This window comes from Ixodes scapularis, unplaced genomic scaffold (genome assembly GCF_016920785.2).
Source record: "Ixodes scapularis isolate PalLabHiFi unplaced genomic scaffold, ASM1692078v2 PGA_scaffold13__105_contigs__length_92229423, whole genome shotgun sequence".
In the NCBI taxonomy this organism is placed as follows: domain Eukaryota; kingdom Metazoa; phylum Arthropoda; class Arachnida; order Ixodida; family Ixodidae; genus Ixodes; species Ixodes scapularis.
In genome coordinates, this window is record NW_024609839.1 from 38236613 (window position 1) to 38308701 (window position 72089).

Consider the following 72089-nt stretch of genomic DNA (forward strand, 5'->3'; position numbering starts at 1 on the left):
AAATGAAAGGCAAAAAATCTATTCATTTTTATGCATAATATAGTAAGTAAAACTCATACAGAAGCAGGAAAAAAAAAACACCAATACCCCCCCCCCCCCCTTTCACCCCGCCCCCCCCCCCCCCCCCCCCCCCCCCCCCCAAAAAAAAAAAAAGATGGTGGCGCCGGCGGCGCGCCGGATTTATTGTGCGGCGGCGGCGGCGGCGTGCTGGCTCTGGGGACTCCGGCGGCGGCGCAGGGCGGCGGGAGCAAAACAGGCGGCGGCGGCGGCGCGGCGCGGCGGCGCACAGGTCTAGATCGAGATGCCCCGCGAGAAAGGAAGTCACGTGTGTGCGCGAGGGCTGGCCCGGCTGGCTTCCGGGTGAATCCGCCGAAATCCTCGGAGCGACTTTTCTCGTGGCGAATTCCATGGTCGTTTTGGAGCGCGCCGGGACTTGGCCGGGATCGACTTTTCTGGAGCGAGCCTATTTTACTGGGCGATCGGGATCGAGACGGACGTGTTCCACTGGTCGTTTTGGATTAGCTCCCGCTTCAGACCTTGATTTGGATCCAAGAAACGTCGCTCTGACGATTTCGGCGGATTCAACCGGAAGCCAACCGGGCCAGCCCTCGGAGCACACACGTGACTTCCTTTCTCGCGGGGCATCTCGCCGGATCTCGCCCGTCCCGCTTCAGAAGATTTCGTAATGGCCGCTCGGGAGGTGCCGCCTGTACCACCCGCCTTATGGCCCATTCACACTGGAAGCGGATCCGCGTTCGCGAAGCGGTCGCGGATGCGGTTCGCGAGCGACCCCGTTCAGATACACCAAAAGGCGGTTGGCGGTTTCTCGGCGATCCCGCATGATCTTTTGAGACTTGCGTCTGGCAACCCTGTTTTACAATCCAAAATCCACTTTAATTCAAGATCCAAAGCCAAAGTTTTGCTATTTTGGCACTCGGAATATTTTTCTCCGGGATGTTCACACGCATCACAAGTTCAGGCAGCGAAAAAAGAAGCATGGACCCGCCAAACTCGCCTGCGATTTCCTCGACTTCGCCCACAAGCAAAGCCCAGCTAGGCGCGCCTTGCTGACTCAGAACGGGATGCCCCCGACCTTTTCTTCGAAGTGGACCCTTCCCGCATGAATAACTGACCTTGTTTTCGGGATAGAGGGCCAGTTTTTCCCCTCGTTGTTGTTCGCTCTTATCATTTTCGAAGTTGTGAGCGGTGGGGTGGACCGTGGTGCGGGGGAATGTGTTCGGTGCTAGCCGGTCGTGGCTTCGTTGGTGGCGGACTCTCCTCTCGTCACTCGCTCGTCGATCGAGTCTACTGTTTGTTTGACATTAAGCTCAAATAAACGCCGTATGGATTACCTATGCACTGTCTGGTACGTACACTTTATTCCTTGAGTAAGTTCCCTTTATTTATTTTATTACTAGTAAACGTTACAGGTCGATCTAGCGCAGGTACCCTCCTCCGCGGTAGTGCGTTAGCTACGGCCTTCGTGGTGATCATGCACGGTGTCGAAAGCTTTCAATAGTTCACGCGACAAACTTAGTGGGTAAAAAAGCTGACATTTCGGTCGATTACGGGCGGGTTCCGATGTTCTACAGGCAGAGATTAACAAGACAGCGAGCTTGGGCCCGGAATTATAAACAAACCCTTACCCCAACCAAATCACCGTTGCGAAGCCCGTTAAAATTACGAGTCAATTCTCTTCGCGGCGGATTCAAGTGACGGACGTGAACATCAAGTTTCTCCGCTGATTTGTCGAAAGCTAAGACTACAGCGCTAGGACTACAGCGCCTTGGATGCCTCACCAGCAAGGAGGTTAGAAGTACTAGGAGGGGGCACGTTGCAATATTGGTGAAGCCTAGTCATAAAAAGTTTAAACGATTTTGTGCCCAGCGTGACCACAGATCTGTCTGGCGATTGGTGCGCGTGACATGTCACGTGTGAGATGGATGGTTGATTGTAGAAGGGTACCTTGCAGGCTTGCGCGCGCTCCGTCCGGTAGGTTTTATTAGATCGAAGGCTAGGCTGCGGTGTATTCTAGTACACCATAGCTAGACGAAGGCTAGCTACGGTCGCGTGATGTGGTGAGAGTAAGGAGGAAAATGCGAAAGAGGCGAGGCGTCAAGGGAGCATGGCTTGTGGAGGCTACGCGGCTGACGTCATGCCCTCTCCTACCCTTCTATTCTCCATGCTCACCAGCGACAGGTGCCATCTTGCTTTGAAAGTCACTGACGTCACGTCAGCGTCGCGTTGTGATTGGTTGCCGCTTTGCGGTTCGTGAACGCGGTTGGGAGAAATCGGTCTCGAAGCGGTTGGCAAAAACGCGCTCCAACCGCTCGATCCTAGCCGCTTTGCGGTTGAGAACGCGCGGATCCGCTTCCAGTGTGAACGCGCCATTACTGCTGCTGCTGCTTGACGACAGTTCGTCGTCAAGTTGCTCGAGCAGCTCCTCCAGCAGCAGCGGCTCGAGTAGCAGCGACGACGAGGATCGCTTGTATGTCGAGCATGAGTTCGACTGTCTTTTCGCACCCCCCCCGCCGAAGAGGCCGAAAATCGAGACCTACCTGGACACTGTTCATCAATATTCGGATGAAGAGATAAGTGGGCTACGCTGATACACATCGCTTATCGACAGGTGTCTTTGACGTCATGATTAAATTACAGCATTGTTTACGTTCAGTTTCGCAGGAACTTGAGACTCATGCGGCCGATCGCGTACGAGCTGATTGACAACTTCGGAGCCTCGCCTATGTTCCCACCTGCGACCCACGGAGGATCACCAGCGAAGACGCCCGAAGAGCATGTTCTGTTGTACTTTATGTCACCGTTAAATAAATCGACAGTAGAGCAGAGATTGTTAGTCCGAATGCTCAGTCTGGTTTTGTTGGTTCCCGTGTTTAGACGTTCGTGACCCAAGTTGAATTTAAACGCTGAGCTGTTCGAAGAACACCATCAGGTGTATCAGTGCCATTCATTTCACTTGGAATTTGCATAAAATTAGCGATCGCGCGACTAAAACATTTTACCAAGTGCACAAACATGGAGCTGCTGAACAACTTTCAGGAAGTTTAACTAGTCGCATTTTATTTTTCTTACCAGAGTGAGGCGTTTTCATTGAGATACTCTATATGGTTCTAAATTGGGTATCCCGATTTCCTGTTTTGTTTTCAGAAGCAATAGAGTAATATATTGTCAGAGAAAGAGAGAGAGGAGTGTTGAAAAGAAAGGAAGCCTGGAACACACGCACAAATATATATATATATATATATTGTGAGAGTGAATATATATATACATATATATTTGAGAGAGAGAGAGAGAGAGAGTCGGAAAAAGAAGTACAGAGAGGTTAACCTAGGTTGGAGTCCTGGTTCGCTACTCTGTTTTAGGGAGGGGGTAGTGGGGAGTTAAAAGAGGAAGGAAAGGATAGGAGGACATAGAACAATAAACATGTAAGAAAAAAAGAAATAGTGACACGAGAGCACAAACTATAGATCACATTACAAATAAAGTACGTGTGTCCTTTAGAGGCAGAAGCTCAGCCGCGTTTCCTTTAGGAAACGCAGAAAAGCTTTTGTGGCCCTCGCTGCATTCGGAGGGCTGTCCCAGGTTCCGAGCACTTTCATAACAGAAAACGGTCGGTTGTCTAGTTGCACCAACGTACTCTTGAGGTGTTCTCTTTCCGCGTCGTAGATTTTGCAGTCGCACAATAGGTGAGCAATGGTTTCATCACATTCACACGTTGGACAGTCCGATATTCTGGCTTGCCCGATGCGGTGAAGGAAGGACTGTGAATAAGCGACACCGAGCCGGAGGCGATGTATAACTGCCTCTGTCCTCCGGGGAAGATCACGTGGAAGTTGAAAGGTAAGATTTGGGTCCAACGCGTCGAGGGGAGCATAGTGGTAGGAGACATCGTGCCATAGATTTCTCCTTGCGCTGGCGGCGTGACGATTGATAAGGCATTTAATGTCATTCCGACAATACGGAATCGTAATAGTTGCATCTAGAGAATGGGCTGACTTCACACCTGCGTCTGCAGCCTCGTTTCCAGGTAAACGACAATGACCTGGTATCCACTGAAACTGGACAGTGTGTCCTAGATCCAAACACTGCATAAGAAGGGTCATTATTTCGAAAACCACTTGGTCATTTTGACCGCGTCGCAAAAATGCTGATATTGCTTGGAGGGCCGCGGCTTGGAGTCAGAAAATATTGTCCTCGAGTGGGACAATTGTGTCAAGATGATTTGAAGTGCTTGATGAATTGCCACTAGCTCTGTCATCGTAGATGAAGTTACGTGGCTTAGCTTGAATCGCACGGTTTTACAGTGACTTGGAATGACTACACAGCAAGTAGAACCATCAGAGGTACATGAGCCGTCGGTGTAGACATGTGTTCTTGAGAGATGGTTACCGTAAATATGGGACATAGTAACCTGTAAAATCACGACCATTGGCATATTTGATTTTTTCTTGATACTAGGAATATCAAGTTTGACATCTGGTTCCGGAAATCTCCATGGAGGCGTCGTGCAAACTGTGGCTTGTGTAAGATCTCCCGGCAAGTATCGCCGTACCTGGGATAGCGCCTTGGAGTAGCTCAAGTTTGGACGTGCAGATTCTATGGTGGCGAGAGTGTGATCTTCGTGCTGAGTTAAGTGTCTTAAATGAAGCCTAACCGCTCATTCACACTGGAAGCGGATCCGCGTTCGCAAAGCGGTTGCGAACGCGGTTGTATAAAGATTCAGTGCAATTGCACGCGCACTCGATGATATCCAGTGCGCGTGCAATTGTACTGGATCTTTATACAACCGCGTTCGCAACCGCTTTGCGAACGCGGATCCGCTTCCAGTGTGAATGAGCGGTTAGAGTTTCCTGCATGAGCAGGATGCTTATAGGAATGACGCGTGCTTCTGCTATAGTTCCAATTGTTGACGCACATGCTGGAAGCCCAAGGCAGGCTTGAAGAGCGCGTGCCTGAAGGCTCTGAAGTGTGCCTAAGTTTGTACGGCACATGCCGTTGATAACTGGAAGACTGTACCTAAGCAAACCAATAAATAAAGCCTGATAGAGACGTAGCAACGCCCGCACTGACGCTCCCCACGTAGTGCCCCTAATGAAGCGGGAGAGGTCAATGAAACTCACCAGCTTCCGTTTTAGGTAATTAATATGCGGGGTCCAAGTTAGTCCTTTATCAATATATACGCCAAGAAATATGTGACTTTTGACGTATGAAATTGTGTGCTTAAAAATCCGAAGTGGATAACGGTCCATGTTCCTTCGAGTGAATGCAATGGCAGCAGATTTGGCAGCGGAGATTTCAAGGCCACGGACGCAAAGGTATCTGTGAACTCTCTTTAAAGCTAATTGTACTCTGGCTTTAGCTTGTACGCGAGTGGAGCCAGAAGCCCATATACAGATATCGTCTGCGTATAAGGATACATTTACATTTGGTGGCAACGACTGCACGAGCCTGATAAGCGTGATATTAAATAGGGTTGGACTTAACACGCCTCCCTGGGTTACATCCCGAGAGATGAAATGGTTTGACGTGTCTCCATCTTGCGTGGTCATATAAATGATGCGATCTGAGAGATAACTTTTGATCCACTTGTAGAGACGGCCTCCGATGCCAACCTCCTGTAGCGCTTGAAAGATGGCATTATGAGTGACACGGTCAAACGCTCCTTTGATGTTGAGAAATGCCGCTATTGTGATCCTCCCTTGAGATCTTTCCTCTTCGACGTAGGTGACGAGATCAAGGACAGGATCCACGGAGCTTCTTCCTCGACGAAAACCATGCATATTTTTTGAATAAGCTCTTCGTTTTTCCAGATACCATTCTAAACGACGATTAATCATATTTTCCATCAACTTGCCAACACAACTTGCCAGAGCAACAGGACGGTATGATGATAGAAGTAAGGGCGACTTGCCAGGCTTCAGTAATGGAACAATTCTTGCCCGTTTCCATGTGTTAGGTACTTCTCCATTTGTCCATAATTTGTTAAAATATTCCAGCAGCCAATTGCGAGCATCAGTCCCCATATGTGTTAAGAAAGCATATTTTATCTCATCTGGACCGGGACATAAGTTTGGTTTTATAAATACAAGAGCGGCATCTAGTTCGCCACGAGTGAAGACATCGTCCATGCAGCCATCAACAGCTGATGGTGCTGCAGCGGTAGGGACAGGACGACTTTTCGGCATGGAAACACTCGACGTGAGAGATGCGCAAAACTCGTTTGCAAGATCCTTTTGTGAACATGCCGCCGACAACGCAAGTGCTCGGAATGGGTGATATTGTTGAGGAGGAGACTTAAGGCCTCGAGCTATTTTCCAAATCGCGGAGAGTGGCTTGCGGGGATCAATATTTTCACAAAATTCCCTGTATTTACGTTGACCGAGCTTGTCAAAATGGCGGCTTATTTTTTTCTGCAGATTTCTTGCCGCGCGAATATCGTCTTTTTCTTTAGTTCGTCGAGCACGCCTCTCCGCCTGTCGCCGGATGGCCCGAAGACGTTCGTACTCTGCGTCAATAGTTGTTCGCTTAAAGTGGAAGGCTATGGCTATGGGTTGATGAGTTTGCAGAGTCAATGAAAGCTTTTTCGAACTCAGAAGGGTCAGTTAGCGTATTGCATTTACCTCTCATTGGCTGCTCAAACTCCCACCAATCAACTCGTTTGACAACATGACTCTTTTTGCCTGTGATGAATCCTTGTATAATTGTGTATGTGGGTATATGGTCACTGCCCCGAGTTTTAATATCTGTGAACCAAATAGCTTGAGACGCCAGAGCAAATGAGACAAATGTCAAATCCAGGCAACTGCTACTCTCTGCACCCCGGAGGTATGTGGGACTTCCATCATTTAATAGGGATAAATGATGTGTATGCGCCATGTCAGTAAGGCACCTACCCCGAGAATTTGTGCGATGGCTGCCCCATATATAGTGGTGTGCGTTAAAATCGCCTGTAATTATATGTGGCGATGGGACTGTGTTCAGAATGTTCTCTAAGCGTGCTCTGTCGAACTTGGACTTTGGAGGTATATATGCTCCTATAATGGTGAATGAGCACGTACATTTGTTATCAGAAACTGTAGCACAAACATACTCATTGTCCGGGTGGGATGGAATAATATGTGCTACGTACGTAAGTTCTCCGCGAATGAAGAGAGTCACGCTACTTTCCCTATTAGTACGTAAGGAGTCAAAATTTTCGTATCCTGATAAACGCATGTTGCAAGGCAACCTGGACTCACAAATAACAATAATAGGGTACTTGTACTTGAAAGCCAGCTCTCTAAAATCGGACAGTCGGGACCTTAATCCTCTTGCGTTCCACTGGAAAATAGTGGCCTTTTTATAATTATCTTCAATTGCACCCGATGTTGTTTTCAATTTTTTTTAAAGAATCATTTGAAGCCTCTAGCAGTTGTTCCATTGCGAGAAACGCCCTTACTTCTGGCAGATCGTTAGCGTCTGGTGATGTTTTCAGAATGACCTTTAGTGCTGCGAAGAACATTGGTAGCAATACTTGACTTATGTCACCTTGCTGACGGGACGTAAATCGCGGCGTAGGCACAGATTCCGAAGAAGCCAATGGACGATGGTTCGCTGAGGATCGAACGTTCGGTGTTGCACGTGGCGCATCCATAGTCGATGTCTCGGCGGCATTCTTCTTTTGTTGTGCGACACTGTTGCTACGTGTCTCTGTAGTCATATCTGCCACACGTGCTTTGGGACGACGATTTACTGCACCGGCGTATGTAGGTTTCTCTGGTTTTTCTTGTTGAGTCGGAGACAACGTCGGGAGTCGGACGACCTCAGATTTAGGTGAAGGCGCACGGCGCCTAAGAGCTCGGCCGTTCATTATGCTTGTGCGAGCTGCTGCGGTTGCTGCATGCTTCCGCGGGCAGCCGGAGAAGGATGCTGAGTGTGTGAAGACTCTGGTTAGGAGCTGCACACACACCGTCGTCGGGGCCCGACGTTGAGGAGAGACAGTACCCAGCGCTTGCTCCGGCACATATAACCTTATCTAAACTCGGCTTGAGTTCGCGACACAGACAACTGCTACAACGTTCTCTGTCCGAAGGCTTGCGATGGCTAACCGTCCTTTTTTGCTGTCTTTCCTCTTTGTCCTCTTTCCTTCCCATAGCCGCGAGGCGAGGATTCTTTGTAATCTGGCGCGAACGCCACGGTGGGACACACACTCACACACACGTGCCCGCACGCACAGCACCGAATGAGTCGGTAGTACACTCCGTCACACTCGCCCACACAAAAAAGGAATTTTCTCTTACACAAAATTCATCTGACAAAACTTAAAGGGATGTTCATGTTCAGGTTCATAAAGAGACTTAATTTTCGGACCGTAATGAACTCACTATAGGATACCTATAGAAGCACTGAGTAAAGTGCACAGAATACACCATCACGTGGTCGCTAAGAACAGTGAACAGAATGGGACAACACATTGAACCCAGAACAATAAGGAGCTCACTAAGGATGTTGCCGCAGATTAGAGACCACCCGGTGGGCCCCGAAGGTTTCTCGTACGTGTGTCCCTTAAGGTCAATCAACTGGTCCGTATTTTCTCAAAGCATAGCGGTGTTCCTGCGCGGGTTCGCTTTCTCTAGGAGGAGCAGCAGCCGAGCTGTGAGACAACTCCTCCAAGAGTGCCAGCATGATGAAATCGTTTGACCTCTTCTCGTCAAAATCCACTCTGTTCTCATCTGCTGGACACGGGCCGTGGGGCTTTGGAACGGCGGGCATGGCAGTAGGAGTCCCAACATCATTCGGCATGCCCGGCCCCCGAAGAGGCCCAATATCACCCCGGTCACCGCTTCCGGCACCATATCGCTTAAGGCGATTAGCATGAACTATTTTTTGCTCCTCTGTTCGAGTGTCCTTTACTCGGAAGGTGACCTCCGACAGTTTTTCTACGACCCGAAGCGAACCGCGCCATTTAGGCTGCAACTTTCTGGCGAGCCCACGGACGCCGGCCAAGTCGTTGATACACACGACGTCACCCACGGCGAAGTTCGAAGTTGCGGCCTCCCTATCGAATAGGTGTTTCCTTGTTTCGGCAGAGTCAGCCAGCATCAGGCGTGCAGACTCGTGGGCGGATGAGAGTCGCTGAAGCAGTTCATCTCTGTAGTTATCTAGAGTGCCGTAACTTCCCGTCGGTGACTGGTAAAGGGCTGATGGCATCTCGGAATGGCGGCCATGAAGAAGGAAAAAGGGGCTCTGTTTAGTACTCTCGTGGATTGCCGAGTTGTACGCGAAGGTGATGTAAGGCACCCATACGTCCCAATCCCGTTGGTCACGGGCCACATAGTGACCCAGCATTCCGCTTATAGTCTGATTGAGGCGCTCCACCGCTCCATTACACTGGGGGTGATAAGGCGTTGTAAGAATCTTCTGGATTCCCAGGAGATTACATACCTCTCGCAGGAGCTTTGACGTGAAGTTTGCACCACGATCTGTTAAAAGTTGCTGAGGCGTCCCGTGGCGCATTACAACGCGCTCGACGAAGAGGCGGGCCACGGTCTCCGCCCGTTGGCCGGGCATGGGAATCACCTCGTCATACCGGGTGAGGTGTTCAACGAAAACGAGCAGATAGCGATTTCCCTGGGTTGATAGGGGCAGGGGTCCCATGATGCCCATCGACGTCCGTTGGAAGGGCTTTGAGATTTCCTCGAATATTTGTAGAGGTGCAGGCTTGCGGCCCTTAGGAGTTTTCCGCAGAGAGCAGGAGCCGCAGCGATCGCAATGAACTTTGACGTCCTGCTTCATGTGCGGCCAGTAGTAGTCGTGGGAGAGCCTCTCCGTCGTCTTCCGTGCTCCCAGATGTCCGGCGTAAGGAGCATCGTGCGTTGTTCTCAGCAGCTCATCGCGAGGTGAAACCGGAACGACGACGTGGCCGCGCGATGTCTCCGGTGTCGTCCGCCTGTCTCCCTCTCGTCGGCAAAGTAGACCTTCGTTGTCTAAATAGTACTCGCTGTGCCGACCCGGAGCGTTCTCACATTGTTTAATCAAGCTCACCAGCTCATCGTCGTTCCTCTGTTCTTGTCGAAAACGCTCTAGGTCCAGCATTGGTCTGAAGTCCGCCACGCCGCGGACGACCGCCCGACTCAGCGCGTCTGCGTTCTGGTTCAACTTCCCCGCACGATGCACGATTTCGAAGCTGTGTTCTTGAAGCAGCAAGTCCCACCTCGCAAGGCGCGAGTTTGGGTCACGGACGGACATCAGCCATTTGAGGGCGTTGCAATCCGTAATAACACGAAAATGCCGTCCGAATAGATAGCATCGAAAGTGGCGCACAGCCCACACTACGCCCAGACACTCTTGTTCAGTGGCACCATAGCGCTTCTCAGCTTCGTTCAGCTGGCGGCTCGCAAATGCGATCGGATGCTCCTGTCCATCAAAAACCTGGGCCAGCACTGCGCCCAAGCCTTGGCCGGATGCGTCAGTCATAACGATGAAATCCCTCGAGAAGTCCGGGAATCTCAAAAGGGGGGCACTGGTTAGAGCATCCTTCATTAGCTCAAAAGCCGCCTGTGCTTCCTCGTCCCACACAAAGTCTACCTTTGGCGAGGTGAGCCGCGTCATGGGCCTGGCGTTTTCCGCGAAGTTTTTCACATGCCTGCGGTAATATCCAAGCAATCCCAAAAACTGTCGTACTTCCTTCGCATTCCGAGGGGTTGGGAAATTACGGACACAGCTCAGGTTGTCAGGATCAGGCCTAACACCCTGCCTCGAAAGGATATGTCCCAAGTACTTCACCTCCTCCCTCAAGAACTGACACTTGGAGGGTCCCAACTTCAGACCCGCTGCCCGGAACCGCATCAGCACGGACTCCACATCCGCTAGGTGCTGGTCAAAGTCATGGCTGTATATAATCACATTATCTAAGTACAGATGGCACGACTTCCCCAAAATACCTGCAAGGATTACGTCGGCTGTGCGCTGCCATACCGCCGAGCTGTTAACCAGCCCCATGGGCATCCGTCGCCACTGATAGTGTCCAGACGGCGTATTGAAGGCCGTCTTTTCTCGGTCACTCTCGTCCATTTCTATTTGCCAGAACCCTGAGGCCCTGTCGACCACGGTGAAGTACTTAGCAGTGCCCAGCTGAGCAATGGTCTCCTGAATATTTGGGAGAGGGTATGGGTCGATTCGTGTCACCCTCTTTAGTTCGCGATAATCGACCACAAACCTGAACGACCCGTCGGGCTTCTGAACCAGGAGAGCGGGTGCACCCCAGGGAGAAACGGAGCGTTCTATGATACCCTTGTCCAACAAGGCCTGGACCTGTTGCTCCATCTCGTCTCTCTTAGCGAATGGTATCTGATACGCTCGGCAGTATACGGGTGCAGCGTCCGACGTGTTGATTCTGTGTTTGATTGTACTGCAGTGACCGAGGTCCAGCTTCGTTAAAGCAAATGCCGCCCGGTACTTCCACAGGAGCTGAGCGATCCTTCCTCTCTCCCCAGGGTGGACGTGGGACAGCTCGAACATTCCCAAGAAAGCTGCCTCCGACATGCCGTCGACCGTGTCGCAACTCAGTATCATCTCCTCAAGTTGTGGGTCAGATTCTACGTCAACGAAGACTCCGACCCGCTTGTTCTTGGGTAGGCGCATTTCAGACAACGTAAGATTTGCTATCCTGACCGGCACACGTCCCCTCTGATCTACACGTGCCAGAGCATCAACCCCCAGAAGCCCATGAGGCTCAATCTCTACCATCTCCACCACACCAAGTGCGCCGCGGGGTGGGTTCCCCCGGAGCTTACCAGCCACGATAATCTGTGTCCTTGGTGGAATGACGCACTCCGACACCAACATGACAGGTGTCTCAGCAGAGCATACACCCCGCACAGGTTGCGATGGTGACCAGTTCAAGATCGGAACCTCTTCCCCGTCGAGCACAACCACCCCCTTCGTGGTCAGCAGGTCCAAGCCGTGGGCGCGCACAACATCCTGCCCCAGGATTCCGGACACGGGGATCATCGCACTGTCGTTACAGATAAAAAACGGATGGCAGAACGAGGTCTTCCCGATCCTAAGTGGTATGATATAGCAACCACGGGTCTCCAGCTCTTCTCCTGTTATGCCTGTCAACCGCGTGCGCGTGCCCCCGAGGTGCTCGTTGAACGCCCGACCACTGTGACTCAGTTCTCTGAAGACGGACTCTTTAAGGAGACTGACCTTCGACCCGGTGTCCACCAGAAAACGTAGCTCCATTTTTCCAATATTTGCCGCCACCACCGGACTGCTTTCCCCGCACAACCTAATGGCCACGTTTATTTCTCCCCCTCCGCCGGTGTCGCTCGGAAGAGGACCTGTTTGTTTCCCTGCCCGTGGGACCCTCCCGAAGCGGCCTTTCCTCTTTCTTCGCTCCTGTGGGGCTGCTGTACCCCTTGTTGTACGGAGTTCGAGAGTGAACCCCTTTCATTCTCGATTCTACTTCTGCACTCTCTTATTCTATGGCCGACCAGGTTACAGTACCAGCAACGCATTGGGAGACGCACTGACGTATTCCGAGGGAGACCCCTCTCCATCGGCGCCCGCTGAAGAGCGATGCTGTCAGCAAACATCTTTTTAAGCCTGTCGAGGCGCTGAGAGAGTAAGTCCGTCTCATTCTTTTCCTCGCGCGCATCGACCGCACGTAATGCAGCCCCGGGTGCAACTAACTTCTCGTTGCGCTCTTCTGCAGCGGCAGCCTCCACGGCGTCGGCAAAACTAGTTGGACTTTTTGATAACACGTAGCGTCTGACAGGATCTCGCAGTCCATTTACGTACAAGGAGAGAAGCTGTCGCTGCAGCACACTATCTGCAGCTGCTAGTGATTCAGCCGCGCCGGCCCCTTCGAACTTCGGGATAGTCTTCGCACCCAGCGCCCGCAGTCGACTTGCGAATTCTCGGACGTCCTCTTTAGTCTCTTGCTTGGCAGCCATGAACTTCTCAAGCCTCAGACTTTCCGGTTCATTGTCAAATCTCCTGAGCATTAGATCCCTGAACTCGGGATATTTCTTCACCGCTCTCATTTCTTCATCGTGCCAGGCAAAGTTGTAGGCCCTTCCGATCATCTTGCATTTAGCGATGCCAATCTGTTGTTCATCACTCCAACCTCCCATCTGAGCAACTTGGCTTAGCACCTGAAGAAAGTCTGCCACAGTGGGGCCGCTGCCCTCACCCGAAAACGAGGGCACCATTGAGCCCAACGCGAGCACTCCGGCGCCGATCGAGTTTGCCATGATTTCGGCTACGGTGTTGATGGCCGCCGTACTTGCTTCTTCAGACGACATGGGCACTGTCTCGATTGCGGGGGTTTACTTTCCCGCGAAACCTTCAACGTAGAATCCCACCGCTGCCACCAATTGTGAAGACTCTGGTTAGGAGCTGCACACACACCGTCGTCGGGGCCCGACGTTGAGGAGAGACAGTACCCAGCGCTTGCTCCGGCACATATAACCTTATCTAAACTCGGCTTGAGTTCGCGACACAGACAACTGCTACAACGTTCTCTGTCCGAAGGCTTGCGATGGCTAACCGTCCTTTTTTGCTGTCTTTCCTCTTTGTCCTCTTTCCTTCCCATAGCCGCGAGGCGAGGATTCTTTGTAATCTGGCGCGAACGCCACGGTGGGACACACACTCACACACACGTGCCCGCACGCACAGCACCGAATGAGTCGGTAGTACACTCCGTCACAAGTGCTTGCCGTCGCAATTGGCACACTTTGGTTCTTGTTTAGAAGTGCAGTTCTTGTAGAGATGCGGTCCAGCGCAGATTTTGCAACGTTGTGGGCCTCGGCAATATTTGGCAACATGGCCGTATCTTTGGCATTTGAAGCACTGAACCGGTGGTCCAAAGTACTCTTCAACGGGGTGACTAGTGAAGCCAAGGAACACGCGCTGGGGCATCGGGCAGTCCGGACAAAACACAAGGATAACGCTTCCAGAGGGTCGTGGTTGAGCAGTCCCATCCTCCTCTCGAAGGTATGCAACTTGCCGTTGCACGAACGTTACCCCGGCGTCAAGAAAGTACTTGAGGAGTGCAATGTCGGGATACTCAAGAGGCACATTCTTAATTTTTCCTAAATTTCTTGAGTATGTCTGTGGCACGGTTGCAAAGACCTTGATGTTTCCTAGGAATTGCAGCGTCAGTAGTTTGTTTGCGGATCCAAGTCATGCCACGTTCACAGAGAGGCTTCCATCCTTGTTGATCCTGTGTGACAATACCTTTTCTTGCGTTACCGCAACGATGTCTTTTGCACTTGAATTTGGGTTCACCTTCCAAAATGACAATTCAGATGATGTCGGCTTGAAGATGACCGGAATTCCAGATGGCCTGTTCTTATGATACGACACTTTGATGAACGGCGTAGAGTCGTCTTCGTCGTCCATGTTGTTAACGGATAATTTGTCCTCATCTTCTGTATGCACTCTCTTGGGTGGTGGAATCTGAGTGGCCATCTCAATGGTTGAGGTTTTTTGATTCGAAGGATTCATTTGATCGCAGGGTCTTGATGGCTGCGAGGGTGGTGATCGGGACCATGTAGCCGGTGGCCGTTGTTTGTGGGTCACAGCTTGGTGCGGTGCCGCATTCTCAGCCAGGGGGATGTTTTAATATAAAATTGCAAATGTGAAAGAACGCAGGAATGACCGGGAAAGCAGGAAAAGGGTTTGCTTACGCGGAGCGAGCAAATCGGGCTTCCTATTTCGAACACGTCTTCTTCCTTTCCTCTATATATTTGAGGGTGATCTATTGAAGAACAACAGCGACGGCTGCCACAAATATGCCTGAAGAAACCCCCAGCTCGTGCAACACAACTGCGTGGGCTTCTTTTCGTCTTTCGCGACAGTGTCCGTCGTCGTCGTCTTCGTAACGCTTCCCCCTGGTGGTGGTAGGGCCGGGCATCCGGCACTGGCGTGTTGGTTAGGTTGAGCAGAAGTACGGTTTCATACGATCCACGTGAACGATGTCCTGGCACCTCAAGCGATGGTCACGGGGCTGGGTCACGGGCACTGCCCCGCACCCCACCACTTGTGAGGGTGAATATGATATTTATATTTCAGGGTGATCTATTGAAGAACAACAGCGATGGCTGCTACAAATATGCCTGAAGAAACTCGCAACACAACTGCGCGGGCTCCTTTTCGTCTTTCGCGACAGTGTCCGTCGTCGTTGTTTTCGTAAAAAAAAGATACATATATTGCCAGAATTTGATTGCGACAGCGCAAGAAAGCAATTGGAGGGAGAATGATGTGAACATATGTAAAAATATATTCATAAAAGCAGGCCTCTCTATGCTTTCACATTTCAATAACCCAGTTTCCACTGGTCTGTCACTTACATACTCCACGGTTCAGTTTGGTCATCGCAAAATGTTTTTCTTTAGAATCCAGGGTGCGAAAAGGCTGTCCCTCCGTGACTGTGCATAAACGGTGGGTAGACGTTCAGCTAGCTTCACGGGAGCCCTCTGGGCACTAGAGCATAGCCAGCTGCCTGTGAGCTCGCCTTGGTGCATAGCTGGGGACGTAACATCCTTTCCGAGAAAAAGGCTTCCTCTAGTCTGCCCCGTGCTCGTCTACTTCATCTGCCTTCAAAATCCGTCTTATGGAGATGATGGGCCATTTTGAAAGCTTGGCAGACATATAGTGTCTTTCGCCTTAAGGCTGGACGAAAGGCTCCGGTGAGCTTGCCTTGGGGCACAGACGATTTGAAAGGGTAATTTTTGAGAGAAACGACTCTGCTGCCCTCATCTACTTTCTTTCCGCCTTCTTGTTTACGAATGTCTCAATCTATCTGTGACAAGTTAGTGGCGCCCCCCTCCAGTCCGCCCGTCGTCGGCCACCAGGCTCGGCGGGCAACATTGATCACCTCGCCCAATAAACGCCGTAGAGCGCACGCCGCTCCGGTCAGACATCGTCCACCCTCACAACCAGGCTGCGTGTCGTCTCTTCTCGGCGGGTGCTTCGGCCCCCTTCGTCCACGTTCCAGAAAGATCGTGACACTGGCGACGAGGAACCGTGGCACTGGAGCCCACCAACGTGCACGGTTCGGCCCACGCCGCCGAGAGAGTCGCAACACCGCCGCCCGCTCCTGTCGCCATGCCGCTCTACGGGAGGCTCGAGCCGTTCGACGGAGATGGGTCCGCCTGGCCAGTCTACGAAGAACAAGTCCACGTGTTCTTCCGGGCGAACGACACGACCGAGGGGAAACAACGGGACATCTTCCTGGCCAGCTGCGGGACCCGAGTCTTCAGCCTCCTGCTCGACCTCCTCAAGCCGGCCACGCCGCACGTTAAAACGCTGGGTGAGCTGCTCGCCACGCTGCGCTCGCACTTCAGCCCGGCGCCGTCCACGCTTATGGAGCGGTTCCGCTTCAGCAACCGGAGCCGCCAGGACGGGGAGACCCTCGGGCAGTTCGTCGCTGCGCTACGAGGGTTAGCGAGCACCTGCGCCTTCGGCGACCAGTTGGACTCGCTACTCCGGGACCGGTTCGTCTGCGGCATCAACAACCCTGCCATGCAGACGCGACTCCTGGAGCTCCCCGACCCCTCGCTGGACGACGCGGTGAAGGCAGCGCTGGCGATGGAAGCAGCAGCGAAGGACGCCAGCGAGATTGCGCGTGCGGCCGGCTCACCGTCGACGGAAGCGGCGGTAAACAAGATGGCGGCAAGGAGCGGTGCCTGCAGCCGCTGCGGTGCTGCCCACTCCCCCTCACAGTGCCAGTTCGTCCACGCACAATGTTTCACGTGCGGGAGAACTGGGCACCTCGCACGTGTCTGCCGAGGGGGGAGGACGAGCGGCGGCCAGCAGCAGCAGCAGCCTGGTTCAAGCACGGGTTACAGCCAAGCCCGCGGCCAGGGTGGTCGTCGCAAGAGAACGCGGCGGGGACGAGCGGCACCAGGCCCGGGTTCGTCGTCAGCCAGGGTCCACGTCGTGGCCGAGGACCCGCAGATTTTCGACGTGTGGCACACCAGGGGAATTTCATCGTCTGTGCCACCATACATGGTGTCTGTCGAAATCTGCGGCCACCCCATCACCATGGAGCTGGACACAGGGGCCAGCGTGTCGGTCATGCCCGGGAAGCTGTTCAAGCGGGAGCCCTCTGGGCACTAGAGCATAGCCAGCTGCCTGTGAGCTCGCCTTGGTGCATAGCTGAGGACGTAACATCCTTTCCGAGAAAAAGGCTTCCTCTAGTCCGCCCCGTGCTCGTCTACTTCATCTGCCTTCAAAATCCGTCTTATGGAGATGATGGGCCATTTTGAAAGCTTGGCAGACATATAGTGTCTTTCGCCTTAAAGGGATACTGAACCAAGAAATTTAGTGTCCATAAGAAGTGGCGCACGTTCTTTCCACGAGCCAGCAGCCGCCGGTGTGCGCGAGCACACGCAACAAAAATGACGTCACAGACCTCCATTCGTGGTTGAGATGACAGTGAAATGTATGGGCTTCGGACCAAGGAGAATAAAGACAAGTTTTTCATCTACACAGTGGTGCCTGGTGTAAAAAGTAAGCGATGAATTGGTCTAGCAAGCACGTAGCTTTCACTTGCAGAGATGAAAAGCCTGTCTTTATTCTCCTTTAGTCCGAAGCCCATGCATTTCACTTTCATCTCAACCACGAATGGAGGTCTGTGACGTCATTTTTGTTGCGTGTGCTCGCGCACACCGCCGGCTGCTGGCTGGTGGAAAGAACGTGCGCCACTTATTATGGGCACTAAATTCTTTGGTTCAGTATCCCTTTAAGGCTGGACGAAAGGCTCCGGTGAGCTTGCCTTGGGGCACAGACGATTTGAAAGGGTAATTTTTGAGAGAAACGACTCTGCTGCCCTCATCTACTTTCTTTCCGCCTTCTTGTTTACGAATGTCTCAATCTATCTTTTTTTATTTCATTTTTTTTTTTACAGCGTAGCTGTATTGGGTCTGTTCCCCAGCAGTTGGGCGATCCGGTGTGGTCTCTCGCTGCTCTCAGGTGCACAACTCATCCCTCCTTCCTCCGGTGCTGGCCGGGAGAGAGAGAAAGAGCTTTGCACACGGGGACGTTAGAAATACATGTTTGCAAGTATGTCCTCAGGGCGTCACCATCTTGCTCAATTGAGGTTCCCATGGCCATAATCAGATTACGACGCCTTGCTGAATATGGTCGTGCCCAAGCACACCTCAGGTAAGCAAGATGGCAGCGATCTGAGTCCGTACTTGCAAAACTTGTATAGGCTCTGCTTGCAGAGCCACATTATAGAATTGCTTTTCCTTATGCTTTTAACTCTGTATTAGCAGGGAAAGGGTCACATGCGCGAATTCGCTCCAAAGTTATGAGAACAAGCGGTCTTGCCGAACGGCTAGTTTTCGGCGGAACGCACTTTGCGCATGGCTAGGCTGTGAATATTTCAGACTGTCTGTCATCAGTCAAATTCATGCAATGCCTGCCTCATGCTGTGCAGTCATGATAAATGTCTGTGTACACTATTCTGTCTATACAGGTACGCAGCCAACAGATCCTGCATTCGGGATGTCGCTGGCCGCTTCAACGTCGCGGAGAGCTCCCTACATCGAATGATGAGGCGGGTAGTGGACTTCATCCTGAGCATTGGTCTGGAAGTAGTGAAGTTCCCCAGTGACCTTCAACAAATGGCAGAAGACTTCCAGAAGGTTAGAGTTGTAATTTTTTTTTATGCTACTTGTAGTTCACTTATGGAGGATACAAACTGTCCTACTTTGAACAGCCCACGTAACTCACACTTTTTGCGTTGGTTTATTGCCACGTGACCCTACTCTCCTCTCTCGGCTTCTGATTGGTCGAACGCACCGCAACACTTCAAAGAGTTGAGCGAGTCTCCACTCGCTTGCTTGGCGCTACCGGGTGTTGTGGGAAGGCGCTCGTTGTATCGCAACCGAGCGCTCCTGGCCTGAAGGACGCCGCAACGCACTCAAATGCCAATTTGTGTACGGGCCTTAAATGTCGTGATGAAGACTTTTTTGTTTGAAATAAATGATAGAAAACGTATTATTAGTTATGTGTTCAAAGTGTAGATATCGGGAATCAGTAACTTTGCAAATGGTGTACACTGTTATATTTGCCGCCGCAAGAGCCCAGACGTTTTGTTATTCAGGTGTTTGACTAGATTGGCTTTTATTACCAACCATGCCCCCTCCCCCCCCCCCCCCCCCCCAAAGTGTATGTAAACCTACTAAAATAGTTTCTGGCTGCCATTCGGTTTTATTGGTGTTCCTGTTGGCATGTGCCGATGTTGGTGCCTGTATGACAGACAAAACATGCGTTTAAGCTGTTATTATGTTATGCAAAGTTTAAATAGCTTGCTTCGTAATTTTTGAGGCTACTGGCTGATAACAATGCAACAGTTCTGTTATGTTCCACTGTGCGAAAAACTGGCAGAAGTTCACCTGTGTTGTTAAAAATTTTGATTTGGAAAAGTTTCACTGTATGAATCGTAGTAAAATTGTCATTTACTGCAGGTCTCTGGAGTTCCAGGTACCGTAGGGTGCATCGACGGTTCCTATATCGCCACTCACGCCCCTGCCAAGAGGATTCGGTCCACCTACGTCAACCGGCACCACTTTCCATCTTTTACAATGCAGGCGGTTTGCGACCGTCGTAAGAGATTTGTAGACGTGTTCACCGGTCACCCTAACAAAGTACACGATGGGAGGGTGTTCCGCACGTCAAGCATCGCTGCAAAGCTCCCTCAGATGTGCAGTGTCGACAAGTACCAGATACTTGGCGACGCTGCATATCCCATCAGGGAGTATTTTCTGACGCCATATAGAAACTACGGGAAGCAAACCAGGAAGGAGCGCATTTTCAATGCAAAGTTTTCAGGAACACGAGTTTTGATTGAAAATGCGTTTGCTCACTTGAAGAATCGCTTTAGGCGTTTGAAGCAGCTAGAGTTCTGGGGAGTTGACTTTTCAACGAAGTTTATTATTGCATGTTGTGTTCTCCACGATCTTTGTATTGATAGTGGCGACGACACTGTGGAGGAGGACGAAGACGACAGCGCACCACTAGTCCGCAGAGTGCCAGACGAAGATGAAGATTTTCCCAATGGAGCTGGCTTACGAAAGCGTGGCGAGCAGACGCGAAGAGCGGTGCTTGCGCAGATGGGCATCCAGTAATTTTTATTTCCTTTACGTCATTGGCTGCAGCTAACCATTTCAGTTTTTTTGGAGAAAAGGATGATGGTTACTGTAAACGACTAAATTTTCGCGAGGACCTAATTTTCGCGAATTTCGCGAATCGCCTACAATTCGCGAGAAATACGTCCGTGAACAATTCGGGCAATATGTGAACGCTACGGAAGCTGCACTCGATTCGCGAAAATTAGAACCCGCGAATAATTTAAAATTTTCAGCTTTAGCCCGATTCGCGAAAATTTGAGCCCGCGAAAATTATGTCGTTTACAGTATACCCCGCCTCAACATAACTTGGTAACCGGTAGATGCTATGACCCCTGCAAGCGCAGTGGAGTAAGGCACTTGTCTATGCATACTGTCAAAGTGTGGTTCTCAATGCTGAACTGAAATCCGTTTTGCTTTGTGCTCAATTGACTCGTGAAGGTTGTCCGTAGCATTTACCGTTTACCAAGTTACGCTGAAACAGCAGTGTTGCTCAAAAAGTTCTGTCAAGGGTTTTTCATAGATATTGCTGGATATCAAAGGAAAATCGATCTGCTGTTCTATAATTGTTTACATCATTATGCGTTTTTTTTAAAATACTTTTGGAGTTTTTTCCTGCCCAGCCTTGCATGGAGATCTGTAACTTTGTAAGTGATGTTGCCTAATGTATATTTCAGAGACACAGTAAACTATGAAATTCTATAATGGGTGATTTTTATTCACTGAGGTCCATTCGTCTGCCTTGTTGAAACCTGTTGTTCTCAACTGTTGGTGATGTTGAGTGCCTGGGAAAGAAGGCGCATTTTTTCCGCATGCCTTTCCTGTCGCTCTTTTTGCCTTTCCGCATTAAATTTGCCCTCTTTCTTTCTTCCCGCCGCTCTTCCTTTTTCTCCTCTTTTTCTGCACGTCTTCTGGCCTCCGCTCCCTCCACTTGCTCCAGCCTCTCGAAAAATTGCTGCATGTGCAGCACTCTCGGGGCACTGGGTCTTGATCCCCTGTCCTTTGCTGGTGCTGTGTCCTTGCTGCTGGCTGCTGCGGCTCCAGCCACAGCTCCTGGTGAGCTGTTCCTGGCTGCTGCTGTTGCAGCTGTCCCGCAGGGGCTGCTGGACAATCCGAAGTGGATGGGCGACAGCATGAGCCCTCCTTGTAGGTTGCCCCGTGGATGTCTCTCAAGACTTCAGGCTCAATGCTGTCGTCCATCATTCTGATTCTGTCCAGCTCCCCCTCATAGGCGACCTCCTGTGGTTATTCTCCTGATTTATTGTTATGGCAAACTGCCTGCCTTTTTCGTTTCTGAACAGTTTTAAAACGAGTAGTGCATTGGTCAGGTGTCTTTACTGAGCCAAGTTTTTCTAATAGAACTGCTGAAATTTCTATGAATACTTGTTTTTTAGTTTTAAATTTCTTGAGGGGTCCAATCTGAGGCAGGTACGTTTCATAGCAATCGAGCAGGAGCTTCGTCTCTCCGTCGCTCCACTCGCAAGCTGAAAAAGAGACACACGTTAGAAATGTAACGAGGGAGTAAAAGTTTCCACACTTGGGTTCTAGATTTTATTTTGTTTACCTTTCAAGGAAGGGAAATACATCATTTCTCGGCACGATCGACCAGATCTTAAAAGCACGTTGCCTATCTCTCAAAATCCTTTCGTATTCCCTCTGCAATTTTTCGGGTAGAACTGCAAGCTACGAATGCACCACTTTCTCCACCTCCTCGTCAGACCTGGTAATCGTGCGATGGGGCGACATCGGGACTACTGGGATGATACGCCAACTCCTCATCCTCATAACAAAGGTTTCCGAGGATTTTGACTGTGTTGGTAGCAGTGGGCAGATGCAAATTGTCATGCAACAACACAATGAGCTTGAATAGCAGTTCTCTGACAGTCCCAGAAAGCTGTAAGCATACATTTTCTAGCCGATCGTTGACTTCTGAACTTTTTCTTGATCATAGGCAGGAATCCGCCAATAAATATCTCTTAAAATAAGCTTTATGAACACCAAGGTGGATGTCTGATCAGGAGGTGAATACAGCAGTGCATTTGTAACTAATAGTTACTTAAATAACTTTTAGGGGAATACAAAATTTTTTTTACACATTTGTTTAAAAGCTTATCGATTGTGCAGAAGAATTATGTATTTGCATTTTTTTAAGCTACTTAAAAATATTCTACAGCCAGAGTGCTGACAATTTTTTACTACCCCTTGCATATAACAGCTGTATAAAAATAGGCTCTTCTAATAGGCATGTGTTGAGTAGTTCCGGGCAAGTATTGTGGTGTAGAGGAGCTGGCGAGCATTACACATCAATGTAACATGAAATACCCACCATGCTAGTGAAAGTGATATGTAGTAGTGACATGGTTCATTCTAGTGTGATGTAGCTAGCTTATGGAGATTACAAAAAAAAAAAGGTTGTTTCAAATTTATGTACAGCACCTCTGAGCGCCAGTGCAGGAGGTAATTGCATGCACTCCAAATCCAGACTGTCACAAACGCTTTACTACCACAGCTAAGCGGATGACATCTACATCACAGGAGCACTTAAGCGGATTTGGGTGCATTTATTATACTTGAAAGAAAATTTGTACCCGAAGCACTTTTCTGAAAAATAAACTTCCGAGGAAAACACGGTATGAAACATACTGGTCATCTAGATTTCTACCATATTCGCGGCCAAACATTTTCGACTTTATTTCGTCTTGATATCACTTACCACCAGCACCTTTGCCTTTTCCTCCGCTCCCACCTTTGGTCTGAAGGTTCTGCTTGGCCTTATGTGCGACTGATTGGGATACTGCAAAAAGACTATCATTTCAACTACAACAACAAACAATAATTTAAACAAATTTTAAGCTACTACTGCTGCAACTATTAGCATCTTCCCCGCCTGCCGAAAGGCGGGACGTTGTAGGAGCGTAGAAAACGACACCGGGTAACAGCCCACAGGAGCGTCAATGACCGGTGGGTAAACCAGCAATAGTGTCAGGGCTAGAGTGCCTCAATGTCCTTCTGTTTAGGGTGATGCCATCGTTTGTAGTACCCGATGCCGACAGCACGCGCTCACAGGGAAAATACAAAGAAATCGCAGGAAACAAAATCTCGTCGTAGCACAGTCAGCACCACGAGCGCGTGAAGGGCACGCTCTTTCAAGCGCTTGAGAACAAAAAATAAAAATAAGCGTTCGATACAAAATGGCCAGATGTCATACCCCCAAGCAAAGCGCACATGAAGGCACCCTAGTCAGGGCTACAGCTTCCCGATAAATATCTCCTTACCGCTCCCACTGGTCTCTCCGTGGCCTGCGCTCCCGCTAGCGATGGCTTCTTCCGTGAGATCCAACAACCACGGCAGTTGCGATGGGTCTGCAACAAAGATAGGCTTGAGAATGGCTCCAAAAAGCCTCCGTTCCGTGAAAGAACAAGCCACATGAAACGAAGCAGAATAATAAAATCGGTGCTTGCTTACCACCGGGCTCGACAGGCGGTTCATTTTCCAGGAAGGAAAAGAGAAGGTCTTGGCCGCGCTGCGGGCATTCCGACAATTTTTGCTAGGAGCTCCTGCGCCATCTTTGCCGCTCGTGCGTCGAACACGTGTTTGCGCCGCGATTGCGAAAACGTCTTCGAATCGACCGCGGCGGCCGCGGAAAGGGGATTCCCAGGCAGTTAAATGACGGGAAGGCACCCGCCGCGATCCCTGAGCAGTGGTCATGTTCCACCTGGGATCCGTAGGCGGCGCGACCCCGTTCCGATCGTGTGCTCCATTCCGGATCTGGTCAAATGATCCCGGCGCGCTCCAAAACGCCCTGTGGAATTCGCCATCGGATTCAGGTCGAGATCTGGAGCCGGAGCTAATCCAGAACGACCAGTGGAACACGTCCGTCTTGATCCCGATTGCCCAGTGAAATAGGCTGGCTCCAGAAAAGTCGATCCCGGCGCGCTCCAAAACGACCAGTGGAATTCGCCATTTTTTAGTGGCACTAGGTAGATCATGGCGGCACAGCTCAGCACTGAGCTGGATTTCAGACGCCATGAATTTCCCAGAATTGGCGCGCGGCATGTGCCTCGAGCATTTCTGCAACAATAAATGGCGCCACTTTTCCCAGTATAGAGGGGCTTTAGCGTGAGCAGAGCTTTGGCGCCAGCGGTGGTAATGCGCCAGCTCGCTGCAAAAGAGAACCAAACGCCGAATCAAAGCGAGCATGTCTCGGAGTGTCCACATTTCTCTCCCCCTCTCTGCTTTTCTGCCGCTCACTCTCTCTCTCTTTCTCTCTTGTGGAAGCCAGACTCGTTAGGGAGTTTTCGTAGATCGTCTTCGCCGCACCGCAACGCCCTCCGCAATCCGCTACAATACCAGGAACTCTAAAGTCAAAGCCATGGGGGCGCAGGCGCAGTAGCGCCTACTTCGTTGCGGAGTGTCTAGCAGAGGGGGAAACGCGGTCTACGAAAATTCCCTGTTGACTCGGTTCACGGAGAGAACGCCGCAGTTTGTCTGAACTCAGAATGCCCCCCTCCCCGGGAGAGTGACCGGGAGTATCAAGGATGCACCCGAAGACGTTCGGCTGGCACATGGTGCCCAATCAGTTGGAAGGCGAGCACTGCGTCGTCGTTCGGCGCTCGGCTTGTTCACTTCCGTTCCTGGTTGGCTGACGGAAATGGTTAGGTGCCAGCCGTATTTAGACACTCTGCGTTAAACATTCACAAGGCGAGGAATGTCAACCTGGTCGCAAACCGAAACTACGGTGCATGTAACGCTTCTTGGACCGGGTGTGTTTGGCTTTAGCACCATAGATCCCGCCCACACATCAGAAGTGGCAACAAAGACGTCACATAAGCCTTCAGAAGATGCTACAAAATGCTGTCGAATGTCGCGACCCTGGCAGTTGGCGCTAAAAGTCTCGACCAAACAACACTGGCGAACGCGAGTGTTGCTGTCGTCGCGCCGTCTTATCTCCTGGGGGCCGAAGATTCCCTAGGCTGTCAAGCTGGAAAGAGACCTTCAGCAGAACAGGCGTCTGCCACTTCCACCGCCGCTGTTGGGACGCCGCAAGGATGGCGGCCGGCGACAGCATGACGCTTCTATGACGTCACCAGGCGCAAATTGAGGGACCACCTTTTAAGACGCAGTAAACAAACCAGTCGGAGATGCGTTCCAGGGACCATACCTACAAGTTTCGCACGCGGAGCTGCCGGAACGTGGAAAGGGTCCCACCAATGGCGCTCTTTGCAGGTTTCGGTTTGAAGCAGTGTGCTGGGGTGACGTTTCTCGCCCCGTACCATCCGGACTACACATTTTCTTTTTTAAATAAAAATTTGCGCGGCACGGCTAGACCGTATTAAGGTCGAAAGTAAATTCTCCAAATACATTACGCTCCCCCAAAAAGAGAAATTCTTAAAAGTGAATTAACTGGTTTACTTATTCAGCTAAGACTCAATGATATTCGCTTTTTTTTTTTGCTTTGAGAGCGCAGCTTGTAGGCGCTCGTTTCCGGCTTGAGCGGCGTCGCCGTCGCCGTCGGCGTAAACGCGCGTTGCATTATGGGACGTTTTTTCATGTGTGACGTCACGAAGGTCACGACCTTCGGGAGGGTCTCAAGTGACGTCACGATGGTCACGAGTGACGTCACGAGGGAGGAGGGAAAGAAGGAGGACGAAGGTAGAGGGAGGGAAGAGGGGATACCCTCCTCTTCATACCCTCCCCTCCTCCGGTTCAAGAGCTGCGCCCTAATTCGGCATTACAGGGAATTGTAAACGTCTTCCTTTTTTTTTTTTCTAGAGGCTGCCATAGCCAGCAACTTGGCCCTAGGTCTAAAAACACTTTACGGGAGTTCCTTTAAAAAAGAAATCAGAGAAAATCTTAACAGATTAGAAACAGATCACGCGTGTCTACCACTACCACCCAGAAGACAGGGCCTGCGGGTGCATGACATCATCGTTCGAGGACCCCCGACTCGCGCCATGCTGTAAACAAGCTCAAGCATCGACGAGAGCCGCCGCGCTGTTGGGAGACGCTGCACAACGCGCTGGCGGCAATGTGACGGAAGCTTAGGCGGCCTGGATCCGCTACATGAAGGCACCCTAGTCATGACATTTCGGAAGGATGGGAGGCAGGTCTTGTCTTCTATGTGGCTTAGTCAACTTACACCCTTCCACACACTAAAATGTAATTAATTTACATCGAATGACACCGTGTCTGATGGACCAATCAGCGCGCGCTACTCCTTGCGCAGCGTGATGCACGCGCGACAACCGTATATATAGTTCATGGGTCACCGTGTGGTCAGGATCGCGAGTTGATCGATTCGACGGAATGACATTCAATTTTGCCGTGTGGCAGAGAAATATCAGAGAGTTTTGGGGAACCGTTTCCGCACATTCGATACGGTATACGATTTGCCCTCCGGTAAGAACTGCGCATGCGCCAGTTTTGTGCAATAGCACTTGCGCAGTTTGTACCATAGGGCCCATCGTACCAGGATCATGTGACGGGCTGGTTGGTTATACACTACAAAATTAAAGGTATCGCTAAGGACGGAGACAAGTGGAAGACACTTGTTCACGTCCTTAGGGACAAATTACTTCCACTTGTCCCTAAAGAAAAATGGAAGACACTTGTCTTTAGTGGACAAAGACGGGGACTAGTGAAAGACAGCGCTTGTCCATGTCTGTGTCTTCCTTCCACTTGTCCCTAAATAAAAGTGGAAGACACTTGTCTTTAGTGGACAAAGACGGGGCAAGTGAAAGACAGCGCTTGTCCATGTCTGTTCCTTCCACTTGTCCCTAAAGAAAAGTGGAAGACACTTGTCTTTAGTGGACAAAGACGAAGACAAGTGAAAGACAGCGCTTATCCATGTCTGTGCCTTCCACTTGTCCCTAAAGAAAAGTGGAAGACACTTGTCTTTAGTGGACAAAGACTGGGACAAGTGAAGGACAGGGCTTGTCCATGTTTTCCACTTGTCCCTAAAGAAAAGTGGAAGACACTTGTCTTTAGTGGACAAAAACGGGGACAAGTGAAAGACAGCGCTTGTCCGTGTCTGTGTCTTCCACTTGTCCCTAAAGAAAAGTGGAAGACACTTGTCTTTAGTGGACAAATTCGGGGACAAGTGAAAGACAGCGCTTGTCCAAGTCTGTGTCTTCCAATTGTCCCCGTCTTTAGAGCTAGCTTTAACCCATTGAACCGTATACCGGATGTGCAAAAATGGTTGCCTAAAACTTATTTACTATATTTACTGTGTGTGATCGGTTTAGCCGGTGATTAAAGCAAACGCACAAAGCCGACGAGCGCCGCGTGACGGTGCGCTTTTAGCGCTGCTCGATTTTCCCCATCGGATCGTCGTCTGCGATCAGAACGGAGTATAGCTGTAACCCTAGTATACTGCGAAGTATATCTGTAATGGATCAATGTGGCGATGCAGGCGAGTTGGTTCATGATTACAACTGGTAGTTTGTGGGGAAATGGGGTGACAAAACTGCAAGAGAACTGCTGGAAGCGTATGTGATAGGAAAGGAGGGAGATAATTATGTATAGTCAGACTTCGGGGTATTTTACATAAAAAAATTAAAGCCGTTTACAACTCCCTGTAACGCCGAATTAGAGTGCAGCTCTTGAGGAGGAGGAGGGAAGGGTACTGGGGGGGGGGGGGGTCAGTTGATTTGGGAAGGGGGGGGGGGTCACTTGACTGGGGGGTCACGTGACGATGACGACGACGATGCGGATGCCGATGACGTTGGGAGGGCCGCGAGGCCCTGCCACGTTATTTAAAGTGAGGGCATAGAACGAGACAAGCGAACGACGTGTCTGCCTGTGATGGCGGCTTCAGAGCATTCTCTTGCACGCGCTCTCCGAGGCGCGTGCGCATGCTGCGCCTCGAGCCATCTCTTTTATTTTTATGAGAAGAATGGGTCTGTGGGTGACGTTGTAGCCTTCAACGTCATTGACATCCGCATCGTCATCGTCATCATCACTGACGTCACTGATGACGTCATCGGCATCCGCATCGTCATCATCACTGATGACGTCACTAATGACGTCATCGTCACGTGACCCCCCCCCCCCCCCCAGGTCCTCCCGAAGGAACCCGAGGTCCTCCCGAAGGAGCCCGAGGTACTCCCGAAGGAACCCGAGGTCCTTCCGAGGTCCTTCCGAAGGAACCCGAGGTCCGTCTGAGGTCCTCCCGAAGAAACCCAAGGTCCTCCCGAAGGAACCCGAGGTCCTCCCGAAGGAACCCGAGGTCCTCCCGAGGTCCTCCCGAGGTCCTCCCGAGGTCCTCCCGAAGGAACCCGAGGTCTTTCGGGAGGACCTCGGGTTCCTTCGGGAAAATTTACCCGTAATGCATCGCGCGGTTACGCCGACGGCGACGGCGACGGCGACGCCGACGGCAACGCCGCTCAAGCCGAAACGGGCGCCTAAGAGCTGCGCTCTAAAAGAAATAGCTTATCTTGAGCGTTGATGCGATAACGGTGTGGTTGTTTACTTGGTGTGTTATTTTAATTAAACGTTCAGTTGAAGTTCAGCGCTCGCATTCTCCCTTTGTCCTTGTGTTTTTGCGCGCTGCTACCAGTTACATCTGTAGCCATACAGTTTACCCCTGAACTTCGCCTCCGCCTACGATGCACCAGAAACATTAGGAGAGAGATCTGCGTCCAACCACCAGCCAGAAAGAAATCACTGGGTGTAATGTTTCGATCGTTTCGATGATACGGACGTGGGACAACGGCCCTTGGTCGAAAGCAGACGACGCCGTCGTCGTCTGCTCCCTGCGCGCCCATCGGCGGATGGGAGATAGGGAGTTATATACAGGGTGAAACAAGGAGACGCCAGGCTCTTTAAATCTTTAAATCGACCGGAAAGTTTGGTTTCTTAACCTATCGCGCTACGACTTTGTGCAGCGTTGTCCACAGATGGTGCATTTTTTTTTGTAAAATTTGCGAAGAGCGAACTTACCTGAGGAAAAAGTAAATAAAGAAAAACGCTTAGCTCCTATGGAAACGCAGCGACGCCACCGGTCTGCTAACAACACGGCGCCGTTTCGCACGGGAGACAAGAGATGGCGCAAGCGGTCGCGACGCCAACTGCCGCCAACGAACGAGCAGACGACGCCGAGAGCCGGCCCTTTTGCAGACAAGGAACTGCAGTTCCTTGCTCTCACCGCGCCTGTCTTTTTTGTTTCTGCGACTGTCGCCGCCCGCGTAATGCGCGCCGCTTTTGAGTCGAAAAGATCGTCTGCTAAAAAGGCCTGCTCTCGGCGCCGTATGCTCGTTCGTTTTCGGCGTTTGTTGCGCCATCTCTTGTCTCCCGTGCGAAACGGCGCCAAGTTGTTTGCAGACCGATGGCGTCGCCGCGTTTCCATAGGAGATAAGCCTTTTTCTTTCTTTACTTTTTTCTCAGGTAAGTTCGCTCTTTGCAAATTTCACACAAAAAATGCACCATCTGTGGGCAACGCTGCACAAAGTCGTAGCGCGATAGGTTAAGAAACCGAATTTTCCGGCCGATTTAAAGAGCCTGGCGTCTCCTTGTTTCACCCTGTAGATTGCAAAGCCTGCAATATCCTAAAATTGCGGCGTTTCCAACAGATTACTCGGGGTCACGTTTGCAATACGAGCTGCGAGGAGCGAAAAGCGTCCATCGTCCCCAAGCGTCTCCACTTCTCCCTCCACTTTCCTCCTCGCCACGCGGCAATGCAACGCGTGCGCACTTGCGACCGATTTTCGCGAGAGGCGTCCGCCATTAAACTGCAAACGCATGGTTCCAATTGCCCCTCGTCTCCCAAATATAGGCTCTCTCCCATCGCCAGTTCGGTCGTCTGCAAACACGTCCGCCGTTGAGCTTAGCAAATATCGTTGATCTCATCCTTCACACGGAGGACACTACACCTCGATGTTCTACCAGATAAAATGCACAGTAAGAGGCTGTTGTTGAGCCTGTTGTTTTATCCCATGTGGTTTATGACCAGGTGATGTGCGGGTGATTCAAATTTTAGTTTAGTTAGGTTTCGGATATAAGCGGTGTTTTATATGGGGTTTAAAAAAAGTGAAAGCCGTTTACAACTCCCTGTAACGCCGAATTGGAGCGCAGCTCTTGAGGAGGAGGAGGGAAGGGTACTGAGGGGAGGGTAGACCCCTCCTCCTCCTTCTCCCCTCATTCTTTGATATGCTCTGGGGGGTCACCTGACCTCGGGGGGGAGGGGGTCACGTGACCTCGTGGGGGGGGGGGGTGGAGGGGGTCACTTGACCTTGGGGGGTCACGTGACCTGGGGATCACGTGACCTTGGGGGGTCACGTGGGGGTCACCTTGGGGGTCACGCGACTTTGAGGCGACCTTGGGAGGGGTCACGTGACCTCGGGGGTCACGTGATTTTGGGAGGGGTCACGTGACCTTGGGGGTCACGTGACATTGGGACGTGTCACGTGACCTCGGGGGTCACGTGACCTTGGGGTGACCTTGGCCGGTCACGTGACCTTGGGAGGGGTCACGTGAACTTGGGGTGACCTTGCGGCTTTCACGTGACCTTGGTATGACCTTGGTTACGCCGACGGCGACGCCGACGGCGACGGCGACGCCGCTCAAGCCGGAAACGGGCGCCTAAGAGCTCCGCTCTAAAAGAAAAACGAAAAAAAAAGAAAAAGCACAAAGTCAAGGTTCAGAAAAAGGAGGAAGTATTAAACCATAGTTGGTAGTCCAGTGGTATGTCTGTCTCTTTCTCTCTCTATATTCTATTTTCCTAAGTTTAGCTGGCCTTTTTTAGTAAAATGCGCATCCGGTGAAAGTGTGAGCCTTGTATGTGCGAGCGCCAATTTTTCCGGCAAGTTTTACGGTGCTATATGATCCACTGTGGACACCCTGTACTTACATTAATCTGGATGCGGCCTCTCAATATCTTACCTAGTCGGCTCTCCCTGATGAGTGTGTAGACAGCCAAGACGCAGAGGACGCTGGCCAAAACCGCCATGAGAACATGGGCCCCCAGAACGATGAACTCATCATGATCAGCCACAGCCCCGAGAAGAAGCGCGAACACATCCCGGACGGAACTGGACCAAGCTGCGGCATAATTGTGTTGCTTCTTGTGTGTTTAAATAGCCTTGAGGGTAGCCTCAACGGGCTGGAAACCTCGCACTTACATGGCGTCATGGAAATTGCAGAAAATGGAATGCAAACGTCTAGCAATAACCAACCGAATAAAATAGTATCGATCGGTCGAACGCGCGAGCACACCCGTGGAGCACTCTCTTCTTTCTCTGCGGCTCTCGAAGTCGAAATTGACGTTGGATGTTTGGACAGCTCAGTGGACACGTGGAGCGAAAGCTCGCGCTGTAGAACCCAAAGATCTTTTGCGCCGTCCGGGTCGATTGTTCGTTTCCACTCTTCGTTTCGATTGGGATGAGTATCCTACCGGTGTGAGATCGTGTATCACGACCACGGTGTAAGATACACTCTTTAGGTGAGGACACGGCGGGGCTGAATGCGGGGCGCGAGGAATCAGATAGCGTTCGTTCGACGGGCATCCGAAAGCCTGCATCATTCCGCGGCCACCGTGCCCGTAAAGCACCTATCCTCAGAAAAGTGGTGCCATTCATTGTTGTAGAAAGGCTCGCGACCCGTTCCGCGCGCCACTTCTGGGAAAAATATGGCGTCTGAAATCTAGCTCAATGCTGTGCTGTGCTGCCATGACCTTCCCAAGGGCTGCACGTGGCACGTGCCTCCTGCATCGACGCACCTTTCGCTACTGTTGAAGCATGAAAGGGTAACTGCAAAGAAAAAAAAGATTTTTTTTAAACAGCCTAATTGGGACAAGCATGTCAAAAAACAAATTTTCCGCGAGAAAAAAAAAATTTTGCAGCAATATTTATTCCGTGAGACTGATTTTAGTTTGCGGCTATTTCGCCCGTTTTAAATCGCGCGCCACGAAGTTGGGATTCCGTGACGTTAATCCCAATCGGCTCTGATTGGCTAAGAGTTTGATTGACAGCTTAGATCTTGGTTGTTAAACCTTTGTTATTTGTTGCAATTTCCTTTTGAGCGGCATATTTTTACGTTTAAAGAATAACCCATGTGATGAGAGTTATTATTCTTTACAAAAGGTTTACAAGACGGGCACTTCCGTTCGGATTCATACCATAACTATGGTGTACTAGAACTGGGCAGTGTGTCGTCCGCGCCGAGAAGCAACGGAGGGAGGAGGTCGGCGCAGCGATGACGGCGCGCAAGGCCGCCAGGGGGCGCTGCGGGTAACAGGCGTGCTCCTTCCCGCTCGGGTTGCCGTGTGGTCGTACTGCTTGTGATCGCGTGGTTCGCGTCGTCGCCTTGTTTTGCTGCAGTTTTTTTTGTTGAGTGAAAGGGATTGTGATCGGCGCCGTTCAGTGGGATGTAGACGACGCGTGCAATCACGGAAAAACGGCGGGACAAGAAAGATGGGACGTGTTTTGTGCCGGGGCAGTGATTTCCCTGCACCCCTCTACGGGGGTGTACTCCCTCCTTGTTTTTCCGAAAGCAACGACTCTTATATTCTCAATGCCATGCCCCCCCCCACCTCCCTAACCTCAATTCCTGGGGCCCGTGCCGGGTTGCAACAGTGGCTACCGGTTCTGCAAAGAAGCCCGTTCCCTTTTTCGTGCCCCTCTCGAGTTCGATTGGCGTCAGTCGTCGTCCCGCAACATTAAAAGGAGTGACAGGGAGACTCTGCTTTATGTAATGCAGGCAGTCATGAAAGTCGTCCTCTACATTTTTTTTTCTGACTTTTTGCACTCTGAAGTATCTGCTAAATCGGTTTTATAGACACTGGTTTGGACACACCGAAGGGTCCTGTACACGCTGACTGCATTAGAAAGGCTTGGAGAAGTGACTGTAAAAAATTTACGTTAAAGGTTATGGCCTCACATCAGCAAATTATTTTTTTTTTTTCCTAACGGCTTTAAAAAGATGAGGGTTGGCCCAGCACTCCGTCTCTACAATGAAGAGGTGCTAAAAGGCCTCTTTTTTTTTACCGCAAGAAAACTGAAGGGTCTTATGGCCCAGCGGAAGATACTGAGTCATTTATCCTGAAGATGTCGAAGCTCATCAAGATCATGAACTCACGTTGGAGAATGTAGAGGTACAATGTACAAAACGCCACAGGCGCCGACTACGGGGGAGCTCGGGAGCCCCCCTCTCCCGAGCTCTTGGGAAGAGCAAGTACCGTCGCCTCCGGAATCCTTGGGTGCACCTCATTAATCTCATCTGTGCGCTGGAACCCAGTGTATAATTAAAAATTTATCTGTGTGCCCTGGTGCCAACACATATCAATATAGCTGGTGCTCAGTGGATAAATAAGAATTTATCCACTGTGGTGAGTGGATACATTTTTCTAACTAATCGCACAGTCCTGTTTGAAGACCCTACGTAGTAACAGCAAACACGACAAAGGCTATACTCCGCGACAACTTTTCTTGGTAGTGCAGTGGAAGGTACAGGCCCGCGTTCCTTCTCCCATTTTGAGTGTACGCAGGCTCTCCTCCTCTCCCTATTTCCGGGGAGAGGAGAGCCCGCGCACACTCAATATGGGAGAGGGGACGCGGGCCTGTACCTTCCACTGCATCAGTGTTAAGAAAAGCTGTCGCCGAGTATATAGTGCTGGAAATTCCTTCGAAAGCCCGTGGAAGTAGTTGCGAGAGTCCACAGTGGCACCTCCATGCAGCCTACGGAAGTACACGATATAATCCGTTTTGTAAGCCCCATTTTGTTTTCCCAAACGTTGAAACAATTCATTAGGGTAGTGCGCTTCAACCAAGGAATTCATTGATCACAACTACAGTGACAGCGAAATTATAGGGTTACAAAAGCACGCATTTGTTTAGGTATCATGCCATCAGCATGCTTATCCTACGTTATTCAGGGGATTACATACGTTTGGGACGTCTCTTTCAAGAGACTTCCCGAACGTTTTCCTGGGGGATGGATTTCCCGCCTATTCAGAACGCAACATTGTTAGCGCGAACAAGCGACAGCCGGTTTTTCTATGAGAAACCAAAAGATCTCAGCAAAGTTCTAATTGCTGGGGGAAAAGCTCATTCGGGTCTATAATGCAGGTGATAAAAGTTCGTCCCCACTAATACTCTTTCGAAGTAAATTTGAGAAAGCACCAATGTCTTGTTCGCGCTAGCAGTGTCGGGATGTGTACTGTGGCGTCCTGCCCGAAGCTGCACGTCTCGGGCAAACCATTTGGCAACGAATTAGTGCGATAAATAATATGTGAAACAGCAGAAATAAAGAATACCGTAAAGAGTTAGCCAAACAATACGAAACAATCGAACTCGTGCGGAACGCCAAGCCTGCCAAGCGCTACCGCTGCCTTCGCTCCGCACTCCGGCAGCACGCCTACTACACGTTGCGCCCTCTCGCGGCCACCGATTTGGTCATCGCTGAAAGAGCCCCCCTTCCGCCGGCGCTCGCTACACTGCCCAGTCTTCTAGTACACCATACCATAACAAACAAAAGCTTCGCCATTCTTTCATGGCCGCCTGTCTCGCCTATTTCGACTAATCGTTTCGGCGGTTTCGGCGAAGTGATCAGTGTTTCGTGCTGACCCAGGTGCTTGAGTGAGACTTCTTGAAGTGAGGTAGTGTGTGTTTAGCAGCTGTCGCAGGTGTTAGTGATAGGAAGCGACGCGAGGTTTTGGCTTTCATAGCGCGGTTCTTTCGTTTTCCTCTTTGCTTGCTTAGCGTGCTTTTTTCTTTTTTGTGTTTGTTTTGCTTGTTTGCGCGCGCAAATGCTGACTTTTCAGAGATGTCAGATGCGTGGCCCCGACAGTGAGCCTTCCAGCAGCCATGTCGCCCCGAAAGGAATGCTATTTGGCTGGAGGCAATCGGGCGTTCGCGTAGCGACAAACGTGTCCAGTTACGTTCTCGTCATATCGCTCCGGAGGCCATCGAGATTCGCACCGGGCGCACCCAACGCACACACCACGAACGTTTCAGCTCTGTCGCATCGCCGTGTTGCACCAAACAGAACGAGATCGCCGAAACCAACGCAGCGCTGTCGTGAACCTTGGCTTGTGGTTGCGCACTCGTGGATTCTGTGACTCCCTTCGCTTTCAAAACACGCACGACGATTACGAATGATACTTTTCGCCTTCCGGGAACATCACAGGGGCACTTCTCCGGTCAAGTCTTCGCCTCTTCACTACATGTGCTCGCAAACCGCGTCAAACCAAAACAATACCGTGGCCTGGCCGGCCTGGCGTAGTTGCCAGATCTTGCCGGAAGTCGAGACGCTGCGTCGTTCAACTCCGCAACGCAAGGAGAGTGAGGGGCGGGGCGTACTCCTCTTCCGCGGGGGTCGAAAGAGCGGGAGTTTCAAATGTGGAGAGGTTCTGACTCTACTAAATTACGTCCTGTGGCGTAAATATTGATAAAAAAAATCATTTTTTTCGCGGAACATTTGTTTTGTGACATGCTTGTCCCAATTAGGCTGTTTAAAAAAAAAACTTTTTTTTCTTTGCAGTTACCCTTGAAGGGGCTTTACGTGCCCGTAGAGTGCCTTCATACACACGCGCGCTTTTGCTTAATGGCGAATTCGCGTGGTCATTTCCCGGCAAAATATTTTGCCATATCTCCGCCAAGGGCGTTCGCGTGGTCAAAGGCTGGCGAGTGCGCGCCGTTCGGGTGGCACTTCTCAGGCGTGTGCTGGCAATTTACCGGCACAATTTTTGCCCGAGCTCCAAGAGGTCGGGCAGCTTGTCTGCCAGACTGTATCCGGTATCGTCATATCCGAACCGGGAAAGGGAACCAAACGAAACAATGGTCGCCGATAGCGGATTCGAGTAGAAAACGAAGCCATTGAGACAGACGCCCCTCTGTGGTCCGAGAAAGACAGCAAAAACAACGGAGATAAAGATAAAATATTTTAAAGGAAGCTTCCGTAAGATCAGTTTGCTATGGGACACAGCGTGTTATTACACCGCTGTAAAAAATGTATTGATAGTGCTGCAGCTCGACTCTTGAACGCGCATTACTATTTTAGAGGGCTGGGTCAAATCAAAATACTGAGGATTCCAGCAAAAAGGTAATAACAAGAAAATGGAATATAAAATGGCGACGCTGGTGAGCCTTCTAGGATCCTTGTAAGATGGCAACAGTTCCTCGAGAATCTAAACAAAATATATTACAATCTGTTTACCCACATTTCAGAGTCCGAATATATGTTGCTGATGCCTAGAGCGTGCCTATTGTATCATAAAATAATCGTGGAAGAAGTTAACGAAGTTCACGCGCGACCCAGGCAGACGAAAACGCCAGTTGCAGGTGCTTTGTGTTCGGGTGGAGAGGGTCACGTGGTGCGCCGCTGGCGCGGTTTTCGTTGCCTGTGCCGCCGGCGTAAGCTCGCCGGCGATTGACCACCCGAATTCGCCATAAGTGGTGACATCACGGCCATTTTTCCGCCCAATCGTTCTTTCTATGCATTTTGAAGTGGGCGTAATCCGGTGTCAATCAGCACGAGAGCGTAGCTTTGGCTAATGCATAGACGCCATTTTACCGCCCAAGTCACGCACCCAGTGCGCGAGAGCGTCAAGCGCTGGCGCATTCAGGGCAACAATAGATGTCTTCACCCTGAGACAGACAGACATGTAGGCACCCTACGTGCCCGCGGCTGAGAGTGTCGCCGGCGGCCAAATGGCGAAACTAGGGTGCCTCAATGTCCTTCTGTTTAGGGTAGGGTGCCTTCATGTGCGCTTTGCTTAGGGTGGTGGCATCTCGCCATTTTATCCCACACGTTTATTTTTTTTTTTGTTCAGAAGCGCGTGAAAGCGCGTGTCCCTGCACGCGTTTGTGGCGCTGACTGTGCTCTGGCGACATTTTGTTTCGTCGATTTTTTTTTTGTATTTTACCCATGAGCTCGTGCTGTCAGCATCGGGTACTACAAAGGGTGGCATCACCCTAAACAGAAGGACATTGAGGCACCCTGGTTTAGGGTGATGCCACCCTTTGTAGTACCACATGCCGACAACACGCGCTCACGGGAAAAATACAAAGAAATCGATGAAAACAAAATGTCGCCATAGCACAGTCAGCGCCACAAGCGCGTGCAGGGACACGCTCTTTCACGCGCTTCTGAACAAAAAATAAAAATAAACGTGTGTGACAAAATGGCGAGATGCCACCACCCTAAGCAAAGCGCACATGAAGGCACCCTAGGCGAAACCACATTGAGGCACCCTAGGCGAAACTGTGTGAGAGCGAAAAAAATGATCTCGTTGCCATGACACCCCGGTACACCGTGGTCTTGCTGCACGAGCGACAACCTCGCTGGAGCTCCGCGCGTGTGGAGCATGAGGCGGCACGAGCCGTCTTGTGCACTGCTGCCTGCCTCCTGCGTCTTATACCATGCCCATTACGTACCCACTAGAGTTATTGCATAGACGCCAACGTTACTAAAACACTCAGTTGGGAAACTCCCACAGAGACAGCCCTAAAAATATGGCCCCAATCTGTCTCCGAGCACCGAGCTAATGACGAACACAACGCCACCATTTCTCCCGCAGCGGCCACTCGAGAAACTGCACGTGACTTCTATTTTTGGCTTTGGCAGGGGTGAACTCCCGTCTCCCCGGCGGACGCGCCGCGTTGAACTCCTGAAGTTAAAATGCACCTAGGTCGGGACGCGCTACCTGAAAGGCCGGCTGAGGCATGGTTTTATAAAAAGAATATTAATTGTTCCGCAAAACCTTGCGAACTAAAGATGATAAAAACATCACGCGCCCATCATTTGGTACTAAACTCCAATAAATTTCATACAAAAAGAGTCTTTTCCGTTTGTTTTTACGCAAAAAACAGGCTTTCAAAAAGCTCGAGGTGACCATAGTACAGACAAACGAAAAAGAGTGGCGCTGTTGTCACATTTAGCTCGGTCTCGGTGTACGCCACCGGCCCAGGTTTCGACGGCGAGTTTCCCAACTGAGTGTTTTAGTAACGTTGATAGACGCTTTGCAGCAGCTGTAAAAGGGCGCCACCATAACCGACCTTCAGTTTTTACTTCCTCTTGTTCTGTTTACTTCGCTTCGTCCTTACCACAGCAGAACAGGTTATTGCCATTTAGATTCTACGGTGTCCTTCTCCCCAGCATTGGTCTTTGTGGAGGCTCGTCAAGGACCGCCACCAGTGGCTCACCGCCTCCCTAAAATAAGAAAAGGTCAGCAATGGCGGCTGTGATTTCGCTCGTGTCAGCGTTACTCAATGGACCCTTTTACAAATTCAGCGCCGTCTACCGGAACGGTTGCAAAGCTTCGCAGGTGGGCGTGGCGCGGCGTGCGTCCGCCATGAGCATGTATGGTCGCATCGGCGCTTGCTCAACGTGCGATACACCAACCAACACCACGTCAGCCACAGAAGGTGTTGCGCGGCTGATACTTCGCCACACGCCGCTTCTGCGATGTCTTTTCATTGCTGTGTGCCGCTGCGGAAGCAAAAAGGACTCAAGGATGCCTCTGGCTCGCGATTGGGCGGTGCGCTCGCGGTTGTGCGGTGCACGCACGCGACTGCTGCGACAATCGAAACGGAAGAGATCCCGCCAGATTGGTAGCATGGAATGATAAAAGCTGTCTCGTGCTGCTTCTCAAGCGCTAGCGTGACGGAAGGGAGCATGGACCTGCACCCTTTTCTTTTTGTAAACAGAAGCGATGTTGCTGGGCTTGGGGTATCGGGATAACGTTAACATTCGGGCATTTCGTGTGACCTCTCGCGAAGTTGTGTACTTTCTTCTTTACAGGTATCTTTGTTCGCCATCCCATCCGACCCCGCTTTCTGAAAAAAAAATGGGTTGTTGCGATAAAACGTGACGAAGGCGAGCACTTCTCCATTACGAAGTACACTAAAATTTGCTCAGGACACTTTCGAGAGGGTGACTACATTCCGAACGTCGCTAGTAAACGTCACTACCTCAGACAGGAAGCAGTGCCGAGCATCTTCGCTTTCAAAGTCGCGAAAAGGCCGCCCAGAAAGAAACCACGAGTACGACAGGCGCCGCCGTCAACGCCGAAGTTTTCCGCCGCTGATGCCGAAGTGACGAATGACGCAATCGCAGGTTCGAGCAGTGAAGACGCGGTGAGTGAACCCGCTAGTGAAGAGGCAAGCTACGCATTCGCCGATCTGACCGGTGGACACGCGGCACCTGGGGCGTCGAGCCAGAAGAATGCAAGCGGCGAAATCGTCACTGTCAACGCTATGGAAGACTTCACCGCTGACTTCATGTGCCACGCAGTCGCAACTGAAGACAGCGGTGTGAACGATTGTAACATCGACGACTGCGTTAATGCTGCCACAGGCGCAGTCCTCGACCGGGCTGAAAGTCTTAAATGGGCGACAAACGTGTGGTCCACGTGACTGTTAGACTGCCAGCAGCAGCAGTGCTATGGTGTACTAGAACTGGGCAGTGTGCCGTCCGCGCCGAGAAGCAACGGAGGGAGGAGGTCGGCGCAGCGATGACGGCGCGCGAGGAGGCCAGGGGGCGCTGCGGGTAACAGGCGTGCTCCTTCCCGCTCGGATTGCCGTGTGGTCGTACTGCTTGTGATCGCGTGGTTCGCGTCGTCGCCTTGTTTTGCTGCAGTTTTTTTTTTTTTTTTTAATGGTTGAGTGAAATGGATTGTGATCGGTGCCGTTCAGTAGGGTGTAGACAACGCGTGCAATGACAGAAAAACGGCGGGACAAGAGAGACGGGACGTGTTTTGTGTCGGGGCAGTGATTTCCCTCCACCCCTCAGCGGGGGTGTACTCCCCCCTTGTTTTTCCGAAAGCACCCTCCCTAACCTCAATTCCTGGGGCCCGTGCCGGGTTGTATACCGGTCCTGCAAAGAAGCCCGTTCCCTTTTTCGTGCCCCTCTCGAGTTCAATCGGCGTCAGTCGTCGTCCCTCAACATTAAAAGGAGTGACAGGGAGACTCTGCTTCATGTAATGCAGGCTGTCATGACAGTCGTCCTCTACATTTTTTTTTTCCGGACTTTTTGCACTCTAAAGTATCTGCTAAATCGGTTTTATAGACACTGGTTTGGGCACACCGAAGGGTCCTGTGCACGCTGACCGCATTAGAAAGGCTTAGAGAAGTGACTGTGAAAATATGACGTTAAAGGTTATGGCCTCACATGAGCAAATTATTTTTTTTTCCTAACGGGTTTAAAGATATGAGGGTTGGCCCAGCACTCCGTCTCTTCAATGAAAAGGTGCTAAGAGGCCTCTTTTTTTTTTTTTTTACCGCAAGAAACTTGAAGGGTCTTATGGCCCAGCGGAAGATACTGAGTCATTTATCTTGAAGTTGTCGAAGCTCATCAAGATCATTGTCGCGGAGTTGAGTGACACGCAGACGCATCGGATTCCAGTCGGCAAGTGAAGTGCTTTATTCGAGCCGCCGATTATATAGACTCGAACGGAGGAGCGACAGAGTGAGGGGGCGCCACTTGCGACCTCTACATCTCCCCTTCAGGGAAAAAGACACAAACTCGTTGTCTTTATAAATTAAGTCGCTCGGGCGTCTTGATGCGTCGCCCGAAGCGGGAAACTCTGCCCTGTTGCTGAGGGAACACTGGTGACTGCGGAGGGGGCACCGACGCTGTGCCCAGCACTGGGGATTCCGCCAGAGACCGCGGAGACCCAGTGGAGCGTTGTAGGGGTTGCAGAGGCGGCGAAGCATCATGAGGCACTGGAGGTAGAGTCGATGCAGCTGGAGTGTCGGAGACCGGCGAACTAGCAGACTCCACTGCAGGCTGAGATGGTGTAAATGGAACCAGATGACGACGGTTCCGCTCAAGTATGCCTGTGGGCGTCTGCACAACGTACGAGCGAGGTCGTCTTGCTGGCCCCAAGACACGCGCAGCTCCAGGTACATCTGCAAGCCAAACATCTTCGCCCGGAGACAGCGGACGAAGTGGACGAGCGGCGTGGCGCCTGTTGTAGTCCTGTGCCTGTCGGCGTCGTGCACACGAGTCTCGCTGGTGGAAGAGAGTCCTTGAAGGCGTTCGAGGGATCAGGGCCTCCTCAAGCTTCGGCACCGTGGTCTGCAGTCTTCTCCCCATCAAGAGTTGCGCTGGGCTCCATCCACTTACTCCCGGGGTGTCGCGATAGACGAGCAGGGCCAGGTAGGGATCCTTCGTCTTGGCCAGCAGGTCCTTCACTGTCCGCACCATGCGTTCAGCCTCTCCGTTGGCCTGCGGGTACCGGGGGCTGCTGGTTACGTGATGGAAGCCGTAACAAGCAGCGAAGGAGGCGAAGTCCCTTGAGGAGAACTGTGGCCCATTGTCGGAGACGACCACTGTGGGAATGCCAAAGCGGGCAAAAATGCTCTTCATTGCTGCAATAACAGCCGAGGAAGATGTCGATGATAGGGTAATCACCTCCGGGTAGCGCGAATAGTAATCTACCGTGAGGAGGTAGTGACGTCCACCTACTTCAAACAAATCAGCCCCCACCCGAAACCAGGGCCTGCTCGGAGTCTGGGAACCCATGAGTGGCTCGTGGCGCTGTACCCGAGTCTGAGCGCAGGTCTCACAGCCGGCCACCAGCTGTTCCAGTTCAGAGTTCAGTGTCGGCCACCACACGGACTCGCGCGCCCGTGCCTTGCAACGGCCAATCCCCTGGTGGCCCTCGTGCAGTCTGGTCAGCATGTCACGTCGGAGCACCGCAGGAACCAGGATCCGGTTGTTGTAGAGCAGCAGCCCCTCACAGACTGTGATGTTGCTCCTCGTGCTCCAGAAGCAACGTAGATGGGCAGGAACTTGCGACGCTCGCCGCGGCCACCCACGTTCGCAGAGACGAGCCAGATCCATGCAGGTTCCGTCTTCCTCCTGGTGTTTGCGCAGTTGCTCAAGACCCGGAGCAGTAAGGTCTTGCCACCCCTTCACGATGTTGTTTACGAAGCGCTCTACATCGAGGGAGTCGACTTCCAGACTGGCAACCTGCGTAGTAGCTGGAGCCCGGGAGAGGGTATCGGCGGTGGCGATAAGCTTCCCAGGGACGTAGAGCACCCGGAACTGGAAGCGAAGGAGCCTCATCCGCAGCCGTTGAATTCTTGGAGGGATGAGGTCTAACTCGGCGTTGCCCAGAAGTGTGACGAGAGGCCTGTGATCGGTCTGGACGTCGAACTGGATACCCCGCACGAACTGTTCGAATCGTTCAACTGCCCATGCCACGGCGAGTGCCTCCTTTTCGGTTTGGCTGTATCTGGACTCCGTCGGAGTTAGTGAACGACTTGCAAATGCCACTGCACGATGCTCTCCGGAAGGTTGCTGCTGCAGGAGAACTGCTCCGAGGCCGTAGGAGCTGGCGTCGGCGGACACAGTCGTGGGGTAGGTAGGGTCGTACCGGGCCATGCAGGCGGTTGAGCTGAGCAGCCCTTTCAGTTTCTGGAACGCTTGCTGCTGTGCAGGACCCCAAACCCATGTACTGGACTTCTGAAGAAAAGCCCGGAGGGGTGCTGTCGTGTCCGACAAGTGGGGAAGAAAACGTCCCAAGTGATTGGCCATCCCCAGCAGTCGTCGCACTCCACTGACGTCTGAGGGAGCCTCGAGATCTGCGAGCGCTTTGATCTTCTCCGGATCAGGACTGATGCCTCTGTCGCTGACCATGACGCCCAGGAACTTGACTTCACGCGCCGAAAAGACGCACTTGGAGCGGTTTAGCTTGACCCCGGCTGCCTGGAGACGCTGCAAGACGTTGTTCAGGCGACGGTCGTGCTCAGCCTGAGTGCTGCCGAAGACCAATATGTCGTCGATCATGTTAACCACACCCTCGAGGCCTTCCAGGACACGGCTCATCTGTCGCTGGAAGTATTCCGGCGCCGAGCAGATGCCGAAGGGGAGGCGTCGGAAGCAGAACCGCCCGAAAGGGGTGATGAACGTAGTCAGTTCTTGGCAGCTTTCTGCAAGCTTCACCTGATGAAAGCTCGCCGTTGCGTCGAGTTTGGAGAAGACCTGGGCTTGTCCAAGTTGTCCCAGGGTGTGCTCGACGGAGGGGAGGATGTGTCGCTCTCGTAGGACGACCTGGTTGAGGCGGGTCAGGTCGACGCAAATTCGGTAGTCGCCAGACTGCTTCGGAACGACGACGATGCCGGAGCACCACTCTGTGGGGCCGTCAACGCGGCGAATGACCCCGTCGGCTTCAAGCTTCGCAAGTTCGCGCCGGACAGCGTCATGGAGTGGAAGGGGAACCCTTCTCGGCGTGCTCAACGAAAAGGGTCGTGTCCCGGGTTGGAGACGGATGACGTACTCCTCTCGCAGTTCGCCCAACCCGTCGAAGATGTCTCGGGAAAGAGGCGTGCGCTGCTGTGGCCCTTCAGAGCTTGTGACAGCATCTGCGAACCGGACGACGCCCAGGGCCTGGATTGCGGGGAACCCAAGTAATGGCGTGGTCGATGCTGGCAGCACGTAGATACGCTGGACCGTGGTCGTTCCCTTCCACGTGAGAGTGGCGTCGAAAGTGCCCAAAACGGTCAACACGTGGTTTCCTGGTCCCGTGAGCTGGCCTTCTGCCGGTTGAAGTTGTGGAGGGAGGCCTGGAAAAGTCTCGGGTACGGCTGTGACTTCGGCGCCGGTGTCGATCTTGAAGTTCACGGAGTGACCGTCGACGGAGACTTGCGTGAACTTGGCTAAGGGGCGCGGCGTCACCGCGTGCAGCTGAAGAGAGCCAAGTCGGTCCCGCTGTTCGCAAACGGCTGCGTAATGACCTTTCCGCTTGCAGCGGCTGCATATGGCGTCCCGTGCCGGGCAGTTCGCACGGGGGTGAGCGGTGCGGCCGCAGTAACGGCAGGGGCTGTCGCCGTCGTGCTTGTCGCGGGCCGCGTGCTTGCCAGTGCGAGTGTTCTTGCGCTGTAGGTTTTTCCCGGAGCGCTGTCGACCCTCGGAGTCGTGCGTGCGTGTCTCGGCGACCACGTGGCCGGGAACAGACTCTGCGAAGAGCGTGTCACGTGCACGTCCGGCGTCCTCGTGGACACGAGCCTGGAGGCGGGCTTCGTCCAGCGATAGCTTGGGACTTCGGCAGAGTTTGTCGACGAGCGCCTTGTCGCGAAGCCCCACGACGAAGCGGTCCCTTACGAGTCGGTCTTCAACTGCGGTCGACGCATAACCACATTTCTTGACGAGCGACCGGAGCCCCGTGAAAAATGCGTCCACGCTTTCGCCGGGTTCTTGGATGCGACGATGAAACACGACGCTTGCGTATACCTCGTTGGTAGGATGCACGAAGTGGCGTGTGAAGGCTTCTTTGACGGCGTCGAAGGACAGTAGCGCTTCCGAAGACAGGCCGAATGTCTCAAGTACGCGCCGAGCCTCGTGGGAGCCCATGAGGTAGAGAAGAGTCCGTACCTGGACCTCGTCGGCGGCGTGGTGTAGTCCCGAAGCGAAGCGGAAGTCTTCGAAGACTGTAATCCATTGTTCCCAAGTGCTGGGGTTCGCGAAGTCGAACGGAGGCGGCGACGGGAGGGACGTGTGGGGACTGTCGAGCGGCTGTCCGCTAAGCCTTGTCTCCTGCTGCGTAGCTGGCGTAGCCATGCCGGCCGTGTCGAGCGAGCGAGCCGGGGCGAGCGAGGCGAGCGAGCGGGCGGGCGAGCGAGCGTTACGCCGCTGCTGTCGTGACCGCTTCTGACACCATGTCGCGGAGTTGAGTGACACGCAGACGCATCGGATTCCAGTCGGCAAGTGAAGTGCTTTATTCGAGCCGCCGATTATATAGACTCGAACGGAGGAGCGACAGAGTGAGGGGGCGCCACTTGCGACCTCTACAATCATGACCTCACGTTGGAGAATGCAGAGGTACAAAACGCCATAGGCGCCGACAACGGGGGAGCTCGGGAGCCCCCCTCTCCCGAGCACTTGGGAAAAGCAAGTATACCATCGCCTCCAAAATCCTTGGGTGCACCTCATTAATCTCATCTGTGCGCTGGCGCCCAGTGTATAATTAAAAATTTATCTGTGTGCCCTGGTGCCCACACATATCAATATAGCTGGTGCTCAGTGGATAAATAAGAATATATATACACTGTGGTTACTACCAGAGCTGGTGAGTGGATACATTTTTCTAACTATTCGCACAATCCTGTTTGAAGACCCCACGTAGTAACAGCAAATACGATAAAGGCTAGTACTGGAAATTCCTTCGAAAGCCCGTGGAAGTAGTTGCGTGAGTCGGCAGTGGCACCTCCATGCAGCCTACGGAAGTAGACGATATAGCCCGTTTTGTAAGCCCCATTTTGTTTTCCCAAACATTGAAACAATTCATTAGGGTAGTGAGCTTCAACCACGGAATTCATTGATCGCAACTACAGTGACAGCGAAATTATAGGGTCACAAAAGCACACATTTGTTTAGGTATCACGCCATCAGCATGCTTATCCTACGTTATCCAGGGGATAGCACACGTTTGGGACGTCTCTTTCAAAAGACTTCCCCAACGTTTCCCTGGGGCATGTATTTCCCGCAGCTATTCAGAACGCAACATTGTCAGCGCGAACAAGCGATCGCCGGTTTTTCTATGAGAAACCAAAGGATCTCAGCAAAGTTCGAATTGCTGAGGGAAAAGCTCATTCGGGTCTATAATGCAGGTGATAAAAGTTCGTCCTCACTAATGCTCTTTCGAAGTAAATCCGAGAAAGCGCCAATGTCTTGTTCGCGCTAGCAGTGTCGGGATGCGTACTGTGGCGTCCTGCCCGAAGATGCACGTCTCGGGCAAAGCATTTGGCAACGAATTAGTGTGATAAATAATATGTGAAACAGCAGAAATAAATAATACCGTAAAGAGTTAGCCAAACAATGCGAAACAATCGAACATGTGCGGAACGCCAAGCCAGCCAAGCGCTACCGCTGCCTGCGCTCCGCACTCCGGCAGCACGCCTACTACACGTTGCGCCCTCTCGCGGCCACCGATCCGGTCATCGCTGAAAGAGCCCCCCCTCCGCCGGCGCTCGCTACACTGCCCAGTCTTCTAGTACACCATAGCAGTGCTCGTACTCGCGATGCCGTACATGCTCATGGCGGCGTTGGCGGCGTCTCCCTCGTACAATGTGGCCAGCCGCACTTTTGAGCACCGTCAAGATGGCAATGATGATAGCTATTGAAGTGGCCAGACTGAATTTCGGAAAGGGTAACTGCCATAGAGAGTGCTCTGAAAAAGTGGCCCCGGTCTGTCCTCCAGAACCGAGCTAATGGCTAACACAACGCCGCCATTTCTCCCGCAGCGGCCACTCCAGGAAGTGCACGTTAATTTTGGCTTTAATCGGCCATTTTCGCGCCGAAAGAGATACAGCGGAAGAGGTTAAAGGGGTGCCACCCCCGCCTCCCCAGCGGACGCGCCGCGTATTACTACTGAAGTTAAAATGCACCTAGGTCGGGATACGCTACCTGAAAGCACCACTGAGGCATAGTTGTATAAAAACAATATTAATTGTTCCGCAAAACCCTGCAAACTAAAGATTATAAAACATCACGCGCCCTTCATTTTGTACTAAACTCCAAAAAAATTCATACGTAAAGAGTCTTTTTCGTTTGTTTTTACACAAAGACATGCTTTCTAAAAGCTCAATGTGACCACAGTACAGACAAATGATAAAGAGTGGCGCTGTTGTCGTATTTAGCTCGATCTCAGTGGACGCCAGAGGCCCAGGTTTCGACGGCGAGTTTCCCAACTGAGTGCTTTAGTAACGTTGGCTCGTGTGTAAAGCGTCTATAGGCTCCCTACGGGAGCCAGAGTTGCGCGTTTATCTCCGTAGCGCCGTCTTTCCTGCAGGACATGTTGATCCCGCTCGTCACGGTACTGCATTCGATGAATAGCGGCGCCGCGCATTCGAGGCGCGCAGCGCGCTCCACTTTACAACGCTTACACACACACACAAAGCAGGGGTATGTACGCCGGGGCGCGTGCAACGTCTACTTTCCGCACAGCATTTGATCTGGCTCCTCACGTGATCGAATCTCGGCGAATAGCGGCGCGGCGGCAAGTGGAAAACAGACGCGCAACTCTGGCTCCCCTAGGCACTCTAGTGCCCACGGGTCGACGAGTCATCTGCCGGCGCCGCTTGAAAGCATAGTGAGAGAGAGAAAGAGAGAGAGAGAGTATAAAGCGAACTTTATTGGGACGTCGCGACGAGCGCGCTGTCCTCACCTGAAGAGTATTATCTTACACCGTGATCACTACTGCGTGATGCACGTTACCGATTCCACGCTAACAGTCGTCTGCACTGGCAAAATGTCTCATCTGTAACCATTGCGCCAAAAATCCAGAAGATTAGACTTACACTCAAATTCACTGCCGTTTGGCCGTTATTCTTTTTCAGAACAATCTAGAGTGCCGTCTCGTGTCACTCTAGGCGGAGCACTTAGAGCCACTGAATGAGCTGCGCTTATAGTATCGGCACTCCGTTCCCCGACGTTGTTGGGGGCGCCATCATTTTTGGTGCTTGTGCAGAGCAGACGCAACTGTCGATAGTCATGATTCAAAAGTGCGGCTTCCTCAGCATTAGATTCGGTGTTAGGAAGCTCATGTAATATTGCTTTGCTCTGTCGCGAACTGTTTAAACATTTGTCGAGGACGGAAAAGCGTTTCCTGTGATTTCAGATAAAACTTCGGATAACTGGTAACCATGATTTTAAGGTACAACATGGCCAAGTATGGTTAATCTGAAGCGTAGCTTATTTAGTGGCACTAGGGACACTGACAGGGTATTTATGCTCGGCGAGGTTTTTGTATGAACGTGACCTATAGCCAGCCGGCAATGTTTACAACGCAGTACACCGTCTCGTTGAAACTTGGCTAAGGGTGAACGCTACGCCCGACATTGCGTTCCGACGGCTTCGAAATACGTTACATATACGAACCTGACGCACACATATCGAAGCATGACGCAGCGAAAAGCCCGACAATTCTTCGCGGTAAAAGCGCCCTCTGGCGATACATAGTCACGTGCCTCACTCCTTTGTTCCCACTGGCCCGTAGGGGCCGTAGCTTCCACCGCACTGGCATGCTATACGCCCACGGCTTCGTGGCCTACCCAGCATTTCTTGCTTCGGGAATTAGGCTAAGTGAAATGACGCCACCAAAGTAATTACCCACGCTTGAACGATGCAACCGCCGGATGGATAGATGGATGCCAACTCCTTTGCCCTTTATAACACGCTGTAGCTTGCACCACCTGGCCTAGAAATTAAAAAAAAATATGAGACATTTACAAATCCCAGGAATGCGAAATTAGAGCGCAGCTCTTGAGGAAGAGGAGGGGAGGGTACGGAGGGGAAAGTATGCCCCTTCTCCTTCTTCGTACCCTCTCCTCCTCCTTTCCCCCTCGTCCGTACCCTCCCCTTTTCCCCTTCCTCATATTCAGTACTGTCCTCCTTCACTGCTACACTCGCAGTCAGTACCGTGGCGAACCGTCTTTTGTATCGATCGCTTGCCGTGACCTCCGGCGACGCTAGTCCTTGAAAAGTCGCCAATCCCGGAGGAAGCGGTTGGGGAATTTCAAGACAGAGCCCAACGGGAAAGCAGGTGGTCACCCAGAGACGTCACTCGAAAGATGACGTGAGAGTTGAGGAGCCCTTTGACCTTCGATTTGTTTCATTTCTTTTTAATAAATTTAGCGCTCGCAAGAAAAAAAAAAAAACAAAAAAAAAAACGTTTTCGCTGTTAAAGATTTATTTCTGCAGTTAATTGACCAAAGCATAAAAATCGCTGCACCGTCCCTTTAAGGCCACGGTCCCACTGAATGTAGCAGTTTAGGTACTTTTTGGCAGGACATTACTCATCTTCTTTTGAATACTGTTTTGTGGGATTGTTGTCGTTCGAAAGGCAATGCAATCCGCTTTCATTTGATATTATGTATGTATTGGTTTATATTGTTCATGCGTATTTGTAGCGTTGCGAATATGATGAGGCGCGGACCCTCACTTATTCCGCTAGTTCATACTTTATGAACGATCTATTAAGGACAGCACGGTTGCAATAGAGCATTTTTGTTAAGATGATGTCGAAGCAAAATGTAACAATATACTTTTTTGATATTTGCATTGCTTTGCTTTGTTCATCTCTCCAAATATTACCGTAAAATTGTAGTTTTTCAGCACAAATATGTTTTTAATGACATGAGCTAGGGCAATGAAACTAGCTATAGATGTAGTGCTTATAATTGATAATATGCAAAGAAAGATTTGATGCTGTGTAAAATTTTTTTGTTTAGATATTTTATATCAAACGTAGCACTTTTTGTGCTTCCAGTCACGGTGCTTCAAATGCCGCTGAGGAAATCTGTTATAAAATATTTTATAACATTCAGAACTACAATGGTTGCCCAAGAAGTAGACGATGGCTTTTTTTTTTCAGTTTGAAAGTCATAACGCTCCAGGAGCCCTTCAAGCTTACCTGTTTTTGACGCATTTCTTTGATGGATATCAAACAGCTTTATTGCCATTTAATAACATTTATTGCATGAAATAGATATATATTGCGATGTATTAGATTTTCACAATGATCTTGCTTTGGTTTCTTGATAGGCGTAGAGCTTAGCTGATTTTAAAAATAATAAAAACTGTTTGGGTGTTTTGTTGCGCTACCTGCCGGATGGCAGACAAAACTGCTGATTTCTAATGTTCAGGAAATCGTCGAGGGCGGCGTTGGCTTGTGCATCATCATTAATGTCTCAGTCTTTTTACCTTTTCATTTAGAAAATATATTGGAAGATTGAATATCAACAAATGAATGGTTTAAGTACTGGGTCAAGTTAATAGATCTAGGATAAATAATTACACAAGCGTAGTGTGATATAATGTGTTCATTGTTCGATATGATTGAAAAAAAAAATAAAGATGAGAAGGAAAAGAATACACCCGAGTTCACTTCACGCCAAGAGCCAATATATTAGAGTGTACTAGAAGGACCGAATGGAACGAGCTACAGGCTCCGCTCATGCTTTCAGTTGCATTTCACAATGTGGAAAGCGATCAGGTGGAACCAAGCCACTTCGGTCGCAGCGCCACCTTCGTAGAGTGTACTAGAAAGGACTGAGTGAGAGGACCGAAGCGTTTTTTTCGGCGCCGCCGCTTGTGGAACGATCTTAGCGTTGGAACGCAACGCGTTCCAAAGCCAAGATCGCGCAACGCGTTTTTCATAAAAACCGGCTAATCCGAACCGCTTCGCTCGTAGTGCCCGAGAGGGCGCTACGAGCGAAGTGGCTTGGATTAGCCGGTTTTTTCCACATGCGGAGGTACCTAAATAGCACTCCGGTCGCCCCACTCGGTCCTTCTAGTACACTCTAACTAAATGAGCTGGGCTCAGAGTATCGGCACTCCGTCCCCCGACATTGGTGTGGGCGCCGCCCTTTTGGGTCTTGTGCAGAGCAAACGCAACTGCCGATCGTCATGATTCAAAAGTGCGACTTCCCCGGCATTAGATCCGGTGTTATGAAGCTGATGCAATATTGCTTTGCTCTGTCGCGAACCGTATAAACATTTGAGGAGGACTAAAAAGAGTTTCCTGTGGTTTCAGATCAAGCTTCAGATAACTGGCAACCATAATTTTAAGCCACAATAGCCAAGTGTTGTAACTCTAAAGCGTAGCTTATTTAATGATCTCTCGTTTTCTGTGATTTTAGCTATCTGAAATCACAGGAAACGCTTTTCCGTCCTCCACAAATGTTTAAACAGTTCGCGACAACGCAAACCAATATCGTCACGAATGACAAGTGATGATGCCATAAGAACTGAAGAAACTAAACGTTTAATGGGGCGAACGTGTGCCCAAAAATAAAAGGAGAAAGAAAGATAACAACAGAGCGTCGCGGGCGTCGAAGGCGGCGAAGCAGCAGGATCGAACGCTGAGACAAAACTGACTTTGGCTCACCACGCGAAACATTATGTTCACGCGTGAGCTTCGGGATAATCGGAGTAGAAAGTTCGACGCGTACAACATTCGGACCTCGAACAAGCCAACAGGATTCGCGAATTTTCCAGAACACTAAATTGCAGGAATAAACAAAATACACGTCGCTCCCAGGAATTGAACCCTCGCTTTTCGCGTGGGAGGCAAGCGGGGTAACCGTTAGGCCACGCGCGCGCTGCCTGCTTAGCCAGCTGCGCGCGCGACATTACTCCCCGAGTGTTGCGTGCATCGCCCCGATGCAGCACAAAACCATACAAAGCAAATAGAAATAACGGTAAACTAAAGAGTCATTTGGAACACATAACGTCCACAGTCCTATCGAGCGTAGTACGGCTTCGTGCGCACGACGTGGACGACTTCTGGTCGTGGAGGGCGGCGTGATCAAGTCCGTGTTCCGTCGGGCATCACCTCATAGTTCAGATCCCCGAGTCGACAAAGCACTTTGCAGGGTCCAAAATAGCGCTTCAGTAGTTTCTCGCTGAGACCACAGCGGCGGATCGGTGTCCACACCCACACCCGGTCTGCGGGTTGAAAGTGGACGTCCCGGCGACGAAGGTCATAGCGGCGTGCGTCGACTCGCTGTTGGTCATGAATCTTGATCCTTGCCAGTTGGCGAGCTTCTTCCGCGCGTTGCGAGATCAGTTGAGCATCGTCGTTGCCATCGTCGGCCGGCACGTGAGGCAGCATGGCGTCGAGTATTGTGGTAACCGTCCGGCCGTGTATACCAGTTGGAACGGTGTCATTCCCGTGGTTTCTTGCACCGCTGGGTTGTACGCAAACGTGACGTATGGCAACACCTCGTCCCATGTTTTGTGCTCTACGTCGACGTGCATGGAGATGATGTCGGCGATCGTCTTGTTGAGCCGCTCCGTTAGCCCGTTGGTCTGCGGATGATAACCCAGGCAGCACGAAACGTCGTGGAAACGTCGAGATATGGTCCCTGACGTCCGCGACGTCCCGCGTGACTTCGATCACGTTTTTTCGATGTTGATGTGACGTCCTTATATAACGTTCCATTAGAGTCCAATCAGTGACGTTGTGACGACGTTGTATTTCAACTCAAACGTCGTCAACGTTCCCACGACGTAAATGCACGACGTTCAGGCAACGTCCAACCCTCACGTTTCTTTGACGTTGAAGTGAAGTTCATAAATGACGTTCCATTATCGTCCTGTCCGTGACGTGCTGGCGACGTCATGTTTCAACTTCTACGTCGTCATCGTCGCCACGACGTTGAGACAAGACGTTTTGGCAGCGTCGAACACTCACGTTTCTTCGACGTTAAAATAAAGTCCATATAGTGATGTTACATTATTGCCCCGTCAGTGACGTTTCAGCGACGTCGCGTTCACACCTAACTGTCGTAAACGACGTACAGGACGTACTGGCAACGTCGACCACTCACGTTTTGTTCAACGTTGAGGACATTTAAATTACGTTCCATTTTTGTCCTGTCATTGACGCCCTTGCGCCACAACCTTTGTTTTGTGTTTTCTGTTAGCTTTTCCAGCTCCATCTACAGCCGCAGAATCACGTACAATACGCATTCAGCGTTAAAAGCTTAATTACAGCTGTGGTCAAGGTGACACTGCTCAAGAGCCGCAAACAAAACTTAATTTTTGAAAGCTCAAAAAATTTATTTATTTATACATTAATTTATTCATTTCGAGATACTATTAATTGCACATGGGATTACGGTAGGGAGGGTATATACAAAACTCAATGTGCACTGGACGAAAAGAAATAACATGAAGGCATGTCGGGAATATCTTTCCTTTTACATCTGCTTGTTATACTTTTGGTTTGTTTAAAATATTGTTATGGTTTTAATTTTCGAAGTCAAGCCAATGGAAGTAAAGCCCATGGCGCTTAGAATGAATCGAATTGTGCGATTCTTTTTTTTCGCACGCGCGTTGTCGTCTTGCGTGGGTCCTGGGACGCGCCACAGGCGCGTCGCCACACTATCCTCTCTCCAGGTGATTTCAGGCATGTATCATTTCCTAGGAGCATCCATACTGCTCCGCGACCACCTGGCATTGTTTTAAGGTTCGGCAATTTTTCTTCGTGTTTTGTTACCCATGCTCACTTCCGCACAACCACAAAATTCGCATCAACATCACAGTTCATCCACAACACCAACTTTCGGCACATCAGCACATTAGAGAGTTTTAGTAGATCGTTCCCATGACTCCGATAACGATATCCCGATACTCCGCCACCGCCTCCCTTGCGCATCCATAATATCGTTATCGGGGCTATCGGAGGTATCGGAACGATCTACTAAAACTCTCTATTAGCGCTTTCGGTAGATCGGTGCGCAGTCTTGTTACGTGACTGTCAAAACAGATCTTGCTTTCTTTGGCACTGATAACGTACCCCAACAAAAATCGCACGCCGGCACACACTATATCGGAGCACAATTTTACTGCACACTTGCGCATTTTTGAACACTACTCAAAAAAATAAAATGCCGGTCAATTACGAAATCCGGTAGATACTGTCAACAGTTTGTGTAGATTGCACTCATGATGCCAACCGTTGAATGGCGTACATGGCGGTCCAAAAAGCGTTCAAGTCCAACCCGCGCCTACGTGCCGAAAAAAAAAAAAAAAAAAAAAAAAAAAAAAAAAGGCCGGCGTTAACGCGGCGCGAGAAAGAGGGGGAAAGGCAAGCAGAGGACATGAGTGTCCGCGCTAATTCCAGGGCGCCGCCACGCTCGCGCCACCACGCGGAGAGAACTGGCAGGCAGGAGGGGGGGGGGGGGGGCTGCGTTGGCGGCGTTGCTTTGGGGAGCTGGATGCCGCAGGCTGTCCGATTGCACCGGCACATTGTGAACGATGTCTTCACCAGAAGCCTCCGCGACCCGTTCTTCAACAGATAAGATGCTGTGAACATTTGAGAACCCATCTCGATCAAGAACCCATCTCGATCCTCACCGGGAAGCCCAAGGATTCCATCACCCTGGGGCTTCGCACGTAGTCCTCATCACGAAAGTGATAGGAACACAAGCGATCACTCGTAGTTGGAAGCCACGCCGGGGAGGACGGTCGTGCGAGCCGGATCCAAAGCGCACGAAGTTGTTCGTCCTTTGGGAACTGGTGAATAGGTTTTCCGCACCGAATCAGGAGGTTGCCGCAGTCCTCTACCGCACAGTGCCGCACCATCTTGGCATTAGAACGCGACAGGATGATCTAAGCGTTCTAGAGACCGAGGTACGCAAGCGATCGGGCCACCACAACTCAATGCAACGAGTCCACCGTCGCCATCGTCGGGAAAATGGCGAAGGGGTGAAGACAGAGCAGGCAGCGAAGGCTTGATAATTGTAAAAAGACAAGCGCCGAAAGACCAGGACAAAGTAAGAAGACGACAACACAAGGCGCACTCGCAACTGAAGATTTATTTATGGAAAAACAGTCTTATATACACTTTTAAAAAACACCCACGTCACTTTCCACGTGCCCACTCTTTATCCAAGAATATACACTCTTTTTCTGACAGAGTCACTGAAGGCTCGCTTATGCACTTATCTGCACCCTTCCTTATTGTTTTTCCATAAATAAATCTTCAGTTGCGAGTGCGCCTTGTGTTGTCGTCTTCTTACTTTGTCCTGGTCTTTCGGCGCTTGTCTTTCTCCATTATAAACCAACTGGCCCAACTCACCATTTTGTTGCTTGATAATTGCGTTCAGAACTAGAGAAGAGGCGTAGTGAGCAGTACTTCCGCAGAGCGGCGCTGCTCCGTTCTTCCAGGCGAGAAAACCCGTGAGACAACCTAGGTCACTTCCCGGCAATGTACCTAGACGGACATTCCAAACGAGGCGTTCGCGACAAACACCAGGTGCTGTTTGGGAATCGTTTAATTCGTTCTAAAATTCGTTTTCGTGACTTTTTTAACAAGATATTGGTGTGTTCGATGTGATACTGCTCCTTTGAACACATATAGACCATAAAATAGGCGCCGAAATTTCGTTGTAGTATCCCTTTAAATGTTCTCGGTGTCTGCTGACCCTCGACATCCGCCTTTCAGTCCGGGTTCATTGCGTAGTAAATATTTCGCTACCGCTTTCTTGTAGCTTTCAAATGCTTGATTGTTGGCTTCTTGTATACGACATTACATTCGTGGCACGTTTTAGACCGATTTTCGTGATCTGCTTGCCTTTCTGCGGCAGCGCGGCTCTGCCGAGCCGAAATAAGTGGGAGGCGTTCACTTGATCGAACGCCGTTTTAGCGAATGAAAACGAGACCACGACGTTTCATCGAATGACTAGCGAATGGGTCTAGTCACATAGACAGCTCGGATTAGCTTCCTTTTGTAATGTGGCGCCTTGTCTGCCGCTGCGAAGCGGCGTAAACGAGGTCTCCGAGTATGTTCACACGCGTCCCCCCCACACACACACTGCGAGCGTCTGGGTTCGAAACTATTAATTGCCAGTTATAAAGGATGGTACTTACTTGAAGTGGGAGCTGGAATTCTACGAGGTACCAGGAAACACTTACTATCGGGCAACGAAGCACGGTGCCTGTGGGGGCGGAGTCTAGGAACGCTACTGATTAATATTGTGACAGGCGATCAGTTATCACGAAACTTCGACTCGTTAATTCAGAAGTTCGCGGTGATATTTTATTAGCCCTCGTTACAGCACACCAAGGATCTTAGGCAGTGAAATTCACATCACGCAGGCTCGTCCGTCGTAGTCAAATGAGCGCAGTCGACGATGAGGTGTAATGAGCTACTAAGCTTCACAAGGAAAATGCGCGTGAGAAAGAGTTTTGAGGAAGTCCTAAACACCGATCCAGCAGACGCACGTACGTACGTTTACTCCGGACTTCATGAACCCGACGGCGCAAGATCAAAGAGCACCGCCACCATCGCCACCCGGTTTTCTCTGCACTTTGCGCGACGACGGCACTGCAACGGAGGGCACTCGCCTCGGCGTGAACAATCCGCGAAATAGATTAATTTCCCACTCTTGAAGCCATTCCAAATGATAAATGAAAATACCTCGGCGTTGTTGAACATCTGACGACACAACAAACACAACTGTGCCGCTGGCTGCGTGAGCCTGACACAACTGTGCCGAGCGCCTGCTCGGCACCGTTGTTGCTCGTGAAGGCCTGCTTATTTGTAGTTGAGACGATGATTCCACATCTTTCGTGGTGCTTGCAATAACTTCGAAGGGCAGGGGAACCTTCTCACGAGGACGTTGAAGACACTTAACACCGGTCCTGCCACCAAAGCAATCGCACAAACCGTCGCCATGTTTGCGTGTTCTCCGTCACTCGCGGCGCGGCCAACTCGTCGGGAGACGTTTCCTGGCTCGGCTAGATGGAAACCAACAGCGGCAAAGTGGCGTATGGACACACGGCTCCAACGAGGTAGAGGGGCTTAGAGTGATAAACCGGAAGTTCGGAAGTGGCACCCCCCCGGTTGCCGCCATATTTTACGCAAATGTGACCACTCGTCACGTGACCTTCCAAGAGCCGTGACGTCACAGGTAAGATGGCAGCGCCCAGAGCTGGTGGATGTGAGTTTGTTCGGTGCGCGGTAGCCGTGATGTGCAGCTGCTTTCCGACGACTTCGGGCTTCTCCGTGCTCGCTGACGCAGGTATAATGTGAAAATATGAAGGAATGAGACTTTATACCGTTTTTGCGCAAGATCGCTCTGGATCATCTGGATATTAACGCCTGTGAGACAGCATCAGCTCTGCATCGCCGTACCGGTGCTTGGATTCCGGGATGTGTCCGAGGATCGATAGAACTTTGAGTGCTTTTAACATGAAATTTTCGCATTCTCTTAGCTTTGTTTGAACGTTGAAATATCTGAAAATCTACGCGAAATGTATACGTCGCGTTAGGGCCTAAGGGAAGTTGTTTCAGCCCTCCGTCACCGAACAACCATAGCAACTTTTAGCGGGGAAGCTCCTGCGATTTTAACCTTTTGTGCTAATCCACGATTCTACATTCGATCGCTTTTCTTCCTTTTTTTCGTGTGTGTGTGTGTGAGTGCGAATTGCACCCTTATTTTCAGCTACGAGGTTGGCGTTTTATTGAGTATGGGGAAGAATAAATCGTTGCAGGCACCTGCTTCAAAGCTATTCGACTTGCTATAAGAACAACTGTTTTGGTGCATGCATAGATTAACTGCGCATTTTTTCTGTTTTGTAGGATTTATTGCAGCTGTACTCTTTTCCATCAAGAGTGCATTGTATTAGTCGGTCAATGATTTAATTGTTCTAATTACCTGGATAAGATGATTCATATTTGTGTTCATCCCTTGCCTGGAGAGCAGTCTTGTTGAAAAATGTTGACTACCATTCCTTTCGGTCTCTTCAATAGACTCTTTTTAAAAGTGTGGGCTGTCTATACTTCGCATCACCGTAACTTGGAAAAGGCCAACCACCACAGCCCCCTCGAGCCAATCAGAGAGACGGAGCGAAGGTGTGTGACAAATCTGTGCAGACGAGCACTCTGGTGATATGCTGTCATGTGCCTCTCTCCAATGTGTGTATTGACTCACCGAGACCGTAGCCTTTGCCGTCTGCCAAATTCTGATGAAACAAATTACAGTAGCTACTACTGTAATTACCCCAGGCTTTCATACTTTGGGTATTTGTTCGACAAGAATGTTATGTCCGCCATCCCTTTGAATTCGGCTCAGCACCTATTGGACTCGAATGCTGCATTGGCGTTCGACGTGAACTGGGGCCCATTCGTGTGCTTTGCGCCGAAAAAAATGGTGACGGTTGTGTTGCTTGATAAGGTTCTGCAAATGGTCTATTGTGTCATACAATAGACCATTTGCAGCAATGGAAGTGTCATGCTATATAACAATGCATCAACACATACTATTAAACTATATGCTCAGAGGTGTGTTTGTTTTTCCAATTAACAAGTGTGTAGTTTTAAGTATCCTCTCTGCAATGCCTACGAAGGCCCCTGGAAGGAATAAATTAATAAATAATATTTTCACATCACTGGAGTTGGTTTTCGGATGCACCACATGTTCAGGAAAGGTTGAACGAATGCAGCCCCTTGCAAGAAGTCAGCCAGTCTGGTATGACCCCTTAATTAATATTGAAGGGTCAGAGAAGCGAGTGTCCTCGTAAGGTCCAGAGCGTGCAATGGACACAATTCTTGGTGTGTAGACTCTCAAGGCATGAAGGCAAGCGGAAATATGTTTATCTGGTTAGTGTATCAAATATGTTTATTTCCACTTGATTACATAATTATTGATTCTTAGTAAATGGTTCCATAACGAGTTCTTTCTGCGACAGTCTCGTGTCAGGCTTTCAGTCGTAGTACGTGTGGACCTTGTTGTCGGATGACGTTCCTGGCACGTCGGTGTTCAGTTTGGTCGAGTGGCAACTTTGACCGACTGATGCTGTCTTGTAATCATACGTCATGTGCACTGAAGCTGCAGGGCTGGCTTCTAATCCGAAAATTTTCCTGGTAGTTTTCGGCATCAATGTAGAAAGCTCGGGCATGTATTGCTTACGTGGCTGTGCCTTTTGCTGTACTGTTGACTTGAAAGCTGGCAACAATTTTTGTTTGCTATCCAAGTCTGGTGATGCTTGCAGTTCACTTTTGAGAGCAACCAACCATTCTATTCCTTCAAGTCACTCAGGGGCATTCTCCTTCAAAGTTGGAACTTGTGTGCTTCGTGGAGTGGACACAGAAAATTGGTGTCAGCAAATGTTTAGGTATTGTCCTTGGACGACAGCCGACACCAAATCCACTGTCACTGCATCGCCGCTCACCTGCTTTGTCGTGCTTACCTCTTGTTGAGGTGATGGACATGAGGAGCTTTGGGGTAATCAGGGATTCAGAATCTTCGATTCAGCACCTTCGGCATCAGGGACAAAGGTCGCCGAAGGTAATCCTTAATCTCCCGTGGTCGCTCCTCGAGACATAATTGAGGGTCGTTTGGCACGAACCCTCGCCGACCAATTCATTGGTACGGGCTGCTTTGGTAGACATGGTCGGCTTCATGCAGTGGTAGCAAAGTGGTTTTCGGTCGCACATTCGGATCACCTACATTTTCCTCGGTGTACTTTGTTGAGCACAGTCCTACTCACGATGTCGGGAATGCTTCGGCGTTAGAGTGTCTCATTGAATTGGCATTGAATACTAAGGGGCAGCCGGTGGCGGTCGTCGTGCCATTGTGGCGTAAGTTGCCCTTGGTTTGTCAGATGCCGCTTCGCTCGCAGAAGTCTCGGTTGAAATACCTGTCAAACTTGTTCCGAAACAATCTCGGCAATCAAAATAAAAGCCGGGCAACTGATGGCAGGAAGTAGCTTCCTGATCTCCTCCCAGACAACGTCACGGGTGATGTCGTGGATGCCTGGGAGGCTGGCGTCGAAGTAGTAGCTGGACAACTCGACTGTCGAGACGCCGGGAAGTTGTTCATAGTGGCAGGCTCGGGCATGCAGTGCACATTCCATGTTGGAAGCCTCAGTGATATGAACACTTCGACTGTTGTCGGGGGGTTGCGGACAAGGCTGCCGAAGGTGTTGTCCCTCACGTGAGGCGCATGGGATTCTTAGGTTCTTGTCTTCTGTAGCATCAAGGTCGGCGTGGGCGTAGGCGCTCGATCAAGCGCAAAACATCCTCCACGAGTGCGGTGGCGCTCTCATTGGGGCAGTGTCCTGGACAGAATCAAGAATGCGGCTCTCTTTCGTTGATGTTGGCTGACGGATGCGCGCTTCAGCTTGATCTTGCAAACTTCCCATGACGTTAAGGAGGATCCATGGTTCTCAGACCATCCATGGTTCTCAGACCAGCGCCGGCAGTTGCTTCCACGAGAAGTATAGGTTCTGCAGGAGCTGGTTGTCTGTCCACCCAATGTGGCGGGCGACACTGTCATATTGTTCAATCCAGTCCTTGACGTCTTCATACAGCTTGCGTGAAAAAGCGTCGGAGTGTGATTTGCGACAAGCATGCAAACAATGGTGGGAGGGGACACGGTTTGCTGCTACAGGTTTGTCATTGTTGGCTTAGTCAGCTTCGGATTTTCTGACAGGAGACCGAATTCCGGTGGTTTTTCCTGGTAGCAGCAACTGGCTCGGATTTCAGGTGCTTCGTGGTGTATTTCCGAGGTTGCTCCTTGTGGTACTCGGTCGTCTTGCGGTTGTTCTGCCAGGCTCGGGTCAGGACTTTGCCTACGGCTCGACAGGGGTATAAGACGCAGAATAGTCCGCCAGCCGTGTCCCATTATCGGGTAACTCGGCTGAAGAGCCGCCAGGTTCACACAGAGTGAAGGGCTACGGGTAAAGTGCCCAGCACCTCCACCTGAACATTCGATTACAGCTGAGCATGACCTGCAGTGTCCCAGAATAGTGAATATTGAGAGAACCCTATTGAAAAAACCAGCTTAAGCTGGTCCCAGCTTCAAGCTGGGTTATTGCCCCAGCATGCCCAGCTTGGCATGCTGGTCATGCTGGTTGATCTGGTCATACTGGTCATGATGGTTGATCTGGTCCCAGCTTCAAGCTGGGTTATTGCCCCAGCATGCCCAGTTTGGCATGCTGGTCATGCTGTTAAACTGGTCATGCTGGTGAACTTCCCAACCAGTTTAACCTGTTTAAATTAATACACAGAATAAAAAAGCCAAGCTCGTCAGAAAAGCCAACTCGGCATCCAATTTATTATTTTCGTACTTGCGGCAGCCTCACATGAACTCAAATGCTACACATCCTCGGCGCTGACACAGTACTAACCGACGCACAGATTCTCGGTGCAAATTGTCTACAATGTTAATAAAACCAGATTGCTTATCTCTCAACACGAAAAAAATACTAGACACAGGCCAAAAACAGGCAATAGCAGACGAAAATACTACACGGACGAGAGAAGCGAACCTGGGTCCCGCCAGCGATGGGGGCGAAGCGGCAACTTGCGTGGTCGGCAGAGGCGAGGAAATCCGTGTGGCTTGGATGGCATTGGCGATACTCCTCGGCACCGCCGTCATTCTTGGGCACACACACGTTCGAAGACACGAAGCGACGCCGCAGTCGGGACGTCTGACATCTTCCCGCACTGAACGGACTGCCGCTCGCTGTCTTCTCAAAACCCGCTTCGCTTGCACCGTCGTTCAACTAGTCTCCAAACAACGCGCACACAGCCGTCCCTTCGATCTGCCCTCTGCCCAAGCTATCCAAACGCGTCTTCGATTCTCCGTTTCTACCACTCTCTCTCTCTCTCTCTCTTTTCTCGCACACAAAGGTAGCTTGCAGCGCGCCTGACGCGCCCGGTGGTCTACCAAAAACGAGAGGACAAAGAACAGGACGTGGCCTCGTTCCAGCAGCCGACCTTGTCGCGCGCGCTCCCAGCAATGCCAGTTCGGCTATCTCTAGCCGACCTTGGCGTGCGCGCTCCCAGCATGACCAGCTTGACCACCACGATTATTATTTCGACCAGATTCACCAGCTTGTCTCCCAGCATGACCAGCTCGTCTCCCAGCTTGACCACATTGGCTCCATGGAAAACCAGTTTGACCAGTTAAGACCAGACTGGCTCCCAGCTACACCAGATTGAATCTAAAACCAGATTCGAGTGAGACCATGCTGGTTTTTACTTAGACCAGACTGACCAGCTTAAATTCCAGCTTGCCCAGCTTAAACCAGCTTGATTGCCAGCTAAACCAGTTTAATTACCACATTGACCAGTTTGACCACCTTGATTACCAGCTTGACCACCTTAATTACCAGCTTGACCAGTTTGATTTTCATGCTGGTTTTTCCAATAGGGAAGATAGGACTGGAACAAGGATCCGTGACAGTATAACAAAACTAGCAGAAGAGAACCTATCCTGACCACTGAAGAAGCTGCATTGCTTTAGTGGCATTCTGTCCGAATAAATCCTCTCCTTCGGGGTTTGGCGACTGCCGTGGACGAACTGAACTGAAATGGATATGGGACCACTTTTCTGGTAATGAGCCACTGCAGACTGTTGCCACAAAGCGGCGTGAGCTGGGTACGTAACACGCTTGGTGAAATGTCCGGACAGCTTGCAATTCGCGTAACGAGTGTGGATGAAACGTTTGTATTGACGAAACGTGCGACAGACCAGCGGGATCAATGCCAACTGCAACACCTGTGCTCCGTGAAAGTGCACGTCTACGCCGGAACAATTTCGGAAGCAGCACAGCATCACCTAAAGCATGGCACGGGAACTACCAGCTTGAAGGCAGCTCTTCGGTGCGCCGCACACCTGTGCTCCGTGAAAGTGCACTTCTACGCCGGAACAATTTGTAAGCAGCACAGTATCATTCAGCACGGCACGGGAACTACCAGTTTCAAGGCAGCCTTCCGGTGCGCCGCACAACCGAAGTGAGCCCTCGGTCATTTGATCGAAGCTGCACCACGATTGCACACCGCCAAGCACGACTCACGCAATTTCCGTCGCTAAACTGTGTATCCAAATATATTGCACACGCTTCACTGCAAACCTCGAAGATTCCGATGGTCTCGAAGATTCCGATGGTCAACGAGAGCACAGAAACGTCACCTTAAATTTTATCCTAGCGGTATCCGAATCAATCCGAGGTCCGAGCAACGTAGGTCAGATTGTCTCTTCCGTGGCAATATCCCGGTCGGTCACCAGCGAAATGCACACCGTTTCTTCGTATTTTCACGTTATACCTACGTCAAACACCACGCTGAACTCTGAACTCGCTTTCGACCGGCCTCATATGACGGCTTCCGCGTCTGAAATCAACTCGCCGAGACGAACGACAACCAACAAAGCATCCGACAAGCTCCGGCCCAGCTGGGGCCAGCCGCAGCATGGGCGCTGCCATCTTTCCTGTGACGTCATGTATTTGGTTTGGTCATGTGACGTGTGGTCAAATTTGCGTACAATGGCAGCCTCCTTATGGGGGTCACTTTCGAGTGCAGACCGGAACCCCGGTTTATCGCTCTAAGCCCCTCTACCTCGTTGCACGGCTCTCACATTACGGGCACTATACTCACATACCGCGGTAAACAGGACCGATGCCGGCGAAACGGCAGTCGGCACACCAGCGAAGAAGCCCTCAACGGGAAGCGGCGGCGCAGGCCGACGCAGCCTTCCCTCCCCCGTGAGCGTCTGGGTTCGAGATTATTGTTCGCTTTTTCTCCTTGCGGTCGAGGCTAAAAAGAGCACTTCCGGACAAAGGTCTATTCTGCGTGCGACGCGCCTGGCGCGTCGCCGCGCGGCCGGTACTGAAGGTAGGGAGTGAGCACCCCAGAGAAAACGAAACCGAAACCACACCGGGCGTACGTTGGTACGCGTTGAAGTCCGAGTGGTGCTGCTGCGCTGGGTTCACAGCACGAAGTGCTGCCTGTGCTGCGTCATTAAGTGCTTCAATAGTTATGCGTCGTACCTCGTGGAGACAAAGTCTCACAGTTTTTCACCTCGCCGATGTTTTGTGGGACAGCGGCAACGATGGAGCCGTGCCGTACGACGCGAGAAATTTGGTGTCCCTATCATGTCTGCCACTGTGTCGGCACGGCTGACATATTCTACACTGCCGCTTTGCGCTCTGCGTTTGTTTTCGTACCAGTAACGCCTACATGTGTCAGCGCCGATGGGACGAACTGAAATGCCATCCCACACTCGCGGGTATGCAGTGCCAATTTCGTTGGAGGAATGCCCTCCAAAGAAGTTTCGTCCCCATCGTACGTGTCGATGATATTTCCGGACAAATATGGCGCGCAATCTGTACTTCATGAAGAAAGATTTGAACGGTAAAAAAGTGACAAATATAAATCTAAAGAAAACAACCATGAAACTCGGAATCACTGGAGAATCGGCGTTTGAGTATGGAAGTTTATGTGGTGTGCTTTCTTTCTTCATCAGCCTCCTTTTGGATGTGGAAACACTGACACCCCAAGTTCTGTAGACAACAATTTTTTTTCTCGGCTTTAGAGCCACCTAACGCAAAGTGGTTCGAACTGAAAGTACCGTCCACTGATCCCTTCCTACCTGTAAAGTGTGCACCTCCCACGATGAGTGGTATTTTCTGTCAGCCTTTGACGGTCGAAGCCAGTTCCCATTTAGTTAGGCCGCCCAAACTAAATTTCCACCTGGTTTCACTACGCCAATTATTTTTGGCATAATAAGTGTTGTGCCAAGTGACGGTCATGTCAAAGTACCTGTGGGCCGAAAATCAGCACCTCGCACAACAGGTTATTACACAACAGCTGACCGCAAAAGCCCTTGGCGGCCAAACCGTGTGTTGGCCGACAACCTCGTTTTCTCGGCTTTGGAACCACCTTTCGTAAAGTTGTTTCAATTGGAAGTACAGTCCACTAGTCCCTTCCTACCTCTAAAGTCTCCACCTTCCCCGACCAGTGGTATTCTCTTGACAGCCTTTTCATGGCCAAAACCGGTTCCCATTGAGTTACGCCGCCCAAACCAAATTTTCACCTGGTTTCCCTATTCCACCTTTTTTTTTGTATAATAAGTGCTGTGTCATGTTACTGTCAAGTCCAAGCACCTGTGTGCCCACATCTGCACTTTGCACAGCCCGCTATAACACAACATTTCGGGTCCAATATTGGATGTCCCGTACAGCTTTATTTCTTTATTCGTTAGAAACAGCTTTCACACCGGCTGTCTTAAAGGGCAACTCCGCTTAATTTCAAAAAATTTGAGATAGTGGCCGATTTTGCTTTTTGAAGCACTCAAAAACAATCCCCAATCCTTTGTTTCGCGAAAAATAAAATATTTTTCGTGTAATTTTACTCTAGCCATGATCACAAACCGAAACCGAAACGGTGGCAAAGCCGGACAACATTGTATATTCGGCATCACTAAGCATATACACCCACGTGATATACAAGGGGAAGAAGGAGCTCCCCTCTTATCAGGATCCTCCTTTGTGCCTCCTGGATTAGCGCAGGCGTCGCTATTCTCCCCCCAGAAGATTATAGAGGATTAACCTGTCACTCAAAATTCTTACAAAAGCAGCTTCCCTCTTCGGGGAGAGCACGGCGCTGGCGCCACCCGTGCTCTCCCCGGAAAAGAAAACAAAATTGAAAAAAAAGAAGAAAACAAAAAGAGGCTGTACATGCTTGATGACGTCGCGGACGTGCCGGGAGAAGGAATTTGGAGGAAGCGGAAATGCAGCCGGGCAGTGTTGTCTGGCCCGCACGTCTCATCCAAAACCAGCGGATTCGTGCTTGTCAAACTTTGACAGCGATTTTAATGAACTTCTAGGCGGAATTCCGTCGTAATATTTGCCATGGGGGTTTTGTAGAGGATAACAAAGAGAACTGTATAGCGTTGCACTACTGGAAAAGAAGCGGAGTTGCCCTTTAATGAAACTTGGCACACTTCGTGCACAAACTTAGTGAACATCTCACTCGCCTCCGAATATCATCGTTCCAGCAGTCCTACGTTTACAGCGACGAGCGAAATAGCGGCCGTCTTTCTTTACGGAAAATTGCTCCAACTCCTTTTTCGGCCGCAACTAGAAAAGTTACCCATAATAACAACTCAAACTCAATATATAAGAAGTGGAGAACAGCTAAATGCCCTTCTGCCCCAGCACTCATGCAACGTCACCCTCAACGTATCGGCTCAAAAAGCAAAAGTTTCGTCCGTGCGCGCTCCCGCCGCCACAGCTTCGCATGTGAAAATGCGCCGCAGGCTGCTCAACGCGCCTCACGGTCGAACGCCAGCTCCTCCGCCAGCGGCTCTGCGCGCGTTTTTCAAAGCGCCCCCTATAGACCATTCCATTTAGCGCTCTCTGGGCGGCACCATTTTGTTCGACCGCAGCGCCCTCTCCACACGTCCGGGAAGTTCATTGGGTTCGGCGGGGTAAAGCGAGAGAGAGGGCACGCGCGCGACTCCGCTAGCAGACGACAAACCGGGAGGTTGCCGTTCTCCATCTTTGGGCTGTATCGGCGGGCAGTACGGAACATCGAACTCTCGCTCGTGGCTGCCGTTGTGAAGTCGTTCGCGTTCTTAGAATAGTTGTGGCTACTCGAAAATCACCTATATAGCTCTCTGTTGTTCTATTTCGCCAAATGATCAACTAGCATATCATTTTTCCGTTACTTAAATAGCACTTGAGTCAGCCGGCAGTACTACCCTCAATTACTGCGTGTATTGCGGCAGGAGAGCACGTTTTATTTATTATTTCAGTCTTCCACGCATGGTCGCTAAAGGCCTACACAAGTACGAACTTTTGATAGTAAAAAAGGTACAGCAACCGGATTTACTTTTCGCCAAAGAGACTGGCCAATCTGACACAGTTTTCCCTGTTTTTTCGTTATTTGCACGCAGGTAACAGCGCAATTGGGTTGCCAGGTGCTTGTACTCTGACCCACCAAATTTCTACGAGATATAGCCCAAAAATAGCCAAATGTCGATCCAAAAAAATAGCCCAAAAATAGCCAAAAAGACGGACCGTTTTATACCATTGTTTTAAACACAAAAGACGACATAATACATGTTTATACATCAAATATAAATATTCACACCACTAGCATCACTAATTCGTAGAACCAACGGCTAAAACACGGGTGCATCACTACTGACAAAATGCGACACGTGTCGTTCCGGGTGTTTTTTTTTTTTTTTTTTTTTTTAGTTTTTAGGATTTTAGAACATAAGTAATGAACACTGTGTTGTGTGCTTTGCAACAATGCCGAAATTCCCCAGAAATGGCGTCGCTTGCACGTTCGGCGAACTTCCTGAAACGCTCGTACGAGCGCATGTCAACAGATCTTCCACTGTATTAATGGGACGCTTCGGGCGTATCGGGGTATGGTGACTAGAATGACGTCACGGGAAAACTACGCAGAGTTAAACACGACGTATAGGTGCATGCCGATGAACAGGCAACCTGAAGAATGCGAAGAAGAGATGATGTTGGGGCCGCAAGGAATTGCGCCGTCACTGGTTGAGATGCAGGAAAAACAGCACACGCTTGCATTCCGACAAAATTCGAGGGTAAACAATTGCACAAGGTATGCAAAGAGCAGACGAATTTGCTTGCTGTCGCATACTTATCAGGGTTAACAGACTGAAGCGCCAAATGTTTACGTAACTTACTCTAAAAATGCCATATTTGAGCCTATAAACCACTGATTTCTGCTATAAACCCAAGTGCTTTGAGGCAATTTGGCGTGTCCGGCACGGGTCACAAATAGCCCAATACTAGCCAAATAGCCAACTGCCAATTAAACTAGCCCAATTTGGCTATTTATAGCCCAACCTGGCAACCCTGAGCGCAATTGGACCCTGTGAGTGTTTTGATCTAGCGTAGTATTACACGACAAGACACCTGGCACACCAAAATCTGCGCATCTGCGCTTGAAAGTTCCAAAATTACGCGATTTTAAACAGAGTTTGCACGCCAGCCGGACGCTAGCTATACAGCCCACTCGGCGGAGCGGACGACGTCCGGGGTGAGAGGGGGAGTGCATTTTTTTCTCTTTTACCCTCTCTGCTATGACCCTAATGGAACACGGTGCGTCGGGAAAATTCGGCAAGAAGAGGACGAGACTGAAAGGTGGGGGAAGATAGTGGCGAGGGCGACGAACAATCGACAAGCGTTAGTTCCGGGTGCACGTGTTCTCTCAGTCGTTCCCAAAATATTTCAGTGAATTCTACGTTGGCCGGGGGCCCGGGAGAAAACAGCTCTGGGTATAACCCGGTCCAGCTTTTTCTGAAAGTCAGTTACTAGGACCGGCCGTCACGTCTACCGAGTCTACGAGGCATTCTGCTTGTCGCCGTGATTTCTTCCAGTCTACATACACTGGAAGTGCTGCGATACTGAGTCGCTCAAGTCGCCCCTATGGAAGAAATTGGTGATCGCCGAAAACGCCGTCGTGTTCAGTCACGACTCGCGGACCTTTTTCAAGGCTATGACGCTTCACACGTTGAATCGTATTACTGCTCGGATCAAGGTGCTTGTCAGGCTATGAATGACGCCCCCCGAAAAGAAGGGGCAGTGCAGAGGATGATGCGTCAAGTCCAGTCTTGGATCAAGGCCCTTCAGACGCCTCCGACGATCCCAGTCAAGAACGCCCAGCGCACGGGATCCCACTTCTGAAACCATTCCTGTGCACGCAGCGAGAGTACCAGCTACGTGCAATGGAGTGGGTAAAGCACGCGCGCCAGCGGATTAATCAAAGCAGAACAAGGTAAGCGGTGGAACATTCCGCGCTGCGCGACATCGTGCCTTCTTCATTTCTTTTGGGTGAATTTGTTTGTTTTATATACTTCTGGCTGGCACATCCAGGGACGTCTTTTGGCGGCGCTCCGTTGTGCATCTCGTGTCTGAAAATGCTAAAATAAACAGTTCGTACCAAACCTGTGTTTTAGCTTCTTTCTTCGTACTTGCATGAGGGCCACTTGCCTCCGCAATAATACTCAAAAAGCATTTTTTTTTAGGGGGAGGGGGGGGGGGGGTGGACTCAACGTCTTCCCCACGACGCCTAGGGAACGTAATTTGGAATTGTTTCTAGACGTTCTATAAACGTCGTTGGTAATCCGAATGTCGTAAACACACGTATCATAAACATCGAAGGAGGACGCAACGGCCCACTGAGACGTGCATGTGACGTATGACAAACGTCATTGGGAACGTTTTCTCAACCTCCTGTGCACCTTTTCTCGCGGACATTTAAAGGTTTCATCGACGTCGAAGGAAGGTAGCGTCCGGACCTTCGACGTTGTACGACGTCACGTTACAGACGTCTTCGACGTTCTTTCGACGTTTCCTTCACGTTTATGGGCTGCCTGGGAAGCGGTTGTTCCTCGATGGCTGGTATGACTTAGCCGAAGAACTTTTTGAGTCAGCTGTGCCATGAAGGATGACGCGCGATCTGTGATCAGCGCTTCAGGTGCGCCGTGTCTAAGGAGAATAGACTCGACAAAATCTTGGCGACTTCTATCCCTGTTCCCGATGGCAGGGCCATATAGAGGAGGCTATGGCAGGGCCATAGCCTCCTCTATACGGAGAAAGCCTGGCACATCGACGACGAAGCCATAGAGAGCGCGGCCGCAGGAAAAAGGAGAGGAGGAGCGCGCCGAACGTTGACCATTGTGGTAGCGCAGAGCAGAAAGGGCAGACCTATACAGCGAGCGCTTGGGTCATGAGCAGCCGCTCCCCGAACCACGCTTGTTTTTGTGTTTTCGTCACCGTCGTTTTTGTACTCCGGGAGAAACGGGCGTGGCGATTCGAAAGGACGCAGGGAGAAACGGGAAAGGGTGGAAGTTGAGTTTCTCCTCTCCACGATAGCGACAAGAAAAGAGAGAGAGAAAAAAAAAGATTGTTTCTGCGTTTGGCCGCTCGCTCTTTTGTGGCGCTAGCGGGCAAGGTTCTCTCCGCTCCCGTTTCTCCGCCCCTCCTTTCCCATTTACAGCGGCCGTCTTTTCACGCGACGCGCCAGGCTTTCTCCGTATAGAGGAGGCTATGGCAGGGCTTTCGTCTCGGCGTATCGTGTAAGATAATCGGTCGCGACGATAATCCACCGATTTCCTTGCGTCGATGTTGGGAAAGGCCCAAGTAAATCCATTCCGACCTGCTGGAAGGGCGTAGTCGGGGCACGTATCGGCTGCAGGAGTCCTGCTGGCTTCTTACGTCGTTGGCACTCATGGCACGACCGTGTGTACAGGTGGACTGTTTTCGGGAGTCTCGGCCAGTAGTACTTGTCACGAATCCGGGCGAGTGCCCTGCTGTAGCCAAGGCGTCCAGCCGTCGGGTCGTCGTGGCATGCTTGAAAGATTCCTTCTCGCAGGCTGGCCGGAACAACCAGCAGCCAGGCAGGGTTGCTCGTTCCGAAGTTCTTCTTGAAGAACACGCCTTGCCGCAGAACGAAGCTTGGCAAGTCTCGGACCAAGGCTCGCGGAACTGAGCTTCCTTGACCTTCGAAGTGGTCGATCACGGCGCGAAGTTCGGGGTCGTCTCGTTGAAGTGCTCCCATGTCGGTATCTGTAATTGCTCCGAGAAAACGGGCGTCATCATCGTTGTCGGTGCTGTCGGGAGGAGATTCGACTGGGGCCCTAGACAAACAATCGGCGTCATTATGCTTGCGGCCAGACTTGTGCACAACGGTCACGTCGAATTCTTGCAGTCGAAGGCTCCAGCGAGCGAGGCGTCCTGACGGGTCCTTGAGGTTGGCGAGCCAACAGAGAGTGTGGTGGTCCGTGACAACGCGGAACGGAATCCCGTACATGTATGGGCGGAAATTGGTTAACGCCGAGACGACAGCGAGACATTCCTTGTCGGTTGTCGAGTAATTTTTCTTTGCCTTCAACAGTGTCCGGCTTGCGTAAGCGATCACCCTCTCTGCTCCGTCTTGTCTTTGGACGAACACCGCACCCAGCCCGGCGTTGCTGGCGTCTGTGTGAACTTCCGTTTCCGCTGACGGATTGAAGTGTCCGAGGCAGTGCAGAATTCTTGGCAAAATCGCGAACGAAACGTCTGTACTATGCGCACAGCCCAAGAAATCTTCGTACGGCTTCCTTGTCTGATGGCTTTGGAAATTCGGCGACAGCGGATGTCTTTGCAGGGTCAGGACTTACACCTTGAGCACTCACGACATGGCCCAGGAATTTGAGCTCACCGTAAGCGAACCGACATTTTTACGGCTTCAGAGTCAGTCCGGCATTCTGGATAGCCTGTAGCACGGCTCGCAAACGACTGAGGCGCTCGTCTAAGTCGCTGCCGAATACCTCGACGTCGTCGAGATAGACGAGACAACTTTGCCATTTCAAGCCGGAAAGAACGGTGTCCATTACGCGCTGGAACGTCGCCGGTGCTGTGCATAGTCCGAACGGCATCACTTTAAAGGGGCGGTGCAATGATTTTAACACTGAACGAATGTGCAGCTTGTATTTTTTCTATTGTTTACTTCGGCATAAGTAAGAGAAAAAGTGCCTCCATACCCCAAAATACCTCTATTTCGCTGCGTAATCGCAAAATAAAAAACCATTTTTTTCCCAACCGGCGGCCACATGGTGGCCGCAAATGGAACCTGTGGTGTGACGTCATTCGGAGTGGTTTTTGTAAGTGATAGTATTAGGCAATTCTAAGATTGATTTAAGGTTAAGTTTAAAAAATCTTGTTGTCTAGGCATGCAGAAACGCTTCAAAAGCCTAATATTGTCGCTAAAAGGGTATGAATTATTTGTGGCGCCATCTACCGCAAGTCAACAAAACCTGCCGTCGCCGTCATCGGTCGACGCCCGAGGCGCCTACGGCGGCTACACGAGCAACCCGGACGTTTTGTCTTTCCCTCGCTCGACGGAGTGCGTTGGTCGTGGTCCGTAGTATCGTGGTATCGTTATCGTTACTGGTGTCTCGACCTCGACTTTGACTTCGACTTCCGCCACGCCGCCATGTTGGTCGGGAATCGACGGGAGAGCAGCGAGCGGCGAGCCTGGCGAGCCGGCAAGCGCTGGGGAAACGGAAGCCAAAAGAACCCAACCGGAAACCAGCGCCACTCCGAATGACGTCACAGGCGAAGCTGGTGCCGCTTCAAAGTTGAGTTGAGGGGTGCCGGAGATACCAATTTCTTTTATTTTTTTTTAATGAAAACTAGGGCAAGCAGGAAAGAATAGTTTCCGGTCCTTTGTTTTATATGTGGCCGGGATCAATTCCCGCAATTAATTAGCCAAAGTTCGCAAATTGTTGCACCGCCCCTTTAAATTCGTACAGCCCGTCCGGCGTGACGAAGCAGTCTTTTCACGATCTCGTTCGTCGACCTCCATCTGCCAGTACCCACTCTTCAGGTCCATCGACGAAAAGTATCGGGCGTGGCGCAGCCGGTCCAGGGTGTCGTCGATGCGTGGCAGCGGGTAGTCGTCCTCTTTTGTTACAGCGTTCAGTCGGCGATAGTCCAAGCAGAACCGAAGAGTCCCGTCTTTTTTTTTCACAAGGACTATCGGTGAAGCCCACGGGCTGCTTGAGGGCTGGACAATGTCGTCATCGAGCATTTCTTGGACCTGCTTCTGGATGACTTCTCTCTCTTTCACGGAGACACGGTAAGGCGACCGATGAACAGGAAGCGCGTTGTCTTCCGTGACACTTCGATGTTTTGCAACGGTCGTTTGGCGCACCTTTGACGACGTGGAGAAGCACT